This window comes from Euprymna scolopes, chromosome 7, assembly GCF_053919585.1.
Source record: "Euprymna scolopes isolate OS-2025 chromosome 7, ASM5391958v1, whole genome shotgun sequence".
In the NCBI taxonomy this organism is placed as follows: Eukaryota; Metazoa; Mollusca; class Cephalopoda; order Sepiida; family Sepiolidae; genus Euprymna; species Euprymna scolopes.
Window position 1 is genome coordinate 13,172,205 of NC_136488.1, and position 72,089 is coordinate 13,244,293.

The window sequence follows — 72,089 nt, forward strand, 5'->3', positions numbered from 1 at the left end:
TATATATATATATATATACACAATTACGGGTGCCCGGTATTGCCCGGGTGTTTGGAGGTGTACGCTGTGCAAAAAAAACAAAAAAAAACGGTCCATTTTTTAAAAACTTTGACCCCTATTATGATCCCTTTACATTTATTGTTTTGGACTGCAATCGAGTTATTAAGTTAGATCCATGTCCAAGGAGACTATATCTTAAATCTTAAGTGTTTAGACCCAAAATTGTCGGTAGAGTTTGGTAGAGTTCTCAAAGGTCAAATCGTTGAACTTGATCCTTTAAAAGCCAAATTTCTGGCCGAAAATGGATCACCTAAATTCTTTCCAAATCTCAGTACCCTGTATATCAAATTTTGAGTCTGTAGACTGAAAATTGACAGAGTTATTGCGTAGGGAAATGTACACAGAAAGACACACAGACAGATACACAAACACACAGACACGTTCACCTTTATATATATATATATATATATATATATATATATATATATATATATATATATATGTATATATATACTAGCATTTCTGACCGGCGGTTCCCGGGTGTTAGGAGGTGTATGCTTAGTAAAAAAAATAAATAAATATGGTCAATCTTTTTAACTTTGACCCCTATTATGACTCATAAAAATGTATTGTTTTGGGCTCACATAAAGTTATTAAGTTAGATTCATGTCCAAGGAACCTATATCTTAATTTTTAAATGTCTCGGCCCAAAATTGTGGGAGGACGTTGGTAGAGTCTGAAAGGTCAAATCGTTGAACTTTGACCCCTTAACAGCCAAATTTCTGGCCGAAAACCGACCACATCGATTTTCCCAAATCTCAGTACTCTGTATATCAAATTTCGAGTCAGTAGACTAAAAATTGACAGAGTTATTGCGTAGGGAAATGTACACAGACACACAGACACGTTCACTTTTATAGATATACTAGCATGAGTGCACGACGTTGCACAGGTGTGAGGTGTATGCTGAGCAAAAAAAAAAAAAAAAAAAAAAGAAACCGTCAGTTTTTTTAACTTCGACCCCTATTATGACCACTTAACATTTTATTGTTTTGGCCTCCAATCGAGTTATTAAGTTAGACCCGTGTCCAAGGAATATATATCTAAAATTTCAAGTGTTCAGACCCAAAATTGTCTCATAGGAGTTTGGTAGAGTTCTCACAGGTCAAATTGTTGAAGTTTGACCTCTTAATCGCCAAATTTCTAGCCTAAAACCGATCACATAGATTTCCCCCAATCTCAGTACCCTGTATGTAAAATTTCGAGTCTTTAGACTTAAAATTGACAGAGTTATTGCGTAGGGAAATGTACACAGACACACACACACAGACACGTTCACTTTTATATATATATATATATATATATATATATATATATATATATATATATATATATATATATACACACATTAGCATTTCAGCCCAGCGTTACCCGGGTGTGAGGAGGTGTATGTTGAGCAAAAAAAAGCAAAAACAGCGGTCAATCATTTTTAATTTTACCCCTATTATGACCTCTTAATATTTATTGTTTTGGGCTCAAATCAAGTTATTAAGTTAAAACGATATAGATCTTGGTAAAATCCGTCACCTCTGTCGAAAGTTTTAGGCAGACATGCAAACATACATGCACACATACATTTATATATTGGTACCTAGAAATTTTCGACCCAAACTGATTAAATCAAGTTATAAAGTTAGATACATGTTCAAGGAACCTATATCTAAAATTTCAAGTGTTTAGACCCAAAATTGTCGGAGGAGTTTGCTAGAGTTCGCAAAGGTTAAATCGTTGAACTTTGACCCCTTAACTGCCAAATTTCTGGCCAAATTTCTGGCCAAAAATGATTTACAAAGATTTTCCCAAATCTCAGTACCCTGTATATCAAATTTCGAGTCTGTAGACTGAAAATTGACAGAATAATTAAGCATGGTGCCCGGCGTTGCCCGAGTATGCTGAGCAAAAAAAAAAAAAAAAAAAAAAACGCCATTTTTCAACTTTAACCCTTATTATGACACCTTAACTTTTATTGTTTTGGGTTCAAACTAAGTTATTGAGTTAGATCCATATCCAAGGAACCTATATCTAAACTTTCAAGTGCTTGAACCCCAAATTGTCGGAGGAGTTTGGTAGAGTTCTCAAAAGCCAAATCGTTGAACTTTGACAACTTTAACAGGTAAATTTCTGGCCGAAAACCAATCACATAGGTTTTCCCAAATCTCGGTACCCTGTATATCAAATTTCGAGTCAGTAGATTAAAAAGTTATTGCGAAGGAAAATGTACACAGACACACAGACACGTTCATTTTTATAGATATACTACCATTTCAGCCCGGCATGGTAGTAGGAAGGCAGGCTCAAACCCGTACCACAAAGGAAGAAAAGAACGGGAAAAATACCTGACGTCTTTGCTGTCACAACCATCGCCAAACCGGAAGTAACTTATGTTAAGGTTAGACAATCGAACGGAGAGGATGACTTTCGAAAATATTGGCGAAAAAGCGACCCCCCCCCTGTTGAAAAGTGGCCAGTTGTGGGTAAAGATATTAATGTATTTTGCCAATTTTTCGGTATCTGTCGTCTGAAAGGTCGAACTTCAAAATGATACTGATCTTGGTAAAATCCGTCGCCTCTGTCGAAAGTTTTAGGCAGACATGCAAACATACATACATACATATATTTATATATTGGTAACTAAAAAATTTTCGACCTAAACCAATTAAAAAACTTGAATACCCTTTATGTAAAATTTCAAATGTTTAGACCAGAAATTTTCTGAGTAATTTGGTAGAGGCTTCAGAGGTCAATTTTTTTTTAACTTTGACCCTATTATGACCCCTTAGCATTTATTGTTTTGGGGCTCAAATCAAGTTATTAAGTTAGATCAATGTCCAAGTAACATATATCTAAAATTTCAAGTGTTTAGACACAAAATTGTCGGAGGAGTTTGGTACAGTTCTAAGAAGTCAAATCGTTGAACTTTGACCCGTGAACAGCCAAATTTCTGGCCGAAAATGGATTAGAAAGCTTTTCCCAAATCTCAGTACCCTGTATATCAAATTTCGCGTTTGTAGACTGAAAATTGACAGAGTTATTGCGTTGGAAAATGTACACACACAGACACGTTCGCTTTTATATATATATATATATATATATATATATATATATATATATATATATATAGATAGATAGATAGATAGATAGATAGACTACCATTTCGGCCTTGCGTTTCCCGGGTGTTTGGAGGTGTATGCTGAGCACAAAAAAAAGCAAAAACAGTGGTCAATTGTTTTTTAATTTGACCCGTATTATGACTTTTTAACATTTATTGTTTTGGGCTCAAATCAAGTCATTAAGTTAGATACATGTTCAAGGAACCTATATCTAAAATTTCAATTGTTTAGACAACAAATTGTCGGAGGAGTTTGCTAGAGTTCTCAAAGGTCAAATCGTTGAACTTTGACACCTTAAAAGCCAAATCTCTGGCCGAAAACTCATTACAAAGATTTTTCCCAAATCTCAGTACCCTGTATATCAAATTTCGAGTCTGTAGACTTGAAATTGACAGAGTTATTGCGTAGGGAAATGTACATAGACACACAGACAGACACGTTCACGTTTATAGATATATAGACTATCATTCAGCCCGGTGCTGCCCGGGTGTTTGTATGTGTCTGTTGACAAAAAAAAGTGGTAGTAGGAAGGCAGACTCGAACCCGTATCGCGAAGGAGGAAAAAAACGGGGTAAAAACCTGACGTCTTTGCGGTTACGATCACCGTAAAACCTGAAGTGAATTAGGTTAACATTTAGGCTAGACAATCATAAGGAGAGGATAACTTTCAAAAATATCGACGAAAAAGTTAACGCCCCCCCCCACTGTAGAAAGGTGCACAGTTGAAGGTGAAGAAATTAATCATTTTAGCCAGTTTTTTTATATTTGTCGTATGAAAGGTCGGACTTCAAAACGATATAGATGTTGGTAAAATCCGTCACCTCTGTCGAAAGTTTTAGGCAGACATACAAACATACATGCATACATACATTTATATATTGGTACCTAAATATTTGCGACCCAAACTGATTAAAAAGCTTGCCCTATCTCTGAATACTCTTTATGTAAAATTACAAATGTTTAGACCAGAAATTATCTGTGTAATATGGTAGAGACCGCAAAGGTCAAATTTTTTAAAATTTGACCCCTATTATGACCCCTTAAAATTTATTGTTTGGGGCTAAAATCGAGTTATTATGTTAGATACATGTTCAAGGAATCTAGTGTGTGCATGTGTGTGTGTGTGTATTTGTGTGTGTGTGTGTGTATTTGTGTGTGTGTGTGTGTATGTGTGTGTGTGTAACGGACCGTTCTTCTACACATGAACAACCATGTTGTAGTATTACATGTCTTACATTTTTTATAATTTCGACCTTTCAGAAGTCCAAAATCTTGTCTTCAAAACTTAGAAAAACAAAACAACGATAAGATAGAGAAAACGTTATATCAGAGTTAGGAAGAAAGGACATTTCTAATTAATGGAATCTAACGGATGTGTCTTAATAAAGTTTTTTTTTATGTGAAGACTGTGCATCACTGAAGACAACCTAAAAATGTATTTTGTGACCAGTTTGCGTAATAGTGATATTAGTAATAGTCGTGGTTGTAGTATCGATATTTTTATCCACATCTGACACACTCGTAATCTCAAGGGTTTTCATGCTAAATTTAGCGCAATTCTGTCGAATATTCTGAAATCTATACATGAGCAACTGACAGAGCTCCACGTCTGAAGCCAGTAGTCTCGGGCAGGTTGAATCAACTTCCTCTTTAATGCGAATATATAATTTATAAGTGGTCACGTGTCGCATAGGAAAATAGCAATGTTAGGTTTTTTGCAGTTTTTGTATTAAGATGTCGACATCTTCCAACATACAGCGCCTGGTATTCCCAAATTGTCACCCATCTTGTACTAACTAGGATCAACATTGCTTAACTTTGATCTACCGATAACTGGTGTGCCAACGTGATTATGCCATATATAACAGACAAACACACATATGGATAAGACAGACACACATACAGATAAGAGAAACACTAAATTATGATACAGATATAATATTTTTTTAAAATGCAATTTCTAATTTAAGATTACATGATCCGTAAAATGAGAGGTTTTGGTTTTGGTAACAGTTCATTTAACGAGAGCGATTACTGTAGCATGCTAACTTTCTCGTTTGTTTTATAGACTATTTTTTTAGTTATGAAAACGACTATTACAAGATGTCTTACTTTCATGGCCTTGTGCCAACCCAAGTGAATCTTTATAAATTACTAATCTGGTCGTACACTCTAATCTGTCTTATTCGTTTTCTGTCTAAATCTAGAAGGTTTTCGCAGTCTGTAACTTAAACCTTTTTGTATGATGAATGAGTGTTACTGTAGATTCGGTTACTGGAATTTGAGTGTGTTTTCATTTATCAAGTCGCTTGCGAATTAGAGTTATTTTCTAAATAGATACGAAGAGGAAAGCTTTGTAAAAAGGTAGGCCGTGACGGGTATATTGGTCTGGCGCCAGGAGATAAATGAAGGCAATGATCTCACTATATACCTTCACAACATACCTGAAAATATGCATTTCAATTGCAGCATGCGATAACTTGGTTTTCGGTGGAAGAGAGCAGAGGGCAGTAAAAGTTTTGCGAATCTAGAGATTAGCGTCCTTGAAACTAATTCTATAAAGTAAGCTTAAAAATTAAATATAACTATTTTCGATTTTCTAAATAAGCAATGATTTAGAATTGTGAGTGTTGTCTGTAAGAGTATTTTTTGCATTGTTATAGAAAAGAAAACGAAGAAAAAGATGTAAGATTACGTTGAATGTTTCAGATTTCAACGAAGGGAAATATTTTTGTTTGGTTTTAAATAGTTGATAATATACGTTCACGTTTTGCGGTGAAATTTTTACAATTTTTTTAACATGAATCGATATCCCTTCCAACTTTTTTTTCTTTCTCTCCTCTTTTTATCCTCTTCCTCTTATCCTTCTCCTCTTTTCTATCCTAAGAGATATTAATATCTATTAATACATAATCCGAAATGACCCATGATGTAGTGGATGAAGTACTTGCTGAAATCCAGTTATGTTACACTCTTCTGGAGGTTGAAGGTGATACTAAAAATACAATTGCGAATTACCCAATCTGACGAAAAGAGAACGTGTTACCCCGTCGATTTAATAAATAGTTATGTTCGAAATTCTGTGAAAATTCCCGAGTTCGACATAAAAATTCCATAGTCGGACAAGATAGAGTTGATAAGCATAGGAGGATACATCGACTGAAACATTGTTTGAATAATACTCAAGATGCGAATAGCAGTTCGAATATCCCAAATAATACGAATTAATGCAAGTATTAAACAGTAATTTAGCATATATTTGTTACGTTCACTTAAATTTAATTTTGAAATTCGTATGCTTCACTTTATTCATTCTGTCATGTGTGAATTACGTATTTTTAAGCGTATTTCTGTTGAATATCTTACAGACTGGCTTATTAGACGGGAAATGCTTCTGAATCAGATAAATTAATACGTTGCGTTCCTAGAAAGATGTATTCCTTTTGAAAATTTTATATAAATCTTTTCCCCTCGACAATATCATTTCTTCGGCACAATAAAGATCCTTCTAAGTTTTGTTTGCTTTGGCAACAGTTTTTCAAATGCGGGTTTCATTATTCGCTGAAACCTTTACTTAGGATACTATTAATAGTATATTAGAGTTAGATGTAATCCTATAGACCTGCTGAAACTATTGCAGTGCCATTTCTGTAGGTGTGTCACATGTTTTTGAGTGCTCGTTTCAAAGTGTTGATGAAGCGATCTGCCTGCCCGTTTGTGACATGCTTAATTTGGAACGTCTCATAAAACTCTTTGAAGTCCGTGGACATAAATTGAGTCACTTACTAAGCAGTCGACAACTCCAAACCGAGCAAATAATTCTTGAGGTAATTAATAACTACCCTGTATATTGTTGGTTCCCGGAGAAACGCCAAAACCTAATCAGAGATGATTATTATTATCATTGTTTCGAATTCTATATGTTTTGTCAGCTAAAATATGTATCGAGAATGTTAACTTTGGAATTTTAACATAAAACAAACAGGTAGGAATGTTAGCTATCAACAATAATAACAAATAGATTATGTGACAAACAGCAGGTAATTCAGTTTTTTAGTGCTATGTTAGGAGAGTCAGTTCAGGTTGGACAGTCGAGTTGAACACATGAGCGGAGTCAGCTAACGACCGGGATGTTAGGGGTCGGCCATACTGGCTTCTGTACGCCGGGGGAGTTATCAAGGCTCAAAATAGCAAAAATAAAATGTAAATCAAGGAAAGCGTACAACTTCCAAACCGGGAACATCTGGAAACAAAAGTTGCATGAAAATATAATCTGAGACTTAATGGTTGTTCCTTCGGATGAATCTTCATTGCAGCGTTTGCAGATCCGCTGAACAAGACCAAAAGATAGACGAAGGTGTGTTTCCCTGTTTGGCCAGATGCAAACCCCAGAAAAATGTTATCTCTTTCTTTGTGTAAAGAACTATCTGTCTATGAATAGTTATTATCCGTGTTTGTTGAAATATATCTATATATTATACGCACTTATAAATTTATGTGACACAAGACGTCATTACACATATATACATTATATATGAAGAAACTATACGATCACAAACACATGTAATACATGCATATTCAATAGACACGCTAAACACATTTAAGACACTTGCAAATTTATAGACTCGTTGTATACACCCAACTATATAACATGTAGTGGATCTCTTACATCTGAGCACTTCTGGTCGTTTTGTATTGTGGTCGATCACAATTAGGTAATACCAATCGTCAAGTGGCCTTGAGAAATATATATAAATTCTAAACCAGGGTTTGTCTGTTTTTAGCCATGACTTAAAAGTAATTAGGGGGTCTTGACCATCAAAACACAGCCATTGCATGAGTCAACTATATCCATCTTCAGTCAATATATGAAACAACGCACGAGACTCTTCATTCTGTCTATTTCTGAGTGATCCGTTTGACAGTCTTTTATTATCTTTTTTATACTGCTATTTTGTATACGTTTCCGCTGTATAGTATGCCGTCATCACACATAGCAAAACTACCTTGTATTTGCTGATCTTTATTTGTGATTTTCTGTTTTCTAATAGTAATAAGTTCGTCTTTTTTATGCTTCGCGCTTAATTACATCCAATGTTACCCTTTGATAATATATCATATCATGGTTTTAATTTCACTATCGGTATGTAAGGTAACAATTACTGGGTTCTCAAGAGGTTCAATTTGTCTCGGAACAAAACTTGAAGGTCTGTCCGTATGTGCGATCTGCTTATAGGAAAAGTACTCTAACTTAAAATTGTAATTCATCGGAATAGTGCCCCACCCTAGCAATCTATTCGCTATGCAGACGGGTGGTCCCTTTTTAACACAAACATGATCAATAGAGGTTTATGGTCTGTGGTATAAACTATCGTTCATGTAAATATCGATGGAACTTTGTAACTGCAACGATAATATTCAGAGCTTCTTTCTCGATTTATGGATATGCGAGAAGCAGAGATTTTAACTCGTGTTCAACCGGTTTTGTATTCTGTCCTGAATTTTATGTACGAGTTAGCATCGATAACGACTATGATATTTAGTTTTGGGTCATAATGAATGAGGAATAAATCTGACATCAGGGTTTTTTATGTTATCGAATACTTCCTGGCATTCAGGTATCCATTTCCGCACTGTCCTTCTAAGTCGCTCGCTCAGTGCGGCACGGAAATCGTGCATATTATGAATGAATGTTTGGTAATAGCAAATCCCCCAGAAAACTTTGTCATTCTGAAATATTTGGGGGTTCGACATAACTCTTATAGCTGTTGCACTTTCCAGGCCCAGACTTCTACTATTTTCGTCGATAATTTCTTCCAAGTATTGTATTTCTGTCATGAAAAAATCGCATTGTTTTTATGCTATTTTAACACTAAACTCCTGCATTTGAAAGAATACCATTGTAGACATGTTTTCAATGTTGTTCTCTGGTCTTATTATGGTATCATCCATGTATGCGCTCACGAAATCAAGGCCACCTAACATACTATCCATAATTTCGTGACATTCTTATTTACAATAAAAAGAAAATTAACTGTAAAATTATAAATAATGATGGATTATCATATTTCAATTAGTTACATATACAACATAGAATAAAATATAGCCGATTTTTCTGACAACATAGGACTATAAATATATATAATTTCAATATGACCGCGATTTCTGCAAATAACTGATGCATGTTTCAGAAATTAACAGTCCGTTTCATTCGATTTCATAATTTCCTATGTTACTTCCGACAAACCTAACTCTCACAAAACAGTGAAACTGTTTTCACTCACTGCTACCATTCTGCTATCAAACATCGGGAATTCTTTATTGGTCACACTTCTTTAGTTCAGTCCAACATTGTTTTATTTTCTTATTTCATATTTTGATAGATATTATCTATCACAATATATGACTCCCGCAGTAGATACTAACCGCTCTCTTCATATTAGGAATTTATTTTACGGCATTTAAATTAGCTGATACTTAATATAATTGCCGAACACTAAATAAACATGGCATTTTTTTTTATTTTGATAAAACAAAACGCCTGCGACTACAAAAATAAAATGAAAAAAATCTTCACTTACAATCCCTTTTCACTCATTCATAACAACGAACACTAAGTAAAAATCATTATTTTCTTAACTGTTTGACATGAATACTTTCACGGATTTAGCAAATATTATCAATAATACAACAATAAAAATTCTTATTATTCATTCACAATATAATTCAATTTGCTACGGATTGTAATCGTTATTCTATTTTGTGAAATCTTTCATCTTAATGGTTTTCAGATGCTATTTTCAGGCACCTAGATTATTTACATTGAAATGCTTGTCACCATTATTAACTAACAACTTATCTTTTCTTAAACACCCCCCCACCAAAACAAAATTCCAAATACTAAATCGACAGCAACAATTCCAGCATTACACCAATTGTTTTGTACACTTAAAACGCCTTAAATTACATTGGAAAATATAGTCGACATCTTTATAAACAAACCGAGAAAAGACTATGTAAGAAAGTTAACTACAGTTCAAAATCCACTTTCCCTTACGGAATACTAATGTTATCGTTTCCCACTACTTAATCTCTTCCGTGATTTGTTTATAAAGACAGTGATTATACTCTTTTGTCATAGATTATATTATATTTCGTTCACTTGTTAAAACTTAGTTTGAAAAAATCCTTTATACTTCTACACAATTTGATCCAAATATTTTTATTATTAACATATAAAAATATCAAGCTAGCGGTAGGATTTCTTTTTGTTGAAGGTGGGGTGGGTTAATGAAATTAATAATTTGTTTTCGACAATTTTCTATTATAAACACATAATAAATATGAAGCTGGTTTTCATCATTAGATGTGTTTTTAGTTACAACAAAAAAATCTTTGATACTTCTACACAATTGGAACCGAACGGGTTTTTAACATATAAGAATATCAAACTCGACGTAGGATTTCTCTCATGGTGAGAGATTAGAAAATTAATAATTTGTTTTTTATTGCTTCCCTATTATGAAGATATAATATGAAACTTGTTTTCATCAGTAGAATTTTTTAAGTTCGAAAAAAAAAAACGTTGACACTTCTGCACAATTTGAAATGAACGTTCTATTGTATTATGGCTATTACTATCAAACCGTGTTCGTTACACTTCAAACGTCTCTCAGACCATCACGCCGTCTGGAACAGCCGCAAAGAAGCAAGCATCAAAAAGGAAAGAAAGAAAAATCCGACTGGGCTTTTTGTTCTGTTTTAGGAAAAGTAATTTATTACCAATACATTTCAAACAATGCCTACTTGTTTGTTTTTTTTTTTTGTTTTTTTTTTTGGGGGGGGGGGTACTGATCATTTCGTCTACCATGAAATAAAACCAAACCTTGCCGTCTCCACACCAGTCTAATAATCGCTCACCCCACCACTACGTCCATTTCACCCGGTTGCGTTTTTCTTTATGCTCTTCGCCACCTGCTGCATTTTACTCCCCTTTTCTTATGACGCAAGCTCGAGCACACTAATTTGCCTACGTGCTTTAACGGCTACTGCTAATGTTTTCGCTAGACAGCTATCCCTCGGCTCCTGATATTTTCACATTCGTCTCTGATGAATTATTTTAATAATATCAAACTGAAGATTTCTTTTGCGGGGAAAAGAACTAAGGAAATTAATTTGTTTTTGACAATTTTTTTTATAAACCATAATATGGAACTTGTTTTAATCATTGATTTTTTTTCTTTCTTTTTTTTTTGTCAGTTTCAAAATAAATGTTTAATACTTTTACACAATTTAAACTAAACTTTTTTTTAATGATTATTGACACATAACAATATGAAATTAGGGGGTGGGATTTCTTTTGTGGGTGGGGGGAAATGAGAGAATTAATAATTTGTTTTCAGCAATTTTTCTACCGTGTTTAAATGTAAGGTTAAGTGGCAGTTTTAGTCATTCAGAACTGCTTTAAAGCTCCACCGTTCACTCATTTTTCGACCAAATTTCAAACAATTATTACAGTTTATAGATCACCTTCTCAGCTATATTGTAGAAAATTTTTTTTATTTTCGTTCAGTAAAACAAAAGAAGAATTTACTGGTGTTCAAAATCGTAAAAATATGTAAGAAGGTGAGCGACGTTTTTATGACTGGTTTCCATAGCAATCACGTCGCTCAGCGACTGCTGTTGCTACTAATTCACTACTGTCGCGAAAGATATTTTTAAATTCAATTAATAACATTATATAATCAATTCTTAATACTGCAATATTTTAAGTTATAAATTTATTATATTTTACCAGAATATTTTGTCCTTTTCTTTTCCAGTTCTGACAACTAGTCCCACACTTTTCGATGTTTAAACTTAACCATATTACCTTTTATGCTCGTATTTTCTATTAAAATCATAAATAATTTTGTGCTCCAGAATTTATTTTTCTACATAATCACCACCATCTTCAATGCACTTTTGCCAGGAATGTAATGACGCGCGTTCATGTCAGAGGTTGGTTTCTGAGAATCTCACATTATATAAATATATATACATTTACACACACACACACACACATATATATATATATATAAATTATGCATGTATACAAAAACTATGTTACATATTTCAGAGGTACCATCCTTTCATTGAAGTTAATCTGCTTTTTAAAAATCCAAAGAAATCATCAGTCACGAAATGAAAAACAAATCGATTTGTTTTCCATTTCGTGAGTAGCTGATGATTTCTTTGGATTTTAAAACCCTTTTAAAAGACAGATTTACTGCAATGAAACCATTGTGCGTCTCTGAAATATTAAACATAGTTTTCATATAAATAATTTGTACTTTACATTTGCGATCAAGCACTGTATTGATTATTCAACACATCCTGACACCCTACATAAGTTTTAGGATGCATGATTTTTGGAGAGAAGGATAAAATAAATAAATGATTCCAAAACTCAGAAGTCGTGATGTGTGATGGATTTTTTTTTTATTTCCATTCGTAAATTTTTGCAATTTATTCACGAAACACCGGTACTCATCCTCCTTCTCCTCCTTTACACATTATTATCCCCTTCAATCGCTTTCACCTTGCGCAATGGTACTGTTTCTTGTATCTTATACACCCGTTGCACTCGCATGTGTCTCCTCTGTGGCAGAAGACGGTTTGCACAAAACATCCATATCCAAAGAATCCCTAGTGCAAGCAAAACCATGGCCAACATGATGTAAATGGTACAGTTCAACGACAGGAACTTACGAACTGAAAAGATATTTAATTGAAGATAAATAAATAAAATAAATACTTCAAACACAATTTACTTAAACAAATTCCAAAAGTCGGAAGTTCATGAAATTAGTAAAGGTAATACTCCCAACTAACCCCACAGGGAGCAAAATCCCACCCCTTTACTTTTCAAGTCCTTAAATGCCGAAAAACCTTTTACTCTAATAGTTTCTTTCTCGGACTGCTAGACTTTAGAATACCCTCCATATTTCATGCTACCTAGCTATCCTAACTTACAGAAGTTTAAATGTAATGTGAACAGACATCTCGCGCAGACGTCGGAGATTATCCCCACAGACACGATTCCATATAGTAGCCCCTTACGTTCAAAGTGGAAGTATGCCTTGTTTGGGGTAAAAAAAAAAAGATTAAAAGACATTTTTTATAATCCAGTTTAAAAGTTATATTAAACTAGCAGGACTAACCGGCATTGCCCGGGGCAAAATTATATAATATTTCTATTAAAACTTCTATCGCTGTCTCTCTACATGTCTTTTTTCTCTTCTACCTAACTTTCCCCATATGCTCGGTTCATTGCTCTCTAGATGGACATACACACATACAACTTTCCTTTATATAATAATTTCCTTGTGGAATGAGTCAACATTTTCTTTTCAAAACAGTACATAACGCTAAAAAAAAAAAAAAACGATTTCCTTTTCTGACGAAACGCGGCCGAATTATCCGTCAGAGAATGGAAAAAAATTTTCCTAAATTTTAGATAGTATACATCCAGAGCAATGCTGATCAAGAATATATAAACTTTGTAGGGGTGTGTTCTGTATTTTTTTACTTTTAGTTGAAGATATGAACATACAAACGCGCAGACAGATGCCGTTCATATAATAGATAAACAAAAACTTCCTGTCATCCGGTGGCTATTAATCCAACCTTAAGTATCTTTCTATGTTGATAACTTATATTAGCTAAATATCATTTTTAAAAAAGTAATTTTTATTTAAATTACCTCCTCTAAAAATAAAAGGCAATTTAAATGAAAATTAAATGCGTATAATTTAAGAAAGTATTAATTATTTTTAAAAATTTTAATCCTCTTAATTACTTACTATCAATATCCATTACATAAGAAAATAAGACAATAAAATTACAAATGAATAACGCCAAATAATTTATTATAAATTGTTTAAACAATAGATATGCAGATTAGGTATAGAAATTAAAATGTGTTTCTGTCTTTGCTCCCCACTATATTTACAGTATACTTGCATTATTGATTTGAAAAACAGTGAACCTGACGGTAATATAGGCGTGATAAATGTAATGAAATCTATTTTAAAAATTAAATTGCAGAAAAATATTTGGAATTTACATACCCGTCACGGTACGAAGATGTCATATTTTAAAAATCATGTAAACTGATCAAGTATATATATATATATATATATATATATATATATATATATATATATATATATATATATAAAATAATTTTTTATGATTTTTAGCGATTTTACTAGAAAATTGAAGCCATTAAAAAGCTGATTTTGATCTTGATAGGCGAGATAACGTCATTCGAACTTATTCAAAAAAATATGGCGGATCAAAACAAAGCGTTTCGTTTCGTCATAAAATTTTATTTTCTTAATTAAAATAAAATACTTTACCAATTTATGTGAATTTTTTACTGTAACATATTCGTTCCATTCCGGGAACGTACATCATAAAGTGTTTTTAAAAGAGTTTTTCTGTATTTTTGTTTTGAAAATAAGTTTCACTCTAAGCACAAAACTTTTTTATTTATTTATTTAAAAGATAAATTAGTAGAATTTGAACTTTTTAATTTAATGTTTTTTGCATTTTTATTAATTTCATAGAATGGATTAAAAGTCCGATCTTTAGAAAAAAATAACAAAAAAAACGTCTGCTAAGTCAGTACGTCCACCAAACATGCTTAGAAAGAAAACCTGAGCAAAATTCAGGATTATAAATCTATTAATCTTTCTACGGTAATTATAATATTGTGAGCATACACTTTCCATCAGAAATGATCATAATAAATTATGCTTCGCTTGTGTTCTAACTGACATTCATATTTAAATAAAATAATGTCACCATTGGGAAAATGACAATAAAGAAATTAAAAAAAAAACATCCCAGAAATTGATGTTTATAAATTTTTAAGATGAGTATTGTTTATTCGTATTATTTGGATTCATCGGACTACAGTTAGTTCTCATCTTGATTGTCATTTTTACAACGTTTCGGTCCATATAACCTTTTACTTTCTTTCTATCGTCGAACCCTGGAATGTTTATGTCGAACTAGGGCGTTCGGACAGAATTTCGAATGGAACCCTTTATTTGCTTCAAGGAGGTAGCATATTCTTGTTCCGTTAGCTTGACGGATAGAAGTCCTAAATAATTCGCAATTATATTTTTCGGTCGCTCACATTGAGAATTAAACATTCAGCCTTCAGAAGAATATCACTTTTACAATTGATTTTTTCTAGTACTCTAACCATTACACCACGGGTCCTAGTATAATTTTTTTAACCATAAACCTATTTTTACTTTTAGTTTAAATATTATTTATTACTAATTATCATTACTATTAATATATATATATATATATATATATATATATATATATATATATATATATATATATATTGTTATTTTTTCAAGCGATACATACGGTTAATATTGGCTTCGCATTTTTTTATTTACTTAGAAAGTCGCCCTTTTTAATTTGTTTGGACGTATATGACATTTTTATTTATTGATTTATTATTTTTAAAACAGTAATCTACGTACACGCGTGTTTCGAGGTCATTACCTCTCGTCAGCATAGTTCAACTGTTTTTAGGGATCGAACCTCAGACCATGTTTACCACATAATCCCTAGATTAATTATACTGTTTATTTTTATCGCTTATAAATTTAGATTTTGTTATTGTTGTTTTTTCAAGCGATACATATGGTTAATATTGGCTTCGCGTCGAAGCTCATTTTTTTATTTACTTAGAAGGCGAACAATTAAAAGATACATCTGCCTTACTTAAAAATTGCTACCTTTATTTATGGTGTCTTTTACATATAAAAAAAAACACCCAATACTTTTGTAGATGAGGAGACTTTGTTTAAAAAAATACTCTATGTAAAAATTATTGTTCGTGGATTAATGTCTATCACAATAAAAACATCGTTTCCGAAACGATCGTACAAATTATTGACTTTGTTGTTGTTCCTTCTGATGAAACAGATTTTTAATTTTTAATTCTAATTTGAATTTGAAATTATCAATCACATTACTATATATATATATATATATATATATATATATATATATATATATATAGATAGATAGATAGATAGATAGATATATATATATAGAGAGAGAGAGATAGTAATAATAATTAGTAATAAATTGTGATGTTTAGAAATAAAAATAAAAATAGGTTAAAGGTTCCAAATGTATTAGAATCCAATGGTGCAATGGTTAGAGTTCTTGGAATCAACTGGAAAAGTGATATTCTTCTGAAGGTTAAACATTCTTTTAAATTTTCTGTTCGGCGAACGAAAAATACAATTGCGAATTACTTAAGACTTTTATCCATTTATGGCTGACGGAACAAGAGTATGTTACCCCCGTGAAGTAAATATAGGGTTTTGTTCGGAATTCCGTCCAAATTCCCGAGTTCGACCGAAACGTTGCGAAAATGGCACTCAAGATGAGAACAGTAGTCCGATGAATCCAAATAATACGATTCCCAGAAATTATTTTCTCATTGGGGTCTAAATTATATGCAACTTTTAGTTGCTTTTGCTTGTTTAAATAATATCCATGTGTTTGGCAACAAACTCATCAAATATTATATATCTCAAGTAATACAAATTTTAGCCTCAAGTAATTATTCTAAGTTATAAAAAAACTGACACAGATCAAAACATGTTTCAAGAAAGTGTATTTAGAATCCATTTCAGTGGAAATATAATCAATCTTGATCAATATCATATTTTTTCTAGTGATATAAATAGAAATTAGGAATTAATATTGATTTTTGCCATTTGTTAAACGGCTGTAAGATATTTTCTAAACTAACCTATCTTTAAAAAGTATATGCACTTTCCACGTGCAAATATGTGATCGTTTCATGAATAAATGCAATATGATTATAATTACAATGTTTGGAAGCTAGTTATTAATGGTTACACAGTGAAAATGACTTCTCGATGCCAGGGACACTGGCATGTCTGCTGTAGTAAAAAAGCAAACAGTTGGTGCTGCGCAGTGATGACGTTGAAAGGCATTTTGGTGATTTTCCCAAATAGTTAACAAAGCAAAAACAGAGTGACAACATAAATACACAAAATGAATGCTAATAAAGGAAAGAGTAGTTACTGTTATACCTACTTGGATAAGTTTTTTTTTGTCACTTTTAACTTATTTTAAAGTGTTTTTTTTTTAAATTAAAAATGAAAGATAGTGTAAAGCCTGTCAAATTGTAACTAAAAAAAAAAGGGTGGATTCAGAGCTATAGTCGAGACTCGATAATCGCTCAAAGATGGAACATTAAACCAAATACTGATAGAACATTAAATTTTCGCATGATTAGTGACATTTATTGGATGTGTTTTTATCAGTATTTTGTTTAATTTTCGATTTTTGAGCGATTATCACTACTCTTTTGATTCGTTGGATTTTTTCTCGTCTGAATGAGATTCGAAATTAACTTTTGAATAGATGTCACATATCTTCAACATAGCTCGAATAACAAGGTCAGAAAAAGGTCAAGTGTAATCCTTACATGGGTCGACTGCTGAGGAATTCGGCGGAATTTCTGAAATAGAAAATAATTATGATAACAAAAACAAAAATAAGATTAATAAGAATAATCAAATGATAAAATAATAAAAACAATAATAAAATAATTATTCTAATAAAAACAATAATAAATAATAAAATATTAAAAGATTATATAATATTAAAGGAGTATATCAATATTTTAAAGTTCATTAATATTTATGCTTTATATTTGAAACTTTCTTAAATGCAACATTCGGGGAAAATTGTATTCAATAATCATTCAGTGAAATTTACAGAATCTGCAAAGTTCCAATTAAATTTTGAATAAACGTACATTTTAATTCTTCAAAGATTTTAATGTTTTTTTTTTTTGCATTAATTCTAAGTCACTAAGGAGATGGCAAAATAATAGACCGTACCATTCGATCATCATGTATTTTATGAAAATATGTTGGTGGTTGTCCACATGTCTCCGTATATTTAAAAAATACAGAAAAATATTTGATGCACGTACTCGTGTTCTAAAAATTGCATAAGTTGATTAAATTTTATAAGAGACATCATTTTTAAAGATATTAAGCGATTAATGGGAAATCGTTGGCATTACAAGGCTGGTTTTTCAACCATGGAGTTATTTGCCCTTGTTTCTTCAAGATAGCGACGCGGGACAATCCCATTTTGTTTATTCATAAAATTTTATTTTCTTGTTAAATATTTGATCGATTAAAGTAATTTTTGGTATATGCAATTTTCGTTTCCTCAATGATTTTTTTTTAATATAAGTCAAGTCCTGAACAAGAACGAATTTGTTTTATTTGAATACATAAAATTAAATTCAAAAATAAGTAAAAGAATCTTTTTAAAACGAACAATTTAAAACATTACTTAAAATAACTTGTTTTTTCTTCTTCTTGTATATTACTCAACTTCACACATTTTTATATAATTTTTAAAAGAATAATTAAATCCAAAATTGTAACTTTCCCAGCGATTAAATCCTGATAAACACTTTGATATCATGAAATATAAAGTTCCCTGGTGTTTAAGTTTCAGAAAAATACTTGTCTTTTTTACTGACATTAAAATAGATTTAGAATCCAAACTCACTGCTAATCTACAAATGCATCTATTTTAGCTACAAATTCTATTTTGTGGGGTAGGAGGGGGGTATTAGGGTATAGTTTTAGTGTGGAAATGCTTGACAGCAGCAGGTGGAAGCGACGCTAAAACATCATTTCAGATTATTTCATTTGTTAACTGTTTACAGTTGTACAAAAAAGCTCCCAAATTTCTGGCTTCAGGAAATTTAGTACACGTGGTATTAGCTGACTGGAGACGTATCAAATGGTATTGCTTCTTGAAAAAATTATTTGAACCGGCGTTTTAGGGGAGAGGCATTTATTAGTATAATCACCAGCCTGAAAATTAGCCAAGAAACAAATATATAGCAAATAAATGTTACCAAAGGCAAGATAAGTTACTCTTCTACCTACCTGGATAAGCTTTTTTTTTAACTTATTTTAAAACGTCTATTTAATTCAAAACACAATTTGTGCAGAGTTGCTAAGTAAGAATCACAACAAGATGGCTGGCAAGAGACGGTTTTCGTTGGAGTCAAAATCGCCCAAAGCTCAACAATACAAGATACTGATAGAAACACTCACAATAATTGTTGGGGTGACATTTATTTATCAGTATTCTGTTTTATTTTTGAGTTGTGAGAGATTTTTGTGACTCCAAAGATGGAAAGTTCATTTCCGCCATCTTATTATCGTTGTAACTTAGGAACTCGACACTAATTATGTTTCAAACTTTAAAAACGTCTTAAAATAAGTTAACACTAAATCCAAGTAGGTAAAACTTATCTAACCTTTGGTAACATTTATTTGCTATACAGTGTTTCTTTACCATATGTTTTTGTTTTGTTGTCTATAGTAAAAAATGTTCGAACATTTTTTTGAACTTATTTTAGTTTATTTCTGTTCGACTTTTAAGATCAATAAAACCACAATTACAAAAGATAAAGCAGAAAGAGAAAGATTGCCTTGTTTCTGAAATTAAAAAAAAATATCGGATCTTTCCGTTAGGGGGACTTGAAAGATCGCACAGATCAAGAAAGAGTAGGCTTAGTCAGTTGCACTGGTAGGTGTGTCAGAAATTTCGTGAAAAATATTGAATAATTCCAACCCGTCTTTCCAAGCTTATAACTACTCGAAAAATATAATTCAAGCCCTAATTCTTTTTTCAATTAAATGAGCAAGGGCCAAGGTTTCATTTAAAATAAAAAAATTCGTGTTTTTTTTTTTAAAGGTTTTAAACTTCGGACTTTATAGGTAAATTTCTAAAACACACTACTTTTTTGTTTGTTTTAAATTTGAATATATTATTTATTGATCTTTTATCTTCAATTTGTGATATATAACACTTTGGTGAGTAAATTAATTATTTACTTTTTAATAGACATTTCAAAACGGGAGGCGTGAATTAATTCGACCCCCTGTCTTTCCAAGCTTATAGCTACTCGAAAAATGTAATTAAAGCCCTAATTTTTTTTCAATTGAATGAGCAAGGACCAAGATTTCATTAAAAAAAAACAAAAGAAAAAACAAACAACGTTTTTTTTTTAAAAAAAAAAAGGTTTAAAACTTCGGACTTTACAGGTAAATTTCTAAAAAAACACTAGTTTTTTTTAAATTAGAATATATTATTTATTGATCTTTGATCTTCAATTTGTGATATATAAAACTTTGGTGAGTAAATTAATTATTTACTTTTTAATAGACACTTGAAAATTGGAGGGGCGTGAATTAAAAAAAAACGTTTGTCTAAAATATATTCGGTTTATTGGAAAGAGCATAAAAATTCACGTTGACCCTGAAAATATCGTAAAAATTGAATCAATAGAAAAACTTTGATAGATTTTTAAAGTTTAAAAATTGAAAAATACTGAGCTCGTAAAATTCAATTAATTTCATTACTGTTTAAAAATATATATATATATTCCTATTACTTTTAAAACAACTTTAATAGTTTATTTTGGAAGTATAATCCATAAAGAAAATAAAAAAAACATTGTTAAAAGAGAAATTACGAGTTTTTTTTATATTTTATTCGCAGTTTCGTATTAGGAGTGTAATAATTCCTACAAAAATTCTGATACACCTATTAATGCAATTGCACCGGTCATATGTCATGTGACCTCCATTTTTGGAGACCAAACATTTAGGGCCCTTTTCGTACACTAGCACCAAATCCAAATTCTCGAGGCTGTTTTCTGTAAAAGTAGGTTGGCGATTAATCATAATATAAAAATGATATTATTTGGATTATTCGGACTATTGTTCTCATCTTGGAAGTTATTTTCACAATGTTTCGACTGATTTTCTTCACATTAAAAAACACCTAGCATTAAACTGCCGTCGGAGTAAATGAAAACACAGATAAACTGGTGAAAGTATAGAATAGTTATTATTCGAGAAATCGCAACTAAAACAACATCAACTAATTTATATCAAACACAATATCTACAAACCTGTTGAAACTGTTTTTAATTTCTATTATTATATTTTTAAACTGTCTTTACGGCACACAGAGAATAAACAGTCGCTTGTTTGCTGCTTTATTTCTCAGAAATTGTAAAATAAATATGACTACCACTAACCCTAAGTTGGGGGTGCAACTACAATTTAGAGTTTGCGGTTTGGTAAGTTTTTTTTGTTTTTTGTTTTTTTGTACTCCTTGGATGTTGAGTTTCATGGCGACCAGCATATTTATTTAATAGCCACACCCTATATAAAGCCTAACGTGTGCGCGGATAACATTTTTCATTTATTTATTTGCCTAGGTTGTCTTATTTTTAAAGAATATTTAAAAGAAATGTAACTAAACCATTTATTGATAATAATTGTAAATTCACAAACATTTCTAATTTACATGTGCAGATGACGTTTTGGAAAAAAAATTCCATTAGGTCCTTCTCCACAATCATGTTTAAAATGACGATTTTCGTAGGTTTTCGACTATGCTGAATAAGAAAATCTGATTAAAATTTTGCAGAGACAAGTAGTTTTCGAGATAAAGTCCTGTATTATGCACACTGGCACTCATGTTTGTATGTACGCACGATAAACAAATCTACTTCTCTGCAACCGACGGTTATGGTATAAATGTTATGAAATATGTAGAACAGAACAAATTATTTTATATCGATATATCTATCTAACTTTGTAGCAATTTATCTATTTATCGATCTGGCTATCTGTCCATCTCGATCTATCTAACTGGAGAGGTAGACAAGAGATGGATATTATGGTATTTTCATAAAACCTGTCAAAATATGACAAAGCTAGATCATAGACAAGTTTATCAGAAGTATCTTATAAGCTGATCGGATCTACGTGTGAGTCACGTGATCATGTTAGCTGGAGTTGGAACTTGGAATTAAAGCAGAGTGGCTGAGCTTTACGGCTGTCTCTCCATCCCTCTTTGGAGGGAGTTACGTGTCCCTCAATGTAGACTGTTAAGACCACAAGCAAAGAAACTCACTTTCCATTTTCATCTGCGCGACACCCTGGAAAGTGAAATGAAAACTAATACGAAAACCAATCATCATCTTAGGAGTGAATATCTTTCGTCCAAAATGTTCGAGCTCCCTCCAAAAACAAGATGAAGTCTGGATGGACCAGGTTCAGTGAGCAGAGAATATAAAGGTATGTCGAAGATACACATATGACACACCCATATGAACATTAGACTATCACCAAACATAAAACGGTTAATATATACCACACAACAAAATAACAACGGGTTCAGAATGTGAAGAACCACTAATCAACATTTAGTAACACATTTAGGACACGTCAAACCAAAACACAAAACGTACACCCGTTTACAAGGGCGCCGTACTGTTAGAGAACGTAACATCAAGATGGGGTTCGAAAATCCAGCCTCGTTCTGAGTTCGGGAATAGGTGTAGACGGAGAACCTAACCCATAAAGAAAAATTCTTTGAACTGTTGAATTAAAAAAAATGTAAACACTTTGGACTGTTGAATTTAAAAAAAATATAAATTATTTGAACTGTTGAATTAATATATATATATATATATATATATATATATATATATATATATATATATATATATATATATATATATATATATATACATACATTATTTGAACAGTTCAATTAAAAAAAATGTAAATTATTTGAACAGTTGAATTTTACAAAATTCTTTTTACTGTTGGATTTAAAAAAATGTAAATTCGTTAAACTGTTGAATTTTAAAAACTGTAAATTATTTGAACAGTTGAATTTTAAAAAACGTAAATTCCTTGAAGTGTTGAATTAAAAAAAATGTAAATTATATATGAACTGTTGAATTTTAAAAAATTATCAATTACTTGACCTGTGGAATTTTAAAAGATGTAAATTTATTGAACTGTTGAATGTAAATTATTTGAACTGTTAAATTTTAAAATAATTAAATTATTTGAACTGTTTAATTATATAATATGGTAATACAAATTGTATGTTAATATAAATTATTTGAACGGTTTAATAATAAATGTAAATTATTTGATCTGTTGAAAATGTAAATTCTTTGAACTGTTGAATTAAAAAAAAATGTAAAGTTTTTGAACTATTGAATTTAAAAAATTTTAATTCTTCGAAGTGCTGAATTGTACAAAATTAACATTCTTCTTACTGTTGGATTTTAAAAAATGTAAATTCTTTGAACTGTTGAATTTAAAAAAAAATGTACATTCTTTTAAATGTTGAATTTAAAAAAATGTAAATTCTCTTTACTTTTGACTTTTACAAAATTTTAATTATTTGAATTTTAACATTTTTAAAATGTAAATTCTTTGACCTGATGCAGTTTAAAAAATGTAAATTCTCTACGCTGTTGAATTTTATAAAATGTAAATTATTTGAACTGTTACAATTTTAAAAAAATGTTAATTATATGAACTGTTGAATTTTAAAAAATGTATAAATTATTTTACCTGTGAAATTTTAAAAAAATGTAAATTCGTTGAACTGTCAAATTTATAAAAATGAAAATTATTTGAACTGTTAAATGTAAACTAAATTAAATTCTTTGAATTGTTGAATTAAAAAAACTTCTTCAACTGTTTAATTTTAAGAAAATTAAATTCTTTGAACTTTATAATTTAAAAAAATTAAATTCTTTGAACTTTATAATTTAAACAAAATTAGATTTTTTGAACTTTATAATTTTAAAAAATTAAATTCTTTGAACTGTAGAATTTTAAACAATTAAATTCTTTGAACTGTAGAATTTTAAGAAAATTAAATTCTTTGAACTGTTGAATTTAAAAAATATTCAATTCTTTAAACTTTATAATTTAAAAAAAAATAAAATTCTTTGAACTGTTGAATTTAAAAAATTTAAATTCTTTGTACTGTTGAATTTTTAAAAATTAAATTCTTTGAACTGTTGAATTTTAAAAATTTATTTGAACTGTTAAATTTTAAAAAATTATTTGAACTGTCGAGTTTTTACAAGTTATTTGAACTGTTAAATTTTACAAAATATAAATTATTTTACCTGTGAAATTAAAAAAATGTAAATTTGTGAAACTGTTAAATTTATAAAAATGAAAATTATTTGAACAGTTAAATGTAAAATAAATTAAATTAATTCGATTGTTAAAATTAGAATAATTTAATTCTTTGAACTGTTGAATTTAAAAAAAATAAATTCTCTGAACTGTTGAATTTAAAAAAAATTAAATTCTTTGAACTGTTGAATTAAAAAAAATTATTTGAACGGTTGAATTTTTAAAAAAATGTTCATTCTTTGAACTGTTAATATTTTTAAAAATGTAAATAATTTGTACTGTTGAATTTTAAGAAATATATAAATTATTTGACCTGTGGAATTTAAAATAATGCAAACTTTTTGAACTGTCAAATTTATAAAAATGAAAATTATTTGAACTGTCAAATTTATAAAAATGAAAATTATTTGAACTGTTGACTTTAAAAACATAAATTCTTTTTACGGATAAATTTAAAAATGTAAATTTGTATAACTGATGAATTTTTAAAAATTATATTCTATGAACTGTTGAATTTTTAAAATTAATTTAATTCTTTGAACTGTTCATTAAAAAAAGTTAAGTTCCTTTGCACTGTTGAATTTTAAAAATTGTAAATTCTTTGAACTGCTGAATATTATAGAAATTTAAATTCTTTGACCTGTTGAATTTTAAAATAATTAATTTCTTTGAACAGTTTAATTTTAAAAATTATTTGATCCGTTGAATTTTAAAAATGAAAATTCTTTGAACTGTGTAATTTAAAACAAATGAAAATTCTTTGAAATGTTCAATTTAAAAAATATAAATTCTTTGAACTGTTAAATTTAAAAATTGTAAATCCTTTAAACTTTTAAAAATTTTTAAAATGTAAATTTTTGAACTGTTAAAATTTAAAAAAATGTCTTTTTGGTGCTGTTAAATATTTTAAAAAATATGTAATTCTTTGAACTGTTGAATTTTTAAAAAATTAAATTCTTTAAACCGTTTCATTTTTAAAAGTATGATTTTTTTTAACTGTTGTATTTTAAAAAATGTAAATTTATTGAACTGTTGAATGTAATTAATTTGAACTGTTAAATGTAAAAAAATTAAATAATTTTAACTGTTGAATTATATAAAAAATATGGTAATACAAATTGTATGTTAATATTAATTATTTAAACGGTTTAAATAAAAAATATAAATTATTTCATCTGTTGAATTTTTTAAACAATATAAATTATTTGAACTGTAAAATATTGAACAATAATACAAATTCTTTGAACTGTTGACTTTTAAAAAATGTAATGTTTTTGAACTATTGAATTTTAGAAATTTAAATTCTTCGAACTGTTGAATCGTACAAAATTAACACTCCTCTTACTGTTGGATTTTAAAATGTAAATTCTCTACGCTGTTGAATTTACAAAAATGTAAATTATTTGAACTGTAAGAATTTAAAAAAAATGTTAATTATATGAACTGTTGAATTTTAAAAAATATATAAGTTGACCTGTGGAATTTTAATAAATGTAAATCCGTTTAACTGTTAAATTTATAAAAATGAAAATTATTTGAACTGTTAAATGTAAACTAAATTAAATTCTTTGAACTGCTGAATTTAAAAAAAAATGTTTGAACTGTTGAATTTTAGAAAATGTTAATTCTTTGAACTGTTATTTCTTTTTAAAATGTAAATTATTTGAACTGTTGAATTTTAATAAATATATAAATTATTTGAACTGTTGAATTTTAAGAAATTTATAAATTATTTGACCTGTGGAATTTTAAAAATGTAAACTTTTTGAACTGTTAGATGTAAATTATTGTACATATTTACTATGCCTCCCCACGGGACAGAGTTAGACATTAGGGTCGTTTTTTAACGTGGAGAAAAGGTACAAAAATAAAAATTGTCTCAGTCGTGAAGGATTTCTCCTCCACCGAAAGAGAACAAGAAATAGAAGTGCAGCATCTGAAGAACAGATACTACACTTTGATCTTGTCCCGAAGGCCAAGTATACCAATTAGATGTAAATTATTGTAGCTGTCAAATTTATAAAAATGAAAATTATTTGAACTGTTAAATGTAAAAAATAATTTAATTATTTGAACTGTTGACTTTAAAAACATTTAAATTCTTTTTATCAATGAATTTAAAAAAATGTAAATTATTTGAACTGATTAATTTTTAAAAATAAATTCTATGAACTGTTCATTTTTTAAAAAAAGTTATGTTTCTTTGAACTATTGAATTTTACAAACATGTAAATTCTTTGAACTGTTGAATATTATAGAAATTTAACTTCTTTGTCCTGTTGAATTTTAAAAATGAAAATTCTTTGAAATGTTTAATTTAAAAATGTAAATTATTTGAACTGTTGTGAATTTAATTTCTTTTTCTTTCAACTGTTGAATTTAAAAAAAAAATGTAAATTCTTTGAACTGTTGAATTTAAAAAATGTAAAGTTTTTTATTTGTTAAATTTTAAGAAATGTAAATGTTTGAACTGTTACAATTTAAAAATATTATTTTGTGAATTAAGTATTTAAAAAAATATGTAATTCTTTGAAACTGTAAAAAATTAAATTAAATTCTTCGAAACTTTAAAAAATTAAATTCTTTAAACCGTTGAATTTTTAAAAGTATGAATTTTTTGAACTGTTTAATTTTGAAAAATGAAAATTCTTTGAACTGCTGAATTTTAAAAAAAATTAAATTCTTTGAACTGTTGAATTTTTTTACAAATGTAAATTCGGCTTTGTATTACTGTACACATAGATTCGAAAAAGTTGTCAAAAAACAAATATATAACACATAAATGTTATCAAAAGCAAGATAAGTTACTTTTCTACGAAAGTGGATATATTTTTCGTGTTTTTATTCAATGTAACATGTTTATTCAGCTCGAAAAGCATACAGTGTTTACCGATGTATTGGAAAATTCAAAATGGCGCCCGACTCTCTCTTTAACACGGTAAGTTCGGGATAATGTGTTATAAATAATAAACTAGAAAAAATACTATTAAAAACCCACCGAATATATGTCAACCTATGTCGCGGTAATACATATTGAGCGAGTTTCTAACAGTATTTTGTCAAGTTTTATATTTATAGCACCTTTTCCCAAACTTACCGGTAAACACAGTATGTTTTTCGAGCAGAATAAACATGTTGCATTAAATAAAAACACTGAAAACATATCCAGTTCGGTAGAAAAGTAACTTATCTTGCCTTTGATAACATTTATTTGTTATATATTTGTTTTTTGACAACTTTTTCGAATCTATGTGTACAGTAATACAAACCCGTAAATTCTTTGAACTGTTGAATTTTAAAAATTCTAATCCTTGAACTGTTGAGTTGAGTTGAAAAAAAGGGGCTTATGTGCTTTTGTTACCATGCTGAAATAATAACGTTAACAATTCGGCACTTTATTCAAAGGCTCCCCCGACACTGGTATCATGTAACCCGAAATCAGAATGAAGCAGGATTTTTGGACCCTATCTTTATACCATAATCCCGTCTGACATTGCTACTTAGCATGAATAAAAATCACTTTTTTCACAACCGAGAAATTACTAATATGCATGCGTGTAAAAAAAACAATTACGAATTTTTTTTCCATTTCCTTGAGTAATTTCATGTTAAGAACGGCTTTCAGAATAGACACCCCCAACCTCCTCATGTTAAGAACGGCTTTTACCTCATTTCGGGAGTAAAAATATTGAGGGGGGTGAAAAATATTTGCCCCAAATTTAACTGTGATATTCGTTGTCAATATACTCATTGAGGGTGGTGGCAGCGTCGGTCGCAGAGAAGTAGATTTGTGTATCACAGGTACGCACAAGCATGGCGGCCAGTGAATTACAGTGCATAGTACAGGTCTACTTGTGTCTGTAAAATTTAAATAAGATTTTCTTTTTCATCATAGTCGAAGATCTTCAAAAGTCGACATTTCGAAGAAAATTGTGGAGGTGGACCTAATGTAAAAAGTTAAATGTAAATTAAAAATGTTTGTAAATTAAAAATTATTATTAATAAATGGTTTAGTTACTTTTTTTTATATTTAAAAAATAAGTTAATAAGCCAACGTAGGCAAATAAATAAATTAAAAATGGTATCTTCGCACGCGTTAGGCTTTGTAGGGTAAGTAGCTATTAAATGCTGGCTGCCATGGAACTCAACGCCCAAGGAGTGCCAAAATGTTTTTTTCGCGGACTTGTAAGAGAGTGCCCACCTAAACATGCATTTTTGTTCACCTTTTTTTAAACATCGTTTCCTCTGATTATCAGAGATTATAGACTTAGATATCATATCAGCAGAAAAAAATGATAAAAGATAAATTCTTAAGAAGGTGGTTGTTCACTTTCTCGCTATAACGTTCTACTCACTTGCTCCCTGACTTAATGTACATCTCTTTACCGACTTCTCACGGTGAGATTTCTTAGATTCCATTTACAACAAACGGTAAATCAAAAGGAAGAATAAATAAAAATGTCCCCTACTGACCCCGAAATATATTTTAAACGTCTTTTAAAATGGGACCAGTAGTCAGTCTTTTTTTATTTTATTTATTTTTATTAATTATCAAAGTTACATAGACACGAGAACTACGTACACACAGAAAGTCTCACCGGTCACGTGACACAGTAAGCAAGGGAGCAATTAAGAACGTTATAACGAGAAGTGAACCTCCCTCCTTTTCTAAAAGCCATTAAATTTATTTTTTATCAAATTTTTTCTACTATTCTAATTAAGTCTAAGGGTAAATATCCAGATACGCTACAACAGAACACCGACCATTCTAATTTGTTATTTTTATAGATAATTGAGGTCGCTGACAACGAATCTGATAGTCAAACTTGAGGCAAATTTACCGTTGGCATGAACCCACGAACTATTTTCCACCTTCCGTTTACGCTACGCACGTGCGCGCGATGTAGCATAAACGACGGCTTCAACAAGCAAACTGCCTTCTCACATGGCGTACAAATCTTCCGCGGAAAATTTGAAATTAAATGAAAAAGAAATAAAGCAAGAAAAGAAAAGCATACCAAGTTGTAGGAGAGGGGGGTATTTTAATTTTTTTTTTTTTCCACAACATAGAATTTTCTAATTTTCAAAAATACCTTATAGCACTTTTTGGCTACTGAAAAATTTAAAATATGCTGAAAAGGAAAACACTCCAAGTTGGAGAGAGGGGGGTAATTTAATTGGGGTTTTTTTTTCCTGGAATATAGAATTTTCAAATTTTCAAAAAGTAACGCACCGACATTTAATTTGTTTTTTTAATGGGTAATTGGGGTCGCTGACAACGAATCTGATAGTCAAACTTGGGGCAAATTTACCGTTTGCATGGTATTAACCCCTGAACCCACGAACTACTTTCCACCATTTTGCAGCTTCCATACGCTACGCACGTGCGCTGCCTGCAGCATAAACGATGGGTTGCTTCATCCAGCAAACTGCCTTCTCACATGGCGTATCAATCAAAAAATTATGGACTGACATTTTTTAATGACTTACGATTAAAGAAAAGTACAACAAATTGGGGGACCTTTGTTTTTTGTTTTTTTTTTGTCTCACATAGTTTTTAATGCGCTTTACAAAAACATAAGCACCAAACGTTTTTGTTTTTCGTTCTTTTTGTTGCGGGAGGGGGATTCAATCATAGAACTTATGTGGCTTAATAGGTGCTTTTGCAGTTTAGTTAACCGTTTTTTCCGTAAGTAACGCACCAACATTTACCAATTAGAACACCATTTAACATTTTTCGAAGATTTTACTGTTTACATTGTACGCCATGTGAGAAGGCAAGACAAAATTTAAATACCTCTGTGAATTTAATATTTAATTAAACATTTATTAAAAACACGTGGGTTTGTATTACTGTCTGTACACATAGATTCGAAAAAGTTGTCAAAAAAAAAACAAATATATCACAAATAAATGTTATCAAAGGCAAGATAAGTTACTTTTCTGCGTAACTGGATATATTTTTCGTGCTTTTATTCAATGTAACATGTTTATTCAGCTCGAGAAACATACAGTGTTTGCCGATGTATTGGAAAATTCAAGATGGCGCCGCCTCGCCTCACTCCCTCTTTAACACGGTAAGTTTGGGAAAAGTTGTTGTTATAAAAAAAAAACTAGACAAAATACTATTAAAACCCGCCGAATATATGTCAACCTATGTCACGGTAACATATATTGAGCGAGTTTTAATGCTTCACCGGACACAGGCCGCTACAACATGGACATCGAACATAGGTACCCACCCCATCCGTAACTCTGGTCATTTTTTTTTATATCAGCCATAATAGCCACCACACTCGTTATTTTCTTAGCTATTAAATATCTAGTTCTGAAAATAATAATGTCGTCGATATTTACGCGGCGTCTATGCATTTCGATATATATTATTATTATAAATATTACTGTGTGGTTTGGCAAATTATTTTTTTGATGTGTATGTGTATGTGAGAGAGGAGAAAGTTTGACCGTTATAAATTTACAGTTTAAATATGAACAAACAAAATGGGGTGGGAGTGCTGACACAAAGCCGTTGTGTAGAGAAACAAAAATTGTTTATATTGAAACTCGACAATAAAAAATTAAATTTAAATCATTACCCTTTTCTGTATCTGCCATTGTCAAATTTTTGAAGTCCACCCGATTCATAAAGAAGAAATTTTCTTTTAGTATAGACGGTTGTACTTGTGGTCTGAACTGGGACTGCCTCCAACGTGTCACTGGCACGGACGGACGTGTCCTTTATTTCACCCCCTTCCTCTTTATGCCTCCGGTCAAAAGTTCAAAGGACAACTATTTCTTTTAAGGGTTAGCCATCGGGTCAGCATCTTTTTTGTTCTCTTTTCTTTTTTTGTTCTTCTTCTTTTCTGTGTCCTTTTCTTCTTCTTCTTCTTCTTCTTCTTCTTCTTCTTCTTCTTCTTCTTCTTCTTTTTCTTCTTCTTCTTATTCTTATTCTTCTTATTATAATTTTTAAAACACGTTTTATAATGTATTTATATTATAATGTATTTCTTTTAAATTATTTATTTTTAAATTATGTTTTATAAATTATAAAATCCGCGAATCATTATTCTAGACATGGGTACCCAGTGATATGCTCAACCCAGCCTCATCGCATTGGAGTGGAGTAGTGACGTCCAACCTTGTGGAATGTAGGGTTAATTTTCTCATATTTTGAACATGGCGCAGATGCTTTCGACTTTATGTCGTAGCGTAGTATAGTTATATTTAATCCTAGGAGGTCATTCTCCAAGGTTTCCATTCAAACAAGGGCTACGCGCCCAACCATAATAAATTGGATGCGTTTAATTGTAGTTGACAGACCAAAACCAAGGGTAAAAAATGATAAATGTTACAAAAAAACAAAACAAAAAAAAACAAGTTAAATTATTTTTCTACATACATGGATAAGTGGGTTTGTATTACTGTACCTATTTACTATGCCTCCCCACGGGACAGAGTTAGACACCAGGGTCGTTTTTTAACGTGGAGAAAAGGTACAAAAATAAAAATTGTCTCAGTCGTGAAGGATTTCTCCTCCACCGAAAGAGAACAAGAAATAGAAGTGCAGCATCTGAAGAACAGATACTACACTTTGATCTTGACCAAAAGGCCAAGACGAGTCAAGGGTTTGTATTACTGTACACATAGATTCGAAAAAGTTGTCAAAAAACAAATATATAACAAATAAATATTATCAAAGGGCAGATAAGTTACTTTTCTACCAAACTGGATACATTTTTTTTTGTTTTTATTCAACGTAACATGTTTATTCAGCTCGAAAAACATACTGTGTTTACCGATGTATTGGAAAATTAAAAATGGCGCCCGACACTCTTTTTAACATGGTAAGTTTTGGAAAAAGTGTTATAAATAATAAACTAGATAAAATACTATTTAAAAAACACCGAATATATGTCAACCTATGTCACGGTAACATATAATGAGCGAATTTCTCACAGTATTTTGTCTAGTTTATTATTTATAACATCTTTTCCTGAACTTACCGTGTTAAAGAGAGTGTCGGACGCCATTTTGAATTTTCCAATACATCGGTAAACACTGTATGCTTTTCGAGCTGAATAAACATGTTAAATTGAATAAAAACACGAAAAATATATCCAGTTTGGTTTGTTTTTTGTTTTTTTGACAACTTTTTCGAATCTATGTGTACAGTAATACAAACCCGGATAAGTTTATCTGTTTTTACTTATTTTAAAGTGTTTTTGTTCAAAACAAAGCATCCACTCTGTTCAGTTAGAACGGAAAACAAACACGGTTGTTATAAGCATTGCACAAGAACCCTTATCGTTTAATAAATCGAAAATTAAACAAAATGCTTGTGGAAATACATCTAATAAATGTCATCAATCGTGCGAAATGTTGTTTGACGAGTATTTTTTTTTTTTTTTCGATTTTTGAGCGAATAGCAAGGGGTTATCTCCGGCACGCATTATTTTTTTTTTCGTTCTTACTAAACAGAGTTGATACTCTGCTTTGAACCCCCAAAACGCTTTAAGATATGTTAAAACACAAATAAACTAATCCACGTATGTAGAAAAGTACTGTATCTTACGTTTGATAACATTTGGACGTTACACATTTGTTTTATTGGTCCCGTTTTTGTTCTTATTTTAAAATAGTGAGTTTTATTCATATTATAACCCCTAAACACCTTGAAATCACGTAGTGACATTTGGGGAAGATTTATTAATTGACGTCGATACTATAAAACTTGCACAAAAATATATCTATATATAATATATAATAGTATTCATAAAGGCCTTCCATCCCTTTGAATGGAGTAAAATTAAACATAATTATCCCCATAATACCTTGTTTAAAAATTTTTAATGATCAGTTAATTAGTTTAGAAGTGAATCATGTACATACGGATATATGACTTGGGGATGCTGGACTTAAAATAAAATCACAGCTGAAACGTGTATGCACATATGTAACTAATAACGTTTGGATAAATGAAAAAGTATAATCTATCTACTATTGAACATTAGTTTCATTGGATTAACATCTGAAAGCAACAATCATATAAATACTGTATATATATTGAAATAAAAATAAAAAAATTAATATAAATATTAATGAAAAAAAATTCATTTAGATAGCTCAATAGTCCACTACTGTAATTCCTCCATTATTCAACAACCAGATGGTCGCATGCGCGACAACCGAGAAGGCGGAACCGCTTGCTCGGCGATTCGCCCCCAACTTCACCTTAGAGCCAGCAAACAACTCTCTCCCAAATTTCCCCATATGTACTAAAGCCACACCTGATGATCTGAAAATCACCCCTTCCCATGTCCGCGATATCATAAAAAACAGACACCTCTAAAGCATATAGGCCTGATCTCATCCCTACTATACAAATTCAGAAATGTTAAGCTGAGTTATCTCCCGTACTTTCCAACCAAACTCTACAACAAATGCCTTGCTGAATATATATATATATATTTTTACATGGAGGTCACCACTTATCAGGGCCCGGAGGCCACTAAGGGATAAGGTAATCAATGAGATAGTATTGTAGTAATCATTAGTATTGGAGATTTGATAGAGTGTCTTACGTAAGAGGGCGGTTTGTCAGGAATTTGTTTATGTTGGACTTGAAGACATCCAAGTTGTAATCAGGTGGGAAACAGGCAAACGAAAAAGAGTTCCACAGCCGTGCACTTTTGAGAAAGAAGCTCTTCTCATGGAATCTACGTTTGGATTTAGGCACAGATAAAGAGTGGGGAAATTATTGACAGTAGTTTCAGCCAGACGGAATATTGCTTACCTACTAGCTGCTGGAAGTTGGGCTCTGTGCTACAAGTATACAAGAATTCTCATGAAAGGACTGGCCTTCTTGATTATCGCTCTATCAGTTTCCTCCCCCTCTTCGCTAAAAGTTTTGAAATATTAATCAATCAAGAACGAGTCCACCACCTCGCAAAGGCTAATCTTCTCTCTGGCAGATAATATGGATTTAGGCAATGTCGTTCCACTGCATATATTTTAACGGCCATCTTTAACCGCAAATGGCATGCACTGAATAAGGCTGGTGAAGCAAAGGCTGTAACCTTTTATATATTCAAGGCCTTTAATTAAGTCTGACGTGAAGGACTGCCAATGAAAATTAAATCGTACGTTATAACTGGACGTATACTAAATATAATTAGATCCTTATTAGACAGGAAAGCAATCCAGGTTGTCATTAATGGACGTACATCCAAACATAATAACATTAATGTGGGAGTGCCTCAGAGGGCGATCTTTGGACCACTATTATTTCTAATATTCATTAATGACCTCCCTGATAATATTGTGTCTGAAATGTGTATATTTGCTGATGATATAACGCAAAATACATCACGTGGTGGAAAAAAGAAGAAAGTTGCGAGCTGGGCAAGATGGACGTGTGAAGTGGCGCGGGGAGAGAGACATTTACAAAGCACATGTTATATGGCAGAGCATTGTAAAACACATGTGCACGGAAAGACTTTTGAAAGATAATGAAATGCGTTATTGTTGGAAGAACCACGAATAAATGCATTTTATTTGTATTTGAAAAAAAAAAAAAACTGCCGAGTCGGATTTTTTATTTCTTTCCTGTTTTCTTTGTTTGTTCCTTTGCGACGGTACCAGACAACGTGTCGGTCCGAAAGGTTTGAAACGTAACGACGTTGTTAAAAGGTAACGGTCACGTTACACATCTACTCTACCCGATTAGCATCCGAATATTAAAAGAAGTCTTTCATCCGAATATTAAAAGAAACTATTTCGACTTAACAAAAACAGTGTCTTCTAACTCTCAGCAGACACAAATCCCAGAAAGCTTTAAAGACGAAACCTAAAAACACATCTATTGTAAAACCACTTTCATTTTGAATCCTGTCTTAACTGTATCGTTCTAATAAAACTAGCCTGGGTGTCCGGCGTTGCCTGGGTGTTTGAAGGTGTGTGTTGAGCAAAAAAAATAAAAAAAGTGGTAGCAGGCAGGCAGGCGCGAACCCGTAACGCTAAGGAGGAAAAGAATGTGAAAAAAAAGTGATGTATTTGCCCTTTCCAAACCAGAAGTGGCGAAGGTTTAAATTAAGGCTAGTCAATCGAGAAAAAATGGGGTAACTTTTGAAAATATCGGCGAAAAAAGCGACCCTTCATTGTAGAAAAATACCTAGTTGAGGGTAAATGAATTAATTTTTGTAGCCAATTGTCCGATATTTGTCGTCCGAAGGGTTGAGCTTCAAACCGATGCTGATATCGTGAAAATCTGTCGCCTTTGTCGAAAATTTTAGGCGTACATAATACATACATACATAAATACATACATTTAAACAGACAGGTGAGATTTATATTATAGATTATAATCCCCAATGATAAATTCTTATTTTTATTGAAACAAAAAACGAATCCTTAACCAAAACCGACATGATTCATTCGAATAAATCGATTTGTTGCATTTTTTTATGACACTAACCGTGCAAAATGAACTATCAGCCTAACCCAACACGTCTTCTCTTGACTCTGTCAGATGTTTAAACTGGAGACAGTACGAGTCCTCATCGCATCGACTCGTATTAGTATCCGTTATTACTGTAGTAGAGCTTGAATCATCTCGTTTTCCAGAATGAATGGCGCGACACACTCGTTCTTTTACGAGGCCGATCACCTCCAATTTTCAGCAGACATAAATCCCAGACACAATGTTCATACACAGAACCTAAATGCACATCCACCGTAAAAGCGCTTTTATTGTGAATGCTCTCTTAACAGCATCATTATGAGTCAAATAATAATCCTCGATGTTTAATTGATTTTTTTCTTTTTATTGAAATCAAAGAACGACTCATTTAAATCGATTTGTTGCTAGAAATGTTTTCATGACTCATCGTGCAAAAGAAATCATTTGCCTAAACCAACACGTCTCGGATTGCCTATTCTGGATGTTTAAAATAGAGATGTCACTAGTCCTCATCGCAACGACTGGTGATGATATCCGTTATGCAGAGTTCTCATCTTCTCCTATCAATGGCGTAAAACACACGTGTTCTTTTACCTCTACGTTCATTGTAGTAAATGTATTGTACACCTTTTGCAAAGTGTAACATCAGAACAGATACTACGCTTTGTTCTTAACAATGTATAGTGCACATTCCGCAATCTGTCATACTACATCTTCCTGCAACGAAGCGTTCACGTGTGCTGGGAGCATTTGGTCAATTATTAATTGTTTATGTCAACAAAATTGTATTATATCCCTGGTAAATTTTTATTTGGAAGCTATCCATTTAAAATAAGCTGATTTTCGGTTTTCCTTCTTTTCTTTCTTGAATCCTCGTCGCCAATATTATAACCGTCACGAAAAAATAACGCGTTCAGTGACTTAATTAGGACTATCTTTTATTGCTGCAAATTAAGCACGTGTTGTGTGGATGCCTGTCTCTAACATCTTAAACAAAATGCGAATTACTTGCTTTGTTTTCCTGTTTTCATTTAAACTTGAAATATTAATTCTTTACACAATAAGACATTTTCATAGCATACAATTAGGAGCGTATTTTCTGGAGTTGTAAGAACGAGTCTTGTTGGGAATAGCATGGTTGACGCAACAACCCTAGTGCTGTATTTACACTAGGAACTACAACGTGGCCCCTAGTGTGAATGCCACAACGTGGTCCCTAATGTGAATACAGGATTCCATCGGGAAAAACTAATGCCAACAAAACAAAATATCAAGCAAGTATAACTTGATATAATAATTGTGTTTAAGTATAAGTCGGCTATGTTTATATAACCAAAATGACTTTCTAATTAGAAATATCATAAAATAAAATCCTATTCTGACTACTGCAATCTTTAGCCCAACCCTAATCTAATTCTATTTTTAATTGAAATACTTAAATGCCTGAGAGAAAATAATAAACATTTATTTGAATTGGCAATTCATTAAGTTAGGATATTTGGAATATTTAGACTTGCAGATTGTAGCCACCTGTTAAGATCAGGTGTTTATATTTAATAAAAATGTACTGTTTAGAATTTAGAATAAGTTTTGTTTCAAACAAACAATTAGAGATTTATTTGAAAAAAAAAAGGTTATACGAAAGTACAAAGGTTGATGTTTATTTAAAATACGAATATTGACCTTTGATCCGAGAAAACGTTTGCAACTATAAAACAAAAAATTATAAGAGAACAAATCATTTAAATTTTTTCAGTGCTTGTATTCGTATATCAAGCAAATTTTAACTAAATTGATTTTAAAATTATAAATTATTATTAAAGTTATTATGGCGCAGGTGGTTGATGTGGAACTCAGCGCTGAATCTGAAAATGTCACAATGGAAGATCGTGTTTATACGAAAGTCGGTAAGTGATAAATTTAACTTTCCATTCGAAAAATATTATTTGGAGTTTTATAATTTTTTTTTATTATTAACTAGCAGGCTGCCCGGTGTTGCCCGGTCGTATAATACGCATAAATATTATATTTTAATTAATGCAGATTTCTTATCTATTATTAAAAGATATACCGTAGGTATTAAATGTAACGTCAAATTATTTAAAAAAAAAATGAACAAAAAAAAAAGCAGAAAGAAACTAAGGTATATTCATGCGAGTATCATATTTTTACTAAACAGTTCACTTCTTGAAAGTAAAAAAATACGCGAGCTGAGATTGAAAGCAAAACCTAAAGACAGTAAGTCAAGTACGATAACCATTACACCAGCTTGAAATGACTTGTAAAAAGTGTTTTAAAACCAACTCATACTTAACATAAGGAATCTGTCATATTTCCTGACCGCGTATACGCAGTTGTGAAGCAGTTAAAATAGATAAAACTCCGGTGGCCTCCCACGTGCCATTTTTTCAATTTTCACCCCTTAGCAGCCCCTTTGTCGAATAAAAACGAACTAATAAGTTTTCTACATGTCTGAATACTATGTACAGCAAATTTCAAATTTGTAGATCAAAAATTTGTTGAGTATATAGGTTGAGAAGTCTCTTCCCACACATATTCTCACTTTTATAGATATAATAGATAGATTATCTTTTGTTTCCTGTTTCGAACTTCTCGAACTGGAAATCTTAACGAACAACGCAGTTTTAAATCATTTGGGAAATTATTAAGGGATTCTTGTAAAATCTATTGATGAACTAAATATTTTTATCAATAAATTGATATAGTTTTCGGTATTTTTAGATGAGAATTGATATTTCTACTTATTTAGATTCTTCGAACTACTGATCTCGTCTTGTGAGTTATTCTCACAATGTTTCGACCAATATAGCATCCGATCTTCTTCAGATTTTTCATATCATATATTCTGCGGGTTCAGTTAAAAATCCTGTACAGATTCCCGAGTTCGATCAAGATTCCAGAGTTCAACAAGACGAAACTCAAGAACATCGAAAGTTACACACTGTGATAATAACTACCAAGACAGGCAACAATAGCTCAAATATTTGAAAGTATAAAGACTAATATAGTGTGTAATTGTGTGTGTGTTGCTTTTTTTTGTTATTATTTTTAAAAATTCCTTTGAGATTAGGATGCATAATTTCTGCATCCATTCTTTTCTGCGGACTGTTATCTCATCTTCATTGTTGCTGATGTTGTTGGTTCACCATGTTTCGGTCAATTTATCCTCTGGCCTTCTTCGAGTGATTAACCGCGACGGAATAAGTTACAAGACTCGGCATTTCAATCCCGTCGCACTTAATCGCCTGAAACCCCCCACAGGGGATGAATTAATGAAACGTGGTGAAACAACAACAGTTATGAAGATGAGTATAGCAGTCCGCAAAAAAAGAATGAATGCACATAACAGATTGTAGTTAGCTGGTAAGCAGACCAGCGGTATTTTGTTCAGCAGAAGACAGTTCTAGTTAAGAAACCGTGCTCAAGGAAATTTCGTTTAGTTTAGGCACGGGGAGGAAGAAAAGAAAATTGTGGTAGCGAGACGAGTTTTTGCTGTGAATGTTTTACGGTTGGTAGAGGATATTGAAGCTCAGTCGAGATCTGCTATGAAAATAATGATAGAGTATAGAAAGACTGATAGCGTCTCTTCTTTGAGAAACAGGGAGTAGAGAAGAGAAGATGACATCGCCCACTAGATTCAAAAGTTGATTTTGTACCTTGTTAACGCAGTAGATGCTGAACTGAGCAGCACTTCTCCATTTTACTTCGTCTCATCATTATTGATGAACGCCATTATAAGTTAGTTTATCAGAACGAAGCGACTTAAACTATTAAGCATTGAAATGTGTAATCTCTATGTCTGAAACCGAAGCTACAACTATATTTTAATACTCAATTTACGATACTATTCAGACTTATGTATTATTTCCAATGCTAAATTCAAGGAGTGTGTAATTAGATGTATCAGAATTTTGAGGGAATTTTGACACCCCTAACACGAAACTGCGAATAAAATATATAAAAAACTTGTAATTTCTCTTTTAACAGTGGGGTGTTTATTTTCTTTATGGATTATACTTCCAAAAATAAACTATTAAAGTTGTATAAAAAGTAATAGAAATATTTTTTTTTTTTTAACAGTAATGAAATCAATTGAATTTTACGAGCTAAGTATTTTAAAATTTTTAAATTTTAAAAATCTATCAAAATTTTTCTATTGATTCAATTTTTACGATACTTTCAGCGTCAATGTGAAATTTTATGCTCTTTCCAATAAACTGAATATACTATTTTAGACAAACGTTTTTTTTTTAATTCAAATATTTAATTTACTTACCAAAGTTTTATATATCACAAATTGAAGATAAAAGATCAATAAATAATATATTCAAATTTAAAACAAAAAAAAGTAAAACCTGTAAAGTCCGAAGTTTAAAAACTTTTTTTACCACGTTTTTTTATTATTTTTTTTAACCACGTTTTTTTTATTATTTTTTTTAACCACGTTTTTTATTATTTTTTTTAACCACGTTTTTTTATTATTATTTTTTTTAAATGAAACCTTGGTCCTTGCTCCTTTAATTGAAAAAAAAATTAGGGTTTGAATTACATTTTCTGAGTAGTTATAAGCTTGGAAGGACAGGGGTTCGAATTAATTCACGCCCCCTCCATTTTGAAATGTCTATTAAAAAGTAAATAATTTACTTACCAAAGTTTTATATACCACAAATTGAAGATAAAAGATCAATAAATAATCAAATTTAAAACAAAAAATAGTGTTTTTTAGAAATTTACCTGTGAAGTCCGAAGTTTAAAACCTTTCTTTAAGCCACGTTATTTATTTATTTATTTATTTATTTATTTATTTTAAATGAAACCTTGGTCCTTGCTCTTTTAATTTAAAGAAAAACTAGGGTTTGAATTACATTTTTCGAGTAGTTATAAGCTTGGAAAGACAGGGGGTCGAATTATTCAATATATATCATGCATTCGTAAGGTTAGTTTCTGACACACCTAGTGTGTAGTATAATATCTTTTTATATCATCCTCCCAGGAATATACTTCTCCTTTTTTCGAAGATGAAGTGTAATACTTGTTCTGTTGTCATGTTACGATCCTCCCATGCCTCACATGGTGATAACAGTTATTTCGTTATGATACTATCGTATATGGATTACTCTCTTCTGTGTGCTTTTAGAGTAAACGTTCTATTATCATGATACCATATTCCTATGCATTACCTCCTCCTTTGCGTAGTATAGTATATGTTCTGCTGTAATGATACTATTCCAACGCATACTACCTAGTGGTTTCTATGTTCATTTATTGTTATATCATACTCCCATGCATTGCCTCCTCGTTTGGGAGGCCAATGTATTATATGTTTGTTCTTTACTTATATATATATATATATATATATATATATATTCATTATACATTATATATATATATATATATATATATATATATATATACATACAAAAATAATACATATCATTTTTGTCAAAAAATGTACAAAAAAACAGAAAAAATGCCCCACATCACAAAAAAATAATTAATTACACGCACGCATACACACACACACGCACATACACACACACACACGCGCGCACACATACACACACACGCACACACATAAATTGATACTCTTGCAGAATTTGACCCGGATCCTCGCAATTTATGGTTCGGCATCGACTGGCAATCACCGAATTAAGCCGAGCAAGTAACAGACGCAGAAGAATTTCAAAACATACAAATCGGAAAATAATAGAAATGTAATCAATAAAAAATAACAAAAACTTACTGTAAATTTACGGAATGTATATTTCTTTTATTTTCTTCTGAAAAAATTGCATTTTGTTGTTTATTTAATTTTATTATTTTCTTGGTGCTTATGTACTCATTGAACCGCGCTAGTTTTTAAATAGTATTGTTAAGTTAAATTTAAGTTTTGTGATATCTTTTCTGAAATTGTTATGTGAAAGCACAGAATAGTTAAAACACTCTCTTCTCCCCATGCTAAAAATGGCTTTCTAACGTTATTATTTCAGCTCGGTTCAATAAATGCGTAAGCATCATTTTTTTTTTTTTTTTTTTTGTAATTCTTTTATCAATAAAGTTTTTTTTAAAGAAAAATGAATCTTTTTTTAATTGTAAGTTGCTAAGTGAAAGTATACTTTTTTTTACATTTTTTTTTCTTATTCTTTAAAGAAAATTGGCAGTAAATAGTTTTTTGTTTTGCTTCGTAAACATAAGTTCCCATTATATCAGAAAGGACAAGTTATTTATATTAAAACCGTAAATTGTTAGGTGAAAGTACAGAAAAGTTTTTCTTCAAGAAAATTTACAAATCGTCAAATGATGGATTCTCCATGAACCGAAAAAAAAACAACAAAAAAAAACGCATCTTTCCTGGTGTATTTTCAAATGACAATTTCTCTTGATTTATTTTAATTAGTGTGAGAAAAAAAATCGCACTGTTCATAAGAAAGTCGTTGACGACCTTGGAAAAAGTTCTTTCTATAATTATAAATTTTATAAATTTATTATTTTTTTATTCTTAACAATGACGAAATATTGTAGTGATGCAATGCAACGAGTCGACATTACGATTTTTGTACGTATATTTAAGCTTTTCACGGTTGGTGCTGAGAATTATTTACGTACAGATTCGAAATCGTATTGGCGATTGTCGCTGCTGGTAGCATCATTGTTTCAATATTTCATCATTATTTACGAACCATGATATGTTGTTTTATTCTCGTTGTAGGTTTATCTGTATTTTCAATTATATATATATATATATATATATATATATATATATATATATATATATATATATATATATATAAAGCTGAATGTGTGTGTGTCTACAATGAAAAATATTTTTTATCATTTCAATGTAGTGTTTTGTCTCTGTAGCAGTTTGTTTGGACTACACTTGTGGTTCGTGTGTGTTAGTCTCCACATTCAAGGACATTCCTTAATATTTCAGCTGTTTTCATTATTGTTGTCCGTTGTATTTTTGCAGTCATTCCTTCGATTCCAACTTATCTTATTCTCTTTTCAAAGTATTTCGGGATTGTTTCTAGTGCTCCTACCATTATATGTATTATTTTGATTTTCTTCATTTTCTATATCCCTTTCAACCCTCTGGCTAGATGGATGTGTTTGCTCCGTTTCCCCTTTTCTTTGATATTCTCCCTGTGGTCAGCTAGAACAGTAAAGTCTATGATTTGACAGGGGTTTTCTTTCTTGTTAATTGTTACGACATCTGGTCTTCTTTTTTGCATAATTCCCAGTGTACTGCCCTTCCCACATGGTCGTGTCTGTCCTTGTCCTTTTGGGCTAGTCTTCTGCATTCACTACTATACGGCTTATCATTTCGTCTCTTTATCTACAAAGTCTGCATTTACTGTTTTCTTGTGTTTTATCGATCTTTGGTTTTTCTGTGGTCGGTTCTTATCTAGTTATCTTGTGTTGCGATTATCATGGATTAAGTTTCTCGGCTTATGTGTTCTTTTCGCATCCATTTAAAAGTGTTTTGGTTATTCTCATCTTTTGTCCTTTTTATGAAACTTCCATGTAGTTGTTTCTCTTCCTATTTTTTGTCTTATCATTTACTTCTCTGTTTTTTGTTTTGTCATTTATTATTATAACGCTACGATTGTCTAAAAATTACTTGGCGTTTTTGCTAAGATCACAGTGTAGAATCTGTTCTGATACTACACTTAATCTCTTTTGTCTGCGGCCAGTGAAGGAAAAATCATTCGATACTGAGGTAATTTTTATGGTTGTCTCAGTCTAAAGTGCTGACATAGAGGAGATTAATTTTTCTAACATTAAAACCGATCTTGTATCAAACTTTACACTCGTGACGAGACAAGTAAAAACAGAACTACTGCCGAGGGTCTCATCTTCTAAAGAAAGGAGGTGTGTTTTCTTAAAATGAATGTATATCAATGTGGCGGGACGATTCGAATATTTTGCCGATTCTGGTACAATTACCGATTCTGCGTTAAATTTACGATCCTAATAAAATTACCGATTCCGATTCTGATTCCTTTTTCAAAAATTCACAATATGAAGTTGTTTTTATGAATGAGGTTAGATTTCCGTAAAACTCATGTAATCTCTGAATATATTTTCTACAAACAAAAAGATACATTTGCGCTGTGATCTAAATATTTAAGTTTTACTGGTAATCTAAAATGAACATATTTTTATCATTTCATTAATATGTACAATACAAAATATTTTTTCATAATTTCATCATTAATATGTACAATGAAAATTTTTTTATCATTTTATCATCAATATGTACAATAAAAATAATTTTTATCATTTCATCATAAATATGTACAATACAAAATATTTTTTCATAATTTCATCATTAATATGTACAATGAAAATTTTTTTTATTATTTTATCATCAATATGTACAATAAAAATAATTTTTATCATTTCATCATAAATATGTACAATACAAAATATTTTTTCATAATTTCATCATTAATATGTACAATGAAAATTTTTTTTATTATTTTATCATCAATATGTACAATGAAAACTAATTTTTATCATTTTATCATCAATATGTACAATAAAAAATAATTTTTATCATTTCATTATTAATATGTACAATACAAAATATTTCTTCATAATTTCATCATTAATATGTACAATGAAAATTTTTTTTATCATTTTATCATCAATATGTACAATAAAAAATAATTTTTATAATTTCATCATTAATATGTACAATAACAAAATATTTTTTCATAATTTCATCATTAATATGTACAATGAAAATTTTTTTTATCATTTTATCATCAATATGTACAATAAAAAAATAATTGTTATCATTTCATCATCAATACGTACAATACAAAATATTTTTTCATAATTTCGTCATTAATATGTACAATGACAATTTTTTTATCATTTTATCATCAATATGTACAATAAAAAATAATTTTTATCATTTCATCATTAATATGTACAATACAAACTATTTTTTATCATTTCATCATTAATATGTACAATGAAAAATCATTTCTATCATTTCATCATTAATATGTACAATGAAAAATATTTTTTATTATTTCATCATCAATATGTACGATGAACAATATTTTTTATCATTTCATCATTAATATGTAGAATGAAAAATAATTTTTAGTGTTTCATCATTTATATGTACAATGAATAAATAATTTTTATCATTTCACCATTACTATGTGCAATGTAAAATAATTTTTTATCATGTCCTCATTAAAATATACAATGAAAAATATATTTAATTTTTTGCATCATTTATATGCACAAGAACACAATATTTTTTATCATTTCATCATTAATATGTACAATGAAAACATATTTTTTATCATTTATTCATTAATATGTACAATGAAAACGTAATATTTATTATTTCATCATTAATATGTACAATGAAAAGCATTTTTTAACTTTTCATCATTAATATGTACAATGAAACCATATTTTCTTCATTTCATCATAAATATGTACAATGAAAAAACATTTCTTATCATTTCATCATTAGTATGTACAATCGAAAAAATATTTTTATCATTTCATCAAATATATGTATAATGAAAAATATTGTTTATTATTTCATCATTAATATGTACAATGAACATTTTTTTATCATTTCATCCTTAATATGTACAATGAAAAACATTTTCTATCATTTCATCATTAATATGTATAATGAAAATTATTTTTGTTATCATTTCATCATTAATGTGTACAATGAAAAATAATTTTTATTATTTCATCATTAATATGTACAATGAAAAAACATTTTTTATCATTTTATCCTTAATATGTACAATGATTAACATTTTTGATTATTTCATCATTAATATGTATAATGAAAAATAATTTTTATCATTTCATCTTAATATGTACAATGAAAAATGATTTTTATAATTTCATCATTAATATGTACAATGAAAATTATTTTTTTATCATTTCATCATTAATATGTACAATGAAAAATCATTTCTATCATTTCATCATTAATATGTACAATGAAAAATATTTTTTATTATTTCATCATCAATATGTACGATGAACAATATTTTTTATCATTTCATCATAAATATGTACAATAAAAACATTTTTAATCATTTTATCATTAATATGTACAATAAAAATATTTTTTTTATTATTTCACCCTTAATATGTACAATGAAAAATATATTTTTAGCATTTAATCATAAATATGTAAAATGAAAAAATATTTTTTTATCATTTCATCATTAATATGTACAATAAAAAATATTGTTTAACAAAAATAACAAATAAAAGCAACAAAAATGATTTATTGTTGCATCGGAAAATGAAAACTAAAATCGAAATCGGTATCAGTTTCAATATGGTTTCCGATAACCCAAAAATTTTCGATTTTGTTGATTCCCGATTCCAAGTCGGATTATTCATCCAATCCCTAATATCAATATTGTTCATCTTTGTTTTTCTTTTTTTGCAGACGACAATCCTGTTGAGATGAGCCCTGCCGTTTTTTATCTATCGGTCATCATCATTTGTGCACTCTTCATCATCTTTACATTCACTGTAACAATGTGTTGTTACTTTCTGATTCACAAACCATTTTCACGATACGTGAGACAATCGGACGAAGAAAATCCGGAAAATCAGACAAAGGAGGGAATTTCTTGTTTACAATATTGATTGACATCATGCCTTGTACAGTGACGCAGATCGAGAGATGACAACTATTTATGAATTCATTCATTTTGTATGTCGTATGATTCTGTTGTTGGTATTGGTTTCCCGATGATTTTCTAGTTAGAATTCGTTCTAGAAATACATCCGGTACTTATAGAAGGGACTAGATAAATATTGGCAAGATCGGCACAACGACGCCGTCAGATCGTGTTGTTAATCACTTGATGACCGTCACCTCCCATATTATAAATAAGACATTTTAGCAGGAACCACATGAAGGTTGCCAACATATTAAGTGAAAGTGTGAAACGAGCTGGATCAAACTTGGCACGCTCAAGTTGTCAGTTCGTGTCGTTAACCACTTAGACACCATCACTTTCTATATTATAAGACATTTCAACACTTACAATTACACAGTATTCATGTAACACCAAAATAAAACTTTATTTATTTCAATGCGAGTTTTATTATTGTTTGCTGTATTTATGTTATATGTTTATGTTATTCTTTTATTTCAGTATAACGAAAAGGATTCTTTTTTGATTCACACAAATAACGAATGAGGTAAAAACTATGAAGGAGAGATTCAAGTCGGTTCCACGTGATTCACTACACTCTTCACTACTCTTCCCCTCCCCCTAACAGACGACTTAAATCAAAATGAATAAAAAGAATTAAACCAATAACTAAAAGAAAACAAAATAAAATTAATTGCATATAAAAAGACCACAGACAAAAAGCCTCGTTAAAAACAACACCATTGCTCCTGACGAATTTATTCAGTCATTCAACGAATAAATTCATGAAACAATTATTGGTGAAGTCAAACAGAAGAAGCTAGCGCTCGAAGAAAATGGTTAAAGACACCAAAATAAAACATTTAATCGTATGTAAGGCAGATTATTCCTTTTTCTATCTCCATTATAAAATCTGTCTCAATTTGAGTCAGTCTATCTTTTGGCATGCTGTTATATTTTCTCTTCTAATTTTAACATATAATAGTATGCCAAAAATTGACTGACTCAAATTGAAACAGATTTTATAATGCAGATAAAAAAGCAATATCTGTCTTACTCACGACTAAAATGGTAGTTTTATTTTGATGTCTTTAACTGCTCCCCTCTATTTTTACTGATGAGGAGACTTTTCTTGTTAAAGGACCAAACTTTTGTCAAATTATTGTTTAATATTTATTTTTTAATATTTATTGTTCAATATTTATTGTCAATTTAAATAACATGAATATCGTTTCTGAAACGATCGTACAATCTAGTTGATTTTGTTTGTTTTTCTTTTTGAAACTGATTTTTAATTCAAAAGTATGAATGTTTTACTCAATATGTGTGTGTGTGTTTTATTTTACTTATAAACTAGTTATGTATGGACACGTGTATACACACACACACGCACACACAGACACACACACACACACATATATATATATATATATATATATATATATATATATATATAGATAGATAGATAGATAGATACTCTGACTTTCATTTTGTTTTGAGATAAGTGTTTGGATTTCATTATGCCCCAATCTCTCATCGGATTGCATTATTGATGAACTTTAGACCTTGCGGAATACAATTACACAGAACTTATCAACTTTTTGGAGTTTTAAATAATCCATACACACTCAAATGTTTATGTTGCAGCTCGCACTTAGATTGTTTACTCTTGAGATCTTCTTCTGTTTGACTTCACCAATAATTGTTTCATGAATTTATTCGTTGAATGACTGAAGAAATTGACTTCACTTTGTTTTATTTCTGTTGAAATTGCCTATAATTTTTCATAAAAACTTTTCTTATATATTTTGAATGTTTATATTTTTAAATTCAATGTATTTGCTTATCTTCTGACGAAAATAGTCGATCTTGGCAAATTCATAAATAATGGTTTCATTAAAATGATTCTTTGTATTTGATGGGTCGATAAATACTATAATTTATTCAATATTATTTTCATCATATATTTCTCTCATGCCTTTATATATAAAATTGAAAGTGTCTGTCTGTCTGTGTGTCTGTGTACATTTCTCTACGCAATAACATGCAGATGGATTTGAAGCTTCAATTCTTTTATTAATGGCAAGCCTATCATCTCAAAACCTGGTTGTAGCGGAGAGACCCTAATCTCTCCGTCCGCATTCTCTGCAGCCCCAAACCAACTCTCAGCCCATATGTCCGTCAACCGGAAGCCTACGACCACAATTCCCGTTACCCCTAATTTCCGGTAAATCTAACCTAGGTCATTAAAGGTGACTAAGTTCGACGTGTGTCAAACCCAACCTTTTGTGACCCCACTAAACTCGCTGATGGAATCGAAAATATACTTACATAACTTAGTATTTCTAGAAACTACCTATATAGCATTTAAGCTGGGTACAGACAAAATGTTTAGATCAGATAAGTCATTGGTACCGTCGGTTTCAAACTTGATAATAGGGGACCGTTTTAAATACCCATATAAACCTCTCTTCAGCCAATACTCATCTTAGGAAAGATTTAGTTAAGTTTTTCAAAAAGCTAGTTTTCAAGATTACTATAACGACAAATTCATAAGTAGATCTCTTAGATGCAACATTAGATCTGGAGAAAAAATACATGAAAAAAAGAAATGAGTATCGGCTGAAGGATGCTTGATATGGGTATCTAAAACGGTCCTCTATTATCAGGTTTGAAACCGACGGTACCGATGACTTATCTCATCTAAACTTTCTGTAAATGAAAATATAATTAAGCGCTCTTGTTTTGGAATTTTTACTTATAATAGAGCACTCTGCTAGAATCCGTTTTCCAAAAATATTAAACTAATACACACACACACACACACACACACATATATATATATATATATATATATATATATATATATATATATATATATATATATATATATATACCATGTTAAAAATATCCAAAGTAAAAATCATTGAATTCTACGGGGTAGATGAGAGTGCAGGACATTATTTATTAAATTTAGGTAAACAAAATTATCATTAGTCGTTACAATAAATCTATTGTTTCTGTCTCGAAACACTTCACTAAATGACAATAAGCTTTCGGTGTTTGTAGAAAGATGCATTGAAGGATAATCTACTAGTTAAAAGGACTAAATTATGTACAGTCAAATGAGTTTTGGTGTTACTCCTTAGCAAATATTCATAATCTTACATGCATAATTTTCATTTAATCATATTAAATAAACTTCAAGTTTACTACAAATCAAATCGTGTTCCTTCACTTTTTTAAAATGTAATTTATAAGTAATTAAAGAACGCATTCTAATCTTTAAAATCTATAATACAACGAAATATTCAATTGCTTATAATACTTAAACAAACAACTTGTGTTTTTTTAAATTATTTTTTTATTATTAATATTAGATGAGTTTCAGTATAAATCATCGTGTTCTTTATTTCAATCCAATTTTGAAGTTTTGTAACGCTGTCTGTAAAAATTACTGTTCATTATTGACAGTCTAAGAGTTCCACATATCTTGCTTGTTGGGACCTCGGCGATGACGTCATTTTTTCAGCTGGCCGGCCATCTTTATAACGAAGGCCACGCCACCATCCCCCCCACCAAAAGGGGAAGCCTGGCATTTTCTCACCCGAAAGGGGGGAGCTTGGCAGTTTCTCCCCCCAAAGGAGGGAGCCGGTGTCCCCCCCAAGGGTGGGGGGTTAAGAGGCCAGGAGGAGGTGACTTTTTCTTGGGGGGGGAGAAGCCTCCAGGTACCCTCCTCCCTGAAGGTGGGCTTGGAGATTATCTCTCCCTGAAGGGGGGAGGCCGACACCAAGCATGTAAATCCAGAGGGGTGACATTTTTGTTACCCCTCGGAGTGGGAAGGGGGCCGATCACCCAGGCAACGCCGGGTAACCCCTGCTAGTATCAGATAAATTGGGTTGGGCTCGTTACTAAACTAACCTTATCTCGCAATTACTTATAACGTCACCAACTAACTTCGGAAGAACCCCCCCCCCATCCTCTTTTCTTTTATATCGTAAGTTTCTTAAAACGTGACTAGTTTAAGTTCAGAATAAAATCACGCTTTTCTTTTAACGGTTAATTTTAAAAAAATCTTCTGAACGCTATTAAAAGTTAAATTCTTCACTAGTTTGCATTTTGGAGACGGAAGTGTTTTTGAGATAAGTGATTTAAATACTAATTCGAACTTTTTATTTCTAGATTCAAATATTAATAACTACATTTTATTTCAGTATTTAATTTATGTATTTCTGTTGTATTAAATGCTAGCTTTTTTTCTCGTCCATAAATGTTTATTTATCTACCGAGTTGAATGCAAAAATAGAATACGTAATTGTACTCATTTTTAGTTCGTGAGAGGGGAATCTATCACCGTACTTTCCCTTAAACACGTCTGTTGGACTTTTATTAAGTACAATACTTAATGATTTTTTTTTAAATGGAGAGTAGAAAACGCATTGTGGATGCGTTATCGGCAGCTCCTGTTACTCTCGCTTCTTCTTATTTGTCCCTCAGTCCTCATTTTTTAATGAGTGATTTTTCTGACAAAGGGAGAAGAAAAAGCTGTTTTCTAGGTTGGCAGTATTTTGCGCGAACAGTTGGCAGAGATGGCGGAAATTTTCTGTTTCTATGTCTATCCTTGTAGCTAAGGGTGCTGGAGGTAAACGTTTTGTCTGGGCTGACGTTATCCGCCTGATAGTCAGGGACCCGAACCTTGGATTAACCACTAAGGAGGCTGTCCTATCAGCAGGTGCAAAGTACTGGGGCTGCTGTATTGCCATTTGTTGAATGGATTCTGGACCATGCAGTAGCTTCTGGTTGGGCCTCTCGATGCCATACTAGTGGGTTATTGTTACGGCTTTACCTTAACATTAGCTACAAAAAAAAAATTCTTCGTTTCTTTTCCTCTCTTAGTTTCCCCTCTCTGTCCTGCTCTAAGTAAATCTGACGACCTAGTCCACAAATTCCAAAATTTCATCATGACAAGTTTCAAGAAAAAATACACGATTAAACCCGGTTCTCCAACTTCCAACGTAGACCCCTACTACCATGTCTCCTTCTCCAACATCAGGGGTATACGTTCTAACCTTCCAGAGGTTGAAACCCAATTACAGGAGACTAAACCAGACCTTTTATTTTTAAGTGAAACTGGCATTGGACAGGCTATTTCCCTAGAAGAGTTTGTAATTACAGGATACTCTAACTTAACTTCTAAATCTGACCCCCAAGATCGCCATGGGCATGGAATATGTGCCTATATTAAAGATAGCTTTCCATGTGGTAGGGACATCTCCAGGGAAGATCCTAACTTACCCTATATGTGCTTCCGGGTTGCTTTAGCTCACACTACTGCATTTATATTTACTCTCTATCGCCCCCACGACAGCGGAGTTACTATCTTTCAAAGCATATCTGAGAAAATTGACCAAGTCCTATCTGCTTATCCTTCAGCTAACATTCACGTATGTGGAGACTTCAATGTTCACAACGTCGAATGGTTGACCCACTCAAACAAGACCGATGATGAGGGAAGGTTCTGTCATGATTTCTCCATTGTCTATGACCTCACTCAAATTGTTCAGGAACCCACCCGTGTGCTCGACAATGACGGCCAGTATGCGAGCCTACTAGACCTTTTTTTCACAACTTGCCCTGAACTATGTTCCGTTTCTGTTCTGTCGCCTCTTTGATCTTCCGACCACTCTGTTGTATCAATTAAGATAAAAATGAAATGTAATAAGTCCCCAGACGTACCTCTCCATCGTACAGTATATCGATACATTAAGGCTGACTGGGATAGCTTCCGTACATTTATATCTGATCTACCTCTGCATTCCATGCTTAAAATGGATGTGTCCTCTATAGTATTAGACCTGACGGAATGGTTAATTGTAGGTATTGACCGTTTCATACCCTCTAAAAAGTTTCAGCAAAAACCTAACAGCCAGCCATGGTTCTCTCCAGAATGTGCTGCTGCCATTACGCACAGAAATCACTTTTTCCACTGCTTCAAACGTAATAGATGTATGGAAACTAAAGCCGCTTTCAGGACTGCCAGCAACCATTGTAAGAAAGTAATAAAGAACGCAAGAGAGTTGTATGCTCAATCTGTTAAGTCTAAAGTAGCTGAGCAGCGGCTTGGTTCCCACCAGTTTTGGCAAATAGCAAACAGAATCCTGAACAGAAGTGTGTGCTCCATCCCAACTATTATCAATGGACCTGAGGTAATCTCGTCAGCATCAGACAAAGCCAAACTCTTTGTCAATAACTTTGCAGCTAATTCTACCCTTTGCGACCAAGGCTGCCAACCCCCAATAATTCCTCCTGTATCAGAAAACACGCTATGTAATATACGTATATCTGTACGTGATGTTGCCAAGCTAATCAAAAACCTTGATTCCAGTAAAGCAACTGGCCCTGACGGTATTCCAATTATAGTACTCAAAAAACTTCAACCTGAACTAACGCCCATACTTACAAAACTGTTTAACCGTTGTCTTAAGGAGAATAGTTTCCCATCTCCCTGGAAAATTTCATCAGTATGCCCTGTATTTAAGAATTAAGGTGATCGCTCATCCCCCTCTCAGTACAGGCCAATAAGTCTCCTATGCGTCATGAGTAAGTTGCTAGAATCTGTGTTAAATACAGAAGTAAGCAACCATCTCAACAAAAATAACCTTCTTAGTGACACTCAATATGGTTTCCGTTCTGCTAGATCTACAGCAGATGTGCTTACAGTTATATCGCATAGGATTAGCAAATCTCTCGACGGTGGCAATCTTTCTAGGGCAATTGCTCTTGACATATCTAAGGCCTTTGATAGGGTATGGCATAAAGGTTTACTTCATAAGATCGCTAGCTATGGTATAGCTGGAAAAGTCTTCTCAATTATTAAATCATTTCTTTCTGATAGGTTCATAAGAGTTTAGGGGCAAAAATCAGAAGCTCACAGTATTAATGCCGGTGTCCCTCAGGGGTCCATCCTGGGTCCAACTCTTTTCCTGATCTACATTAATGATCTTCCAAATCACATCCTTACATCATTTGTAGACATTTATGCTGACGACACTACCATTTATGGTAGCACATCTAAGACAGTAAACGACCAAGTTCTCTCCAATTCTCTCTCCTCTGATCTTGAGGACGTAGTACAATGGGGAAAGGAGTGGCTGGTTACTTTTAATGCATCTAAAACCAAGCTTCTCTCTTTACATCATCAACATTCTGATCCACATCTGGCATCAATTGAAATGAATGGCTCTCGTCTTCAGGAGGCCTCAAGTTTTGACAAGCTTCTGGGCTTGATCATTACTCCTGATCTTAAATGGAACAAATCTGTTGCCAAGGCCGCTGGAAAAATGGTGGGATCCATCTATCGATCCGGTAAATATCTCACTGCTGATGCTATTCTTTATCTATATAAAGCCAGGTACGTCCAAGGATGGAATATTGTTGCCACATCTGGGCAGGAGCTGCTAGAAAGGACTTGTCCTGCCTTGATAGAGTTCAAAATAGACTTCATAGCCTCGTAGAAGATGTCCTTTTCTCCTCCTTGCAACCTCTATCTCACAGAAGAGATGTTGCGAGTTTGTCTCTGATGTATCGTTATTTTCATGGAAAGTGTTCGACTGAGCTTCAATCTATGGTCCCTCCTCGCCAAACTTTCACAAGAAACACTCGTCTAGCTGTAAACACTATCAATAATTCCCCCCACTCTTTATCTGTGCCTAAACCTAAACGTAGATTCCATGAACAAAGCTTCTTTCTTAGAACTGCACGCCTGTGGAATTGTCTTCCGTTTTTCTTGCTTTCCGGCTGACTACAATATGGTTGTGTTCAAGTCTAACGTAAATAAGTTCTTGATAAGCCGTTCCATATAAGTTATCAAATTTACCAAATTTTCATTACTAATGATTACTATATTGTCCAATTTCTACTGTATACTCTTTAACCCTTATCATTGAGTGGCCTCTTGGCCTTGATAATGTGGTGATGCCTATGTAAAAAAAAAATGAAATAAAAAATTTAAAAAAAAAACTACGCTTAAATGCATTCAGATATTGAAACCACCCACCTATATATATATATATATATATATATATATATATATATATATATATATATATATATAGCATGCTGTGTATTAAACTAGTGTTTAAATTAAACACTATCAATAATTTCCCCAGTTTTTTATCTGTGTCTAAACCTAAACGTAGATTCCATTAGCAAAGCTTCTTTCTTAGAACTGCACGCCTATAGAATTGTCTTCCGTTTTCCGGCTTTCCAGTTGAATCCAATATGGTTTTCTTCAAGTCTTACATAAACAAGTTTTTGATGAGCCGTTCCATATAAATTAAAAGATTTACCGAATTTCCATTACTAACAATTTTTTTTACACAGGCATCACCACATTATCAAGGCCAAGAGGCCACTCAAGGGCAATGGTTAAAGAGTGTACAGTAGAAATTGGACAATATAGTAATCATTAGTAATGAAAATTCGGTAAATTTGTTAACTTATATGGAACGGCTCATCAAGAACTTATTTACGTTAGACTTGAAGACAACCATATTGATAAGAAAGAAGCTTTGTTTATGGTTTAGGTTTAGGCACAGATAAAGGGTGGGGGGAATTATTGATAATGGTTTCAGCTGGACGAGCGTTTCGATTACTATATTGTCCAATTTCTACTCTACACTCTTTAACCCTTATCCTCGAGTGGCCTCTTGGCCTTGATAACTGGTGATGCCTATGTAAAAAAAACAAAACTAGTTTTCATTGACGCTATTGTTTGTGCAGATGTAAATACGAGATCATTTAATCCACAGGGCTGAAAATAAGCAAGGAATACCGCAGAGTCAAAAATGAGACTAGTACTGGATACGAACCAGTGCCTCAGAAGATGGACCCATGCGCCATAAATATAGAGGACTGAAATGGCACAACTAATGGCCAGGCTTTGCGGCAAATCTGCTTTTTAAAGATTTTACTAACATTGTAACGGAATCTTCGTTCTGAATCACAACGAAATACGGTGAACGTTTTATCGTTTTTAATATTGAAAATTTATTTCCGACAGCATATTAAAGTGCATTTTTGTTGTTGATGCTATTATTTGCGTGCATGATATTACTAAACAAGTGAGTATTTAGTCCGCAGGACTGGAAATAAACCACGAATAACCTAAAGTGAAAATGAGACTCGTATTTTTAAGCCTGTAGACTCAATAATCAATCGGTTAATAATATTATTTTATGGCAGCAATAATATCATTGAATGAGTAATTTAATGGATTAAACAGTTTGCACTGCCAGAAATACATTTCTCAATGTTATATATTTATACATTAAACAACGTTATTTTTTGCAGTTTTTGATGCATATCAATTTACCACAGACGGCAAGAGAGAGGGAGAGAGAGAAAGAGTGAGAGAGAGAGGTGGGGAGTTATGAAAATACATTAATGGCAATTCAGCTATACGAAAGTTTCCGAATTATATCATCGTAGGGAATCGTTAGGTTGAAATGCTTACGGAGATGAAGCGTGGAAGCTTCAGTGGAGTTTAATTGACATAAATATATTTACATAAATTTTCGGGCCAAGATCAAAGTGTAGACTCTGTTCTTCAGATGCTACACTTTAATTTCTTGTTCTCTTTCAATGGAGGAGAAATACTTCACGACTGAGACAATTTTTATTTTTGTTCCTTTTCTCCGCGTTAAAAAAAAACCTTGGTGTCTAACTCTGTCCTATGGGGAAGCATTATAAATAGCAACTCACGTATTAAGCATTGTTGAAGTAAATACTTCAAAATCGATACGTAATATACTATATCTCCTTACAACATTTTATGCGAATATATGAAATAATATATATATATATATATATATATATATATATATATATATATATTATTTTTTAAAATATAATAATCCACTGACAGGTGTTTCGTCGTCTACGACTCATCAGAGTGGAAAAATATTATATATGCCGCTCCTAATTTAGGGGTACCAAATTGGTCAAAGGGAAAATTATTCACAGCTCGCATTTAGGTAAAAACGCACTTTCTTAAATAACTGAATTCATTCAAAACGCATCTCTAAGAAAAACAAATAAAACACACACACACACACACACACACACACATATATATATATATATATATATATATATATATATAAGGAGGGAGACCCGACGTTGCCTGGGATTTTTTGATTATCGGTACTTCTCGAAGACATTCCGATACAAAACCTACGTGATCCTTAGTTTGAATACAGGATTCAATCGGGGAACTCAGTTCCCAACAAAACAAATACAAACAAATCAAAACTTCGTAAAGTTCGCCATACTTATTTAAATTGAGGGACTCTGTTTTCATATATCCTAAAATATTCTATTATGTCTGAAAAAAAAAACAATCCTCTTCTCATCCTATTGTGATTCTATTGTTAACTAAAAAATTCTTCAATGCTCTGGGAGGGAATAATAAATATTTATTTAAATTGGCAATTATTGAAATTTGTTTATTTAAGTAATTAAGTATATTTGAATTGATTAGACTTGCAGATGTTTGTAGCCACCTGTTAAGTTGAGATGTTTATGTTTTAACATAAATAATTATTGTACTGTTCTGAATTTAATATAAATTTTGTTGACGACTAAAGCAATTCTGAATTTATTTAAGAAAATGTTTTTTATTAAAATGCTACGCTAAAGTACAAAGGCCAACAGTATACAAATATTTAACATACGAATCTTGGCCTTTGACCACAGAAACGTTTTTCAACTATAAAAGAAAGAAATTATGAGAGAAAAACCAGTTAAACTTTTTGCAGTGCTTATATTCGTATATCAAGCAATTTTTACTACATTGATTTTAAAATCATAAATTATTATTAACATTATTATGACGTCGGTGTTTGATATGGAACTCAACGTTGAATCTGAAAATGTCACAATGGCAAAGCCTGTTTCTATGGAAGACTGTAAGTGATAAATATTATTTTACTTTTTTTAATTATCCGTTTTTCACAACATGTACGAGATTTTTCCTTTAAAGATGATTATTTATTAATTATTATTTTTATTTTTATATTTTTTATTATTTACAATGTATTGTTTTTTTTTTGTTTCAAATTATTTTTATTATACCCTCCCTATTGAAGTTAAAACATACTAAGCAAAGTATTATTATGTACATCTATATCAAAAACACTTGTAAACGTTTTTTTTTTATTTTAATTTTTTTATTTCCATACTTTGTGGACCAGGTGCGTACGCAGACCCACAATTTTAATGAATCATCATTATGCTAGATCAAACTTACCCATTTCTGTGTCTCGATACATCTATCATTATATGAGATCAGTTTTCTATAATAGTCAACCATATAGGAGCCTATTCGTGACCATACATACACACAGTCGTTCGGCTTCATATTATATATATATATATATATATATATATATATATATATATATATATATATTGGTATATTTAGGCAGCATTTTTTCATTCAAGCAAATATTATTAAATACAACGGAGACATTTTGTCTTATAATTCTTTTTTAAATTTTTCAATTTTTCGTATTGTCTTTTTTGTTTCAAAATCAAAAATATTAATAAAGGATCCATACATGTTGCTGTTACGAGCGCTTTCGATTCGTCCACGAATCATCATCAGGTGTTAAAAATACAGGATTGCGAAAATGAGGATTAAAAATGAAAACTTAAATATATATAGTCAGTGATGAGTTAAAATAAAAGTCGATTAAGAATAAAAGTCGATTAAAAATTCGAGTGTTAAAACCAGCAAGTTCGTAGACACCATGTACGAAGTCCGTCCAACACGGACTACGCAAGACATTTCAGAACGTTACTGCTTTTTTGAAATGCAATGTCATTTATATTAGGTTGAAGAGTTCTAATGTACGACGCTTCAAGAATCTTTAATTTTTTTACATTATTTTCCCGTTGTATAATTTTTGAAACAACTCTTCACCGGCGATAAAAACGTTGGAGCAAACCAATGTAGTGTATAAATTTAAATGCTCTATTGGAGAATGTAACTCCAAAAATAATACATACATTGGGCATACAACAACAACGTTGTCCCGGCGAATAAATATGCACCTTAACGACACAAGCGCGATTTACAAACATTTAAAAAAAGAACATAGCTGTCCCCCCCCTCCAATGTTAGAAAGGTCCTCGTTGACAACACAAAAATTATACAACGGGAAAATAATGTAAAAAAATTAAAGATTCTTGAAGCGTCGTACATTAGAACTCTTCAATTGACTGACTCAAATTGAAACATATTTTATAATGCAGATAAAAAAAAGCAATATCTGTCTTACTCACGACTAAAATTTCATGTTTTAATTTGGTGTCTTTAATTAATGTCTCTATTTTTGCTGATGAGGAGATTTTTCTTGTTAAAGGACTTTTGTCAAATTATTGTTTAATATTTATTGTCAATTTAAATAAAATGAACATCGTTTCTGAAACGATCGTACAATCTAGTCGGTTTTGTTTGTTTTTCTTTTTGAAACTGATTTTTAATTCAAAAATTTTTTATTACAATCTCAAACAAGGCATATTACCACTTTGTTGTAGGGGGCTACTATTAGGGACATAAGCATCAGGGGTACTGTGTAGGGAGCTTGGTAGCAAGATGTCGGTTCACGTTGCACTTGAACTTCTGCATCTCAGTACAGTTGGAGAAGCAGGGATCCGGCAAGGAATTTCAAAGTCTAGCTGTCCTGGGGAAGAAACTACTGGAGTAGAAGGCTATCTAACATCTAGAGATCTCTACTGTGAGGGGGTGGGATTTAGCTGCTTGTCGGGTTTGTCGGGGGTATTTACGTTGAGCGGACACAAGTGCTTACAGTTCGTTAGAGCATTCATCGTTAAAGTACTTGTAGAAAAAGCAGAGGAATTATTAATCGTTTTACTGAATATAAATATGTGTGTTTTTTTTATTTTACTTAAAAACTAGTTATCTACGGACACGTCTACACATGCACACATCTATCTATCTATCTCTCTCTCTCTCTCTCTATATATATATATATATATATATATATATATATATATATATATATATATATATACATATATAGATAGATAGATAGATAGATACTCTGACTTTCATTTTGTTTTGAGATAAGTGTTTGGATTTCATTATGCCCCAATCACTCATCGGATTGCATTATTGACGAACTTTAGACCTTGCGCAATACAATTACAGAACTTATCAACTTTTTGGAGTTTTAAATAATCCATACACACTCAAATATTTATGTTGCAGCTCGCACTTAGATTGTTTACTCTTGGGATCTTCTTCTGTTTGACTTCACCAATAACTGTTTCATGAATTTATTCCTTGGATGATTGACTTCACTTTGTTTTATTTCTGTTGAAATTGCCTATAATTTTTCATAAAAACTTTTCTTATATATTTTGTATGTTTATATTTTTAAATTCAACGTATTTGCTTATCTTCTGACGAAAATAGTCGATCTTGGCAAATTCATAAATGATGGTTTCATTAGAATGATTCTTTGCATTTGATGGGTCGATAAATACTATAATTTATTCAATATTATTTTCATCATATATTTCTATTATGCCTTTATATATATATATATATATATAAAGTTTAGATGAGATAAGTCATCGGTACCATCGGTTTCAAATTTGATAATAGGGGACCGTTTTTAATACCACTATAAAAGTCTTTCAGTCGATACTCATCTTAGGAAAGATTTAGTTAAGTTTTTTAAAAAGCTAGTTTTCAAGATTACTATAACGACAAATTTATATAAAGTAGATCTCTTAGAGGCAACATTAGATCTCGAGAAAAAAAAAAGAAAAAAGAAATGAGTATAGGCTGAAAAGTGTTTGATATGGGCATCTAAAACGGTCCCCTATTATCAAGTTTGAAACCGACGGTACCGATGACTCATCTAAAACTTCTGTAAATAAAAATATCAATTATACGCTCTTATTTTGGAATTTTTACTTATAATAGAGCACTCTGCTGGAATCCGTTTTCAAAAAAAATATAACTACTATATATATATATATATATATATATATATATATATATATACATGAAGGTCACCACTTATCAAGGCCCAGAAGCCACTCGGATATAACGGTTATTTTGTGTACCGTAATCAATGGAATAGTTTTGCACTATTCATTAGTATTGGTGATTTGATAAAGTGCCAGTACTTAGGGGGCGGTTCATCAGGAATTTGTTTATGTTGGACTTGAAGATATTCATGTTATAGTCAGAAGGGAAACAGGCAAGAGGTAGAGAGTTCCACAGGCGTGCATTTCTAAGAAAGAAACTTTGTTCATAGAATCTATATTTTGATTTAGGCACAGATAACGAGTGGGGAAAATTTTTGACAGGATTTTCAGCTAGACGGGTGTTTATCGTGAAAGATTGGCGAGGGGGGGACCAGACATTGGAGCTCAGACGAGCACCTACCGTGGAAATAACGATAAAAAAGATAGGCTTGCAACGTTTCTTCTGTGGGATAGAGGTTGTAGGGAAGAGAAAAGTGCATCCCCCCACTAAACCACAAAGTCTATTTTGTACTCTGTCAAGGCAGGATAGGCTGTTTTTAGCAGCTCCTCCTCAGATGTGGCAGCAGTATGCCATCCTTGGACGTACTTGGCTTTTATATACATAAAGAATTGCATCAGTAGTGAAATATCTTCTGGAGCCGTAGAAGGATCCCACCATTTTCCCAGCGACCTGGCAACAGACTTCATATGCGTGTTCCATTTCAGATCAGGAGTAAAGATCAAACCCAGAAGCTTGTCAAATGATGGGGCCTTCCCTGGACGAGAGCCGTCCATTTCAATTGGTGCCAGATGGGGATCAGAGGGTTGACGATGTAAAGATGTAAGATGTGAATGATGAATGCTCTGATGAACTGCAAGCTCTTGTGCCACGACGTGAACACCCTCGACAGACCCGACAGGCTGCAAAATCCCACTCCACACTGTAGAGATCCCTAGATTTAAAGGATCTTTCTACACCAGTAGTTTCATCTCCAGAACCGCTAGATTTTGGAATTCCATTCCAGGTCACTGCTTCTCCAACTGTACTGACGTGCAGAAGTTCAAGTGCAATGTGAACCAACATCTTGCTGCCCAAATCCCTACATAGTACACCAGTAGTTATTGCCCCTGATAGTAGCCCCCTACACCAAAGTGCCAATATCCAAAGTAAAAAAACTATTTAAATTCAGGGGGAGTTGAGAGTGCAGGACATTATTTTATTCAATTTAGGTAGTCGTTACAATAAATGTACTGTTTCTGTCTCGAAACACTTCACAAAATGGCAATACGCTTTCGGTGTTTATATGTACAGTCAAATAAGTTTTGGTGCTACTCCTTAGCAAAATAATTTTGCTAAAAATTTATCTAAAATAAAAATCATCACGTACTTAAAAAAGGTTAAATAAACTACTAAATTATAGCAAACGGGTTAAGAAAATGTGGACATTTTGGAAAAGTATATGACCGATATCAATGTGATTCAAGTTTAATTCAAAATTAAAAAATTGTCAAAATTGAATAAAATATAAGATAAATTGGGTTGGGCCGGTTCTAAACTAACCTGCGCTTAAATTCATGCAGATATTAAAACGCCCACTTAGCTACAAACACACACACACACACACACACACACACACACACACAAACACACACACATATATATATATATATAAATGTATATATATATATATATATATCCCACTCTATCGTAAGGACTCGGACAGACATATGCATGGACTTGGAGTCTATATTCGAAACACCCTCCCCCTAACTAGAGAAATAAAACTAGAATCAGAGGACCAGGCCTTTATGTGCTTCAGACTAAATATGCAACACAATATTAGCTACTTGTATTTTCTCTACCGCTCTCCCTCAAACCAAGACTGTACCCTAATAAACAAAGTCTCAGACAGCATAGATATAGCACTCTCCCTCGATACTAGCGCACAAATACATCTATTTGGTGACTTCAATGTCCACCACAGTAACTGGCTAGGGTTCTCTAATCACACAGACGTAGCTGGTAGCGCAACACATAGCTTCTCAATATCCCATTCCCTATGTTACAGAGAGAGAGAGAGAGGGGGGGTGAGTAAACGTGGAGTGTAGACACGTTTACCAGAACCGAAGGTCAGCTGACCAGATTACGTATGAGTGACGTGGTCAGGTTTGCTAGATCTGTGAGATTTGATTTGGACACAGAAGACAACGGACGGCTTCCCGTTGTCTCCTCCTCTCCACGGGGGGGGGACGAACGCTGACGTGTGTAGAAGAAGAATCCACACAGGCCGATTTCACTTCCACCTTCTGCAGGACCTCTGGGGAAAGTGAAATAAAAAACTATAAAACCAATGCCTTGTCTTGGAGTGATTGAATCTTCATCCAAAAAAAAACAGGTATCAAGTCTCCCTCCAGGATGAGAAATTTCCAGATGGTCCAACATCGAAGAAGCAGAGGTAGGTTCTGAAAATATATATCACACACACGATTCGCTTTATGATAATCAAACACACAACCATTTATATTAGAGACAATCATACGCACACGGAATCCTTTTATGTTATACACCAAACGTAAATGGTGCCCCTCAATGATAACCCTATGTAACAAATTTTCAATTTGGTGCTCGTAGACCAGTTCGCATCACCGATGCGATAATCGAACCTGTGTTTAAGAAAATACAACGTGGAAGCATGGATATTTAGTGTCAAGAAAAAAGAAATAGACTAAAAAAGAAAAAAAAAACAATACAACACAATAAAATGTCTGGAAAAAAAAAATTAGGAATTAAATTTTAATTTATTATTTTTATGTAATTGATGTGTTGTCAAACGGTATTGTGCAGAATTTTCTTGTTCTTTGACATGTATTTTTTTTCGCAGAATGGGGAGGTGGAATCTTTGCTTGTGGGGTCTATTGAAAGAATCATTAATAAAAGAAAGAACGTGTTGTAATTAATTAATTAATAATCATAATAGTAATAATAAAATAGGGAAAAAGAGAAAGAAATAAGATTTAAACAGTGTAATAAATAATAATAATAATAATAATAATAATAATAATAATAATAATAATAATAATAATAATAATAATAATAATAAAAGTTTCGGAAGAGTCAAAGGTTCGGTCGGTATTAATTTTAATTTTCGAAATGTAGAATAAATGTTCTATTACACATGAGTGACGTTTTGGCCAAGTAAGTAAGAAAAAAAGGATAAATATAGGGTAAAATAAACTATATGAAGAAAAGAAAGAAAAATGGAATTTAATTTCTGTGGCAAGCATGTTAGAATTTTGGAGAGTTCATTATTCTCGAGAAGTGATTCGAATTTTATTTTTTTTATCGTGATTTCTATTGATTTCGAGTAGAATTAACATGGAGCAACTTTGAGTACTTCATGTGTGGAAATCCGATGTTTTCCGTGAAGCTATGTGTCTTCAAGGCAGGTTGCGCTTACCGACTTTGGAAAAAAAAAGGTTTTTTCTGACATAGCAGTAAACGGAATGTATTCTGTCCAGCGTGAGCAGATCTAGTTGTAATCAACTTCAGGGAGCAAATGAAATGCCCTCTGACATGGCGTAAGGGGCAGAGCGGGTGCAATGGCTGACATGGCCATTATGTTACGAATCGCTCAAGAGAAGATGAATGAAATATGTATGCAAGTACTTAGGAAAATAGAAGGCTACCCACCATAAGGAATGTTAAGAAGTTTTTTGTTTCCCACAAAATACTAGTAATAAGAGTAGGCTTATGATGAATAGGATAAGGTTTAGGATGGGAAAAAAATTTTTGTGTGCTACCTATGGGAAGAAAAGTTGATCTGTAAAGCCAAGGACGATGATAGTCCGTTTTGAAGAGGCAGATGGGCCTCGATTTTATTATTCGGTTGATTGCCGAGAATTTATCGATCACGCGTAGTGTCGACGGGAGTAAAGGATGCTCCTGAAATTCTGATTTAAATTATGAAGAGACCATGGGGTCACAGGGAGTTGTTGACCTTCGAGAGCGCAAGGGTTATCTCAGTTGGTTACATTTCTGACACGTTTCCCAGACCAGCACGATCAACATGCCTCACTTCTAGATCTCTTTCTGGAAACGGTTCCCAATGACTGTACAACAAATGCCCACAGCCCACTCGGGAATGCTGATCACGCTGTGATAATGGTAGAAATCAGTCTAAATTCTCGCCCTAAAACTGAAGACCCACTACTCAAAACAACGAGGTATTACAAAAAGGCTGATTGGGAAGCCATCAGGGAGCTCATCAGAGATGCCCCATGGCAAAATATCTTTACTCTTCCAGCGGAACAGTGTGCAAATGAGACAACTGAATGGTTCAAAAAAGCTATTGAAGCACATGCTCCAGCACGGAAATTCTATAGCAAGCCCCACTCTCCCCAATGGTTTACTTCTGCTTGTGCAGCTGCCATTTGTCAAAGACAGCATGCGTTCCGCAGATTCAACCGACATAAGTCCAGCTCAAATAAACAAAAGTTTATAGTAGCTAGAAATAATTGTAAGAGAGTGATAGAGACAGCTAAGACAGATTACTCTGAAACCACCAGAAAGCGCATCGAAGCACAGAAATTAGGAACCCGGGATTTTTGGAAAATCTACAACAGCGTAGTTAATAATGGACAGTCAATTATTCCCCCACTAACAAACAATCATGAGGTTGCTTGCAATACAACTGACAAGGCTAATCTGCTTGCCAGTCGGTTTGCCTCAAACTCCACACTGAACTCGGTACACCACTCACTCCCTGATTTTCCTCTGCGAACAGACGCCACACTGACGATTTGAAAATCACCCCTTCTCAGGTACATGCTATTATAAAAAACCTAGACACATCTAAAGCATGTGGACCAGATCTCATCCCGGCTGTGCTATTAAAAAAATGCTCTGCCGAGGTTGCTCCAGTTCTGTCCAAACTTTACAATAAATGCATTAACGAATCTTGTTTTCCCGACTGCTGGAAAACCGCCTCTGTGGTACCAGTCTTCAAGAATTCTGGTGAAAGAACTGACCCACTAAATTATCGCCCCATTAGCCTCCTCCCGCTTTTCGCCAAAAGATTTGAGTCCTTAGTTAATCAAGTCCTAGTCTAGCACCTAACAGCTGCTAAACTCCTGACTGACAAACAATATGGATTCAGGCAAGCCCGTTCAACAGCAGATATCTTAACTGTAGTTTCTGAACGTATATACCGTTCATTGGATAAAACAGGGGAGGGTAGAGCGGTGACCCTTGATATATCTAAGGCTTTTGACAGGGTATGGCACGATTGTCTTCTAAGGAAAATTAGATCATATGGAATCACTGGAAGAATTCATAATGTAATTAAATCCTTCTTAAGTAATAGAAAAATCAAAGTTGTCCTCGACGGACGTACATCCAAACAATATGACATAAATGCGGGAGTACCTCAGGGGTCTATCCTTGGACCTCTATTATTCCTGATATTCATAAACGACCTCCCTGATAAAATTGTTTCGGAGATGGGTATATTTGCCGATGACACCACTCTCTATAACAGATATGAGGGGAAAACAAATGAACACATATCCAAGGAAATGGCAGAAACACTAGAGGATGACCTCCAATCCATAGTGGAATGGGGCCAAAAATGGTTGGTCACATTCAATGCTGCTAAGACTAAGCTTGTTTCCTTCAATAACTACAAGAAACCTTCTCTACCACCAATAGCCATGGCCAAGAACACATTTCCTGAAAGTACTTCTTTTAAACTCCTCGGCCTAATGTTTACAGGGAATATGAACTGGAATAGATATATTGAGAGCATTGCCAAGACTGCTGCAAGGAAGGTTGGCTCCGTCTACCGTGCTAGAAAACTACTTACACCTGACAGTATCCTATACCTCTATAAGGCAACCATTCGCCCATGTATGGAGTACTGTTGTCACATCTGGGCTGGTGCATCTGCTGCTTGTCTCTCGCTCCTGGACAGGGTTCAAAAGAGAGTCACCAACCTGATAGGTCCTGAACTGTCATCTAGGCTTCAACCTCTGTCCCATCGACGAGATGTTGAATCCCTCTGCCTGTTCTACAAATACTTTAATGGTGAATGCTCTGACGAACTGCAAACACTTGTACCTCCCCGACGTAACTACCCCCGACAAACTCGACAAGCTACTAAGTCTCATCCCTTTACAGTAGAGATCCCTAGGTGCAAGAAAACCTTTTACTCGAATAGTTTCTTCCCCAGAACTGCGGGTCTTTGGAACTCCCTTCCGGGATTCTGCTTTCCCAACTGCAATGATATGCAGAAGTTCAAGTGTAATGTTAACAAACATCTTTCTACTCTTCTCCCTTCATAATGACCCCGCTAATTAAGTCCCTAATAGTAGCCCCCTGCTTCAAAGTGGCACTGTGCCTTGTTTGGGGTGAAAATTGAATAATATATATATATATATATATATATATATATATATATATATATATATATATATATATATATATATATACATAACATGCTGTGTATTAAACTAATGTTTAAATTAAACACTATCACTAATTTCCCCACTTTTTATCTGTGCCTAAACCTAAACGTAGATTCCATGAGCAAAGCTTCTTTCTTAAACCTGTACACCTATGGAATTGTCTTCCGTTTTTCTGCTTTCCAGCTGACTACAATATGGTTGTCTTCAAGTCTAACGTAAACAATTAATAAATTTACCGAATTTCCATTACTAACGATTACTATATTGTCCAATTTCTACTCTACACTCTTTAACCCTTATCCTCGAGTGGCCTCTTGGCCTTGATAAGTGATGATGCCTATGTAAAAAAAAAATAGTTTTTATTGACGCTATTGTTTGCCCCGATGTAAATACGAGATCATTTAATCCGCAGGGCTGAAAATAAGCAAGGAATACCGGAGAGTCAAAAATGAGACGAGTACTGGATACGAACCAGTGCTTCAGAAGATAGAACCATGCGCCATAAATATAGAGGACTGAAATGACACAACTAATGGCCAAGCTTTGCGGCAAATCTGCTTTTTAAAGATTTTACTAACATTGTAACGGAATCTCCGTTCTGAATCACAACGAAATACGGTGAACGTTTTACCGTTTTTAACATTGAAAATTTTTTTCCGACAGCATATTAAAGTGCATTTTTGTTGTTGATGCTATTATTTGCGTGCATGATATTACTAAACAAGTGAGTATTTAGTCCGCAGGACTGGAAATAAACCACGAATAACCTAAAATGAAAATGTACAGTGGTATTTTTAAGCCTGTAGACTCAATAATAGCTTGTTAAATAAATTTACGGCAGCAATAATATCATTGAATTAGTAATTTAATGGATTAAACAGTTTGCACTGCCAGAAACATATTTCTCAGTATTTTACATTTATACATTAAACAACATTATTTTTTGGCAGTTTTTGTATGCATATCAATTTAGCACAGACGGCAAGAGAGAGAGAGAGAGAGTTATGAAAAAACATTTATGGCAATTCAGCTACACAAAAGTTTCCGAGTTATATCATCGTAGGGAATCGTCAGGTTGAAATGCTTACGGAGATAAAGCGTGGAAGCTTCCGTGTATCTTAATTGCCATAAATATATTGTCACCTTTTCTAGCCCAGATCACAGTGTAGGATCTGTTCTTCGGATGCTGCACTTCAATTTCTTGTTCTCTCTCAGTAGAGAAGAAATCCTTCACGACTGAGTTACTTTTTGTTTTTGTTCCTTTTCCACACGTTAAAAAACAACCTTGGTGTCTAACTCTACTCTGTGGGGAGGCATTGTAAATAGGAACTCACGTATTAAGCATTGCTGAAGTAAATACTTAAAAATCGATACGTAATATATCTCCTTATAACATTTTATATGAATATATGAAATAATATATATATATATATATATTATTTTTAAAATATAATTATCAACTGACACGTGTTTCATGAGAGTGGAAAAATAATATATATGCCGCGCCCCATTTAAGGGGTACCAAATTAGTCTAAGGGAAAATTATTCCTAATTCGCATTTAGGTAAAAATGCACTCCTTTATAAATAATTGAATTTATTTAAAAAGTATCGCTAACAAAATCAAATAAAAACATGTATGCATATATATATATATATATATATATATATATATATATATATATATATCCGACCCCACATTTTGCTTAATCCTACTTTCTGATGAGAAGGAAAGTATTTCTTCGATTATAGACTATCCACTCATTTTGTGTCCTGATAGAAGCATTTTCAAGCATTGAAATGTACTTCAATGATGTTTGCCGGCCTTTCACTGTTTGCAACTTTAGGGTGCCAGCCGACGAGAAAGCACCCCAGATCAGTAAAGACCCTCCCCCACTATGCCGAATTGAAAAAGTGTCTTTGAGCAAATTTTTATCAATCCAATAATGTTGAAATCCATCTGGACCATTTAGATTAAACATTTTATCATCGGAGAAAATTACATTTTCCCACTTCTCTTCATCCCAAGTCTGGTATTTGGCAGCATATTTAACAACCACGTGATCCTTAGTTTGAATACAGGATTAAATCGGGGAAACCAGTTCCCAACAAAACAAAAACAAACAAATCAAAACTTCGTAAATTCGCCATACTTATTTAAATTGAAGGTCTCTATTTTGAAATATCCTAAAATACTCTATTATGTCTGAAAAAAAGTCCCAATCCTCTTCTCATCCTATTGTGATTCTATTGTTAACTAAAAAATTCTTCGATGCCCTGGGAGGGAATAATAAACATTTATTTAAATTGGCAATTATTGAAATTTGTTTATTTAATTAATTAAGTATATTTGAAATGATTAGACTTGCAGATGTTTGTAGCCACCTGTTAAGTTGAGATGTTTATTTTTTAACATAAATAATCATTGTACTGTTCTGAATTTAATATAAATTTTGTTGAAAACTAAAGCAATTCTGGATTTATTTAAGAAAATGTTTTTATTAAAATGCTACGCTAAAGTACAAAGGTCAAAAGTATACAAATGTTTAAAATACGTATCTTAGCCTTTGACCCCAGAAACGTTTCTCAACTATAAAAGAAAGAAATTATGAAAGAAAAACCAGTTAAACTTTTTGCAGTCCTTATATTCGTATATCAAGCAATTTTTACTAAATTGATTTTAATATCATAAATTATTATTAACATTATTATGGCGTCGGTGTTTGGTAGGAAACTCAACGTTGAATTTGAAAATGTCACAATGGCAAAGCCTGTTTCTATGGAAGACTGTAAGTGATAAATATTATTTTACTTTTTTTAATTATCCGTTTTTCACAACATGTACGAGATTTTTCCTTTAACGATGATTATTTATGAATTATTATTTTTATTTTTATATTTTTTATTATTTACAATGTATTGTTTTTTGTTTGTATCGAACTCCCGGACTCTCCGAACTGAAAGGGTAACACACTCTGAAATATTTGGTGTTTTGGCTAGAAACAAAGTGTATCTGTTCTGATGCTACAGTTCATCTATTCTGTCATTAGTTGGTGATGGAAAAGTTCTTCTAGACTAAGGCAATTCTTATTTTTGTCCCAGTACAAAATTCCCCTTTTAGGGGAGATGGATTTTTCCCACATTAAAAAACGACCATTAAAATCACCTAGAAACTTATTCTTATAGAAAATCTTTTAAAATATGTTGACCAACTAAATCTTTTGCGAATAAAATAATATATTCTTACCTAATTTTTAGGTGATAAGATTTATTATTTTGACTATTCGGACTGCTGGTCTCATCTTCGCAGTTAGTCCTCCAACGTTTCACAACGAATTTGTTCAGGCGAATTTTGTATAACCCGGGAATCTGCGTGGAATTTTAAAGTGAACATTTTATATAATCCAATGGTTCAGTTCGAAATTCCGTACAGATTCCCGAGTTCTTCAAGTCATACTTGCAAAAGGTTGGAGATTAAATTGACCGAAGCACTATGAAAATATCTTCCGCAGTCGAAATAATAGAAATTATAGAAAGCAATATATTTTAAAACAAGTTTTCTGATCATATTAAAAATTTCAATTACAAAAAATATGTCCAAATGTTGTTATTTCATTAATTCAGGAATAAAAATAATAAAAAAATAAAATAAAAAATAGAATAAATAAATAATAATAATAAGTTTAATAATAATAATAATAATAATAATAATAATAATAATAATAATAATAATAATAATAATAATAATAATAATAATAAAGACAAGATAACACCAATAATAATAGGACCACTAGGAATAGTGGAAACAGTAAAATGGCTAGAAAGACACAACGGATAAAAATAATGAAAACGGCTGAAATATTAAGGAAAACCCTTGAATGTGTAGATGAATATACATCATCAAAAAATGATAACAGATCATTAAAAAAACTACAATAGAAATAAAATAAAAGGATACAGAAACATCACATGGATAAAAAAATACGAAAGCGGATAATTTTAAGCTAACCCTCACCCCAAAAAGCAATTGTTTACACCAACTAGAACCACATGGAATATTAGTAAAGGGTCAAGGAAAACGAAAGTTCGAGGAAGGAAAGCACTAACCAGACCTCCACTGGATGAGTGCAGGGAGGAGTGGGACCCTGGGGTACTATTTTCAAATAATACCCCAATAATTCCAGTGAAAGTCAATAGTCAGGATAAAGACCAGATACAAAACTATTTCCCTGACATATTTTACAAAAATTTCATTTTCCATAAAAATTCAAAAATAAATACGCATCAGATATTTTGTGACAATCTCACCGTTATTTAATTATTACTAGATTTATTAAACACGTGTATTTTAAACTTGGTGACTCCATCGTAACGTTGTTTTAAGGCATCGGTTATGTAAACAAGATTTTAGTTTCGCATTTCCACTATTTTCGTACGATGAACAAATTAAAAAATTAACAGTTTATTTCAGTCCTTTTCTTTTGAATGGTGAAAAATGTATGACAATATTATTAACTTATATTAAAGGGGCATTGTGTTATATATATGGAAGTTAATTCTGTAGTAAACTACTTAAGTACCTTAGTAAATAAAGTAAATATTATATATATATATATAATGATTAGATCACTATGGCAAACGTTAAAAAAAAATTAAATTAATGTTTAAATTTCAACAGTATTTTTCGCTATTAACGGTGGCCGATTGGATTAGGTCCTTGCTGATGAAGCCAGAGATGACTTCTGTTGCCGGGTTCGAATCTAACGACCGGTGTTAATCGTGACACTCTACACTGATGATTCCCGAAGTGATGTAACACTAGTGTCTGTAGGTATTTAATAATTATTATAGTAAATAATTATGTCAGCCCACTTTAGAAACTCGTTTCTTATCGTTGAGCATTTTTAATTGAAATGAAAGTCGATCAATTTAGCTCATATGTGCAAATCATCATATAGTGATTAGATCACTCTGACAGACGTTAAAAAAAACATTTAAAATAAATGTTTAACTTTCAATAGTATTTCTCGCAGTTAACGGTGGCCGAATCGATTGGTCATTGCTAATGAAGCCAAAGATAGCGTCTGCCGGTGTTAATCGTGATTAATGATTCCC

At 32.0% G+C, this 72,089-nt stretch overlaps 1 long non-coding RNA gene across 1 annotated transcript; it reads right to left on the minus strand.

Annotated features, from left to right (window-relative positions):
• Positions 1–12,625: 12,625 nt before the first annotated feature.
• Positions 12,626–31,192, minus strand: LOC145280222 (uncharacterized). Its single transcript, XR_013868581.1, has 3 exons — positions 30,898–31,192; positions 17,716–17,748; positions 12,626–12,923 (listed from the first exon to the last, which is right to left on the minus strand). It is a non-coding gene; the product is annotated as an uncharacterized LOC145280222 (long non-coding RNA).
• Between the last annotated feature and the right edge of the window lie 40,897 nt (positions 31,193–72,089).